The 72089-nt window shown below is 42.0% G+C and overlaps 1 pseudogene; it reads right to left on the bottom strand.

Annotated features, from left to right (window-relative positions):
• Nucleotides 1-56991: 56991 nt before the first annotated feature.
• On the bottom strand, nt 56992-58441 carry LOC144375830 (ubiquitin carboxyl-terminal hydrolase 21 pseudogene; annotated as a pseudogene).
• Nucleotides 58442-72089: the final 13648 nt, after the last annotated feature.

Here is a 72089-nt window from a genome sequence, read left to right as displayed (position 1 = left end):
TAAGAATAATGTCTTATTTTGGAGCACATTGAGATTGTTTTGTTACACAATTCTGTACAAGTATTATTCAGAGCTTTATCCAAGTTTGAATTTTATGAGTTGCTGAGACTAATATTTATATACCAATCCTTTTGGGCTGATCAAGTGGCCAAACTCTGATCCAGTCTCCGAGCTTCCTTCCCAGAAGACAATCAGAGGAATAGGAAACACTAGGAAGTTTAGAGTGGAAAGGAGGACGTTAGAAGCAGCCCTGCACAGGGGCTATGTCCAGTCTCCTGGACCACTGTATGAGAAAGGGACATGCCTAAAGACAGAAGTCATATTCAGTAATGGGCATGAACAAAAGTAAAGAGTGTATGGTAAGTTGGTGGTAGGGAGTAAGGAAAATAAGACCTAGAAACATACTGGAGCTACATCATGAAAGGTCCTAAATGCCTGCTGGAAAGTGTGTTCTATAGGCAAGGTGTCTCACTGAAGGTACATGAGCCAGGGAGGATTAGAGGAAGGTTGTTTCAGGAGGGAATCTTAAGGGAACTTGCGAGTGCACAGGACTAGTGATGGAAAGAACTACTTCAAGCCAAAAATTTCTGCATGTGGCTTTTCTGGTGATGAAGCCCCACAACAACCACTGCTGAGTTTCTAGTTCCTGGACTTGAAGAGGTATTCTGATGTCATTGAACTTGTGATGTGGAGAAGTGAAACTAAAACATATAGATATTTGTGGCTTCATGGGAAAAGTACCGGGACAAGGATTGGAGAGACCTGGCTGGGAGTGTCCTGAGTTGGAAGATTTCCCTCTCCTGGGTTTTTTTTTCCATCTGGTAAAACAAAGCAAGCGAGATGTATTAGGTTGAGCATTTTACTCCAAGCTAGGAGCACTAGGAAAGACTTAAAATACAGCTTCAAGGGGTCTGTAAATGCCTGAAGTTGCATTAAAAATTGGTCTATAGCTTTCCCAGTTTCTCTTGCTCCACTGAAATGCCCTCTGCTGGAGGTGAGTCTTCTTCCTCGATTTTCCATGAATTTTATGTGCTCTTCCCATAGCACAGATCACACCCAGTATTGATGTTTCTTAACTCCTCAGAGCCCATAATCCCTTCTCAGTAGGTGTATCTGTTTGCACCCACTTCTGACTCTAGAGCTCATATATACATGTGTGTGAATCTGTAAATTTAGGGACGGAATTGAGTTCTGTCTAGGTAGGTGCTATGAGCATCTCTTTCCCTTTCCATTTGTTCCCTTTTAGCTCTTTTTGTGGTTTGCTGTATACAAATGAATGTTGCTCTATAGTTCTAGAATAATGAAGTCATTGAACTTTGCAGGCCAAGCAGGAACTGTTTAGGGACGTCTTGCTAGTTAATTTTAAATTGCATTCTCATTTATCACTCTATTTGATTAAGTGGTAGTTCATTCTCGGGACCCTCATCCTAAGAATCTTCCTCAATATCATATTTCTTTCACTCTTGAATCTCCTAACATTTGGAGAAATAAAATGTTATTATTGTTTCCTAAAAAGTAAACTTAGGGCCTTTGTGTCTGCTGCTGCCCTTTGGAGCCACTTAGTGGTCATACATTTCCATGCAGTTTGCCTTCAGCTGCTGTAATTAAGCTGGAAAGGCCTTCAGTTTTTTATGCTTCATTACTAGCTTGGAGTCAAAAGATTAACATGTTTGAAAACACGCAATCTCACAGGTTGTCACTCAGCTCTTCTGAAGTCATTATTTCTTTCCTATTTTCAACTATCATGCCTTCCATGGGCAAGTCCTTCAGAGCTGAATAAGATATGGCCCCTTCCCTTGAGAAAGTTAGAGTCTAGCATGAAGAAAGATAAGTAATTAAACTATTATAGATAAAAGTTCTTGTAGGTATGCAGAAATAATTAAACTCCTTGTTATTATGCAGGTAAAATTATAAATCCCTCCATGGTGTGTCTGACAATTTGTGTGCCTTAGGTTTAGTAAGTTAGCCAGGAACTTTTCTTCACTGAAAAGGGAGTGGTGCGGCATTGATTTAGCAACTATGAAATGATGAATCCTCAAGTAGAAGGATGCCCTTGGGGAGCACAATGGAGTCACTGATTCATGCTGCATTGGCAAAGAGGCTTAGGTAGGAGCCTCCATTGAAAAGAGATCTACCTGAGAGGAACCTGTTTTCATGAGTAATTCAGAACCTTGGTCCTGCAAGTCTCTGCCTAGTGTGTAAAACCCTCTTACATCCAGAAGTCACAAAGAATTAGAGACAAACCTTTTAAAACTCTTGTATGAGTATCAAAACTACCATAGTCTTAACTGCATCACAGGCACTGTGCTAAATTGTTTACTTACACTCTCATTTAACCCATGTGATAACTCTAGATTTCTAGTATTTTTATCCCTCATTTCACAGATGAGGAAATTAAAACTCATAACAATCGGATAAATTGCCTTCTACATGTACAGCCCTTAAGTGTTATCACCAGAACTAAACTACAAGTCTATCCGCTATCCTCCTGATGAATGGGAGATTACAAATAAATCTATTACCAAGAGGTGTGTATAATCTCACTTTAATGATAGAAAAAAATGCCCAGGTTAAAGAGAGAGAGAGCACAAGCCTTTACCACACAATGAGTTATTTGCTGATCTTTTCAGAAATGTAGCTAGGTGTCTACCTCTTAGTCATTTCTTCTTCTACCTACAGACTTTCATGGTTTTAGCAGGAAGCTGGCTCATTTTTCCCCTGGTAATTGTTTCATTGTGTTCCCAGGAGGTAAGTTCACCACTTTTAGATGGACTAAATGCCACAGTGCCCCTGAGTGCAGCCCAGAGGGAGATCTAGTGCCTGTCTACACTGCAGCTACTACAAAATGTCCTGCAGATTCCTGGGAATGAGTCAGAAATGGCCAAGGTCTTTGCCTTGCTTGATTCTTGAACTCAATAGTTCTCAATTTATCTTGTTCAATGTGAGTGTGGAGAGTGAATATGAGAACTCTTGGTGAAATCCTTTTTTATATTTCATTTAGAGACAGGGTCTCACTGAGGTGCTTTACTGAATGAAGCATTACCCTATTTCACTCTGGAAATTTATAGTGTCTGGTGAATTCGGCACAATTCCCAGGCTAGTGTTTGATGTCTTTCATCATTCTCAGCTTTCTATTTTTATTTTCCTTCCATCAATCGTCAATTCCCTTCTGCTGGGGAACAGAAGATTTCACAGACATACTCCTTCTCATCCCTAATGGTACATCCACAGAAGTGATTTGCTATATCTGGAGTACCTAATTTGTTTCTTTCTCACAATGTTGTCCATCATCTAATAACATTCCTAAAATATTACTATTAAGTACCAAAAAGACATTCAAATATTTCTTCAACATTATATGTGATTTCTCTATCATTTATTCCACAAATATTATTCAGTACTAAATATGTGTAAGTAATTATATGCTTGGCTCTAAATGTCAATATATAGTTCATAATGGAATTATGATGGAAGCCAGGAATGGTGGCATATAACCTGTAATCCTAGCAGCTCAGTAGCCTGACACAGGAGGATCACAAACTCAAAGCCAGCCTCAGCAAAGTGAGGCACTAAACAATTCAGTGAGACAGTCTCTAAATAAGATAAAAATATGGCTTAGAGGATGTGGCTTAGAGGTTGAGTGCCCCTGAGTTCAATCTTGCCTCATTTCCAAATATCCCCAGGACAGAAACTTCAAATCACCCTCTTTAGTGAAGCACTATAACTTTCTTTATTCCTGTCAAGTGTCTTGTCAGAGTGATACTGTTGGTGCCAATGGATCCTGGCTTTGATTTTTTCTTCCTCTTCCACTTAATCAGATTTCCCTGTTCTCTCATAAATGACCTTGCCTTTCACCTTTACAAATAGCAGAACTCTTCCTGTCCCTGAAAATAGTCAGCAATGGCAAGCCCTTGGGACATGGCCCACTGTTTGTGGTTACTGGCTTTAATATTATGTTTATAGGAAAGGAACTGGGAAACTGTGTGGTGGAAATTTGATCAACCTTGGGAGGAAATATCAAATGAAGTTTTCAGAGCCAAACCTACGGAGATGACTTCCACTCACAAATAGAAAAAGCACTTTCCTTGGTGGTGCAATAATGTATTTACTGATTCCCATTCCCATAACCAAAACACTGCCTTTTGTTCTTAGAATGCTACACAAAATTCAAAGAGAGAAAGCAGGATGGCTATACATTTAGTTGGTAGTTTCACAACCCTGTGTGGCCACTGTGATGATGACAATGATGATGATGAAGATGATGTCAATGATGATGATTTGCATTCTGATTACAACAAAAAAGTGGTTCAAACAGGTTGAGACTTTTTTTTTTCACATCAGGGATTGAACCAAGGGGTGTCTAAATGCTGAGACACATCCGTTTAGGGCCACATTAAGTTGCTGAGGCTAGCTTTTAACTTACAATTCTCCTGTCTCAGACTCCCAAGTCACTGAAATTACATGCCCCTGACACTATGCCCAACAGGTTGACATTTCTGAGGTCAAAAAGACTGGGAAGTGGCAGAACTGAGATTTGAATCTAGGTCTTAATTTGTATTCACTTATTAAATATTTCACATAATAAATATCCATATTTGTTTAGAAATATTTATTTGGAGTTATCTTAAATTAGCAGCTCTGTGAAAAAAAGGTAAATAAGACTAATACAGTTCTGGTTCTCATAAGTTTATAGTCTAGGGGAACATGTACTAAGACTTGCTAGAGGGAAATTCAGTACCATGAGAGAAGTTGCAAATGCTTTCTGAGAATCAGCAAAGAGGAGGGTCTCGAATCAGAGGTGAGAGGCTCAGTGCTCACAGCCAAGAAATGCAGGAGCGGAAGCATGCCAGGTATGCTCATTGTGTCTAGTTAAGTAGGGTGGAGTGAGGGATTGGGAGGAGCTGTATATACCAATCGCACAAATAAGACAGAAAATCTAAGGTAGATCCAGGCAAAAACTGGATGTCATAAGGTGTGAACTGTAGGGATGCATGTTGATCAAAGTGTTCTGACTTTATGCTGGGTGCCCTGGGCTCATTGAAGGGCTGTGCACACAGCAATCTTTAGCAAGGCTTGGAAACTTGATATAATTATAACACAAAGGAGATGTAAGTACCCTGGGAGAATGGAGATAAATGGGTGGATTTAAAATTATTGAGGAAGAAAACCCCTCAATATTCCCCTTGGTTAATGACTTGGACTCTGGAATCAGACAGATCTGGGTTTGAATTACTAATCCTGCCATTTGACAGCACTGTGATATTAGGTTAGTTACTCTTTGAGACTCAGTTTACTGATCTACAAAATGGGCATGATAATAGTATGTACTCTAATGAGAAATAATCAAATGGGGATATAGTAAGTGTTTAATTTCTCTTTTCTGAATCCCTCCTTTACTCACATCCTTCAGTCAGATGTATTCATACAATTATTTGCAGTTTCTTTTTTATTGATTTTATTTTTTTAAATACATGACAGCGGAATGCATTACAATTCTTATTACACATAAACAGCACAATTTTTCATATCTTTATATATAAAGTGTGTTCATGCCAATTCATGTCTTTATACATGTGCTTTGTTTTTGTGGGTTTTTTGCATTATAATTATTATTAAACATATATACCACAATTTTTAATATCTCTGTATACAAAGTATGTTGACACCCAATTTGTGTCTTCATACATGTATTTGGATAATAAATTCCATCACATTCCACCATTGTTTGTATTCCTCTGACTCCTTCCTTTACCTCCCTCTCCTCTTCCCTATCTAGAAATATTGACAGTTTCTTCTTGATCTGAATCCTGTTAAATTGCAAGCTCCTTGAGCACCCATGTCTCCAGCACCTAGCAAGATTCTTTGCAATTGATAAGGATTCAGTGGAAATTATTTATTTATTTTTGGTAGTGGGGATTTATCCCAGTGGCACTGAACCAGAGAGCCACATCCCCAGCCCTTTTAAAAATTTTTTTGAATCATAGTCTCACTTAGTTACTTAGGGCTTCACTAATGTTTTGAGTCTGAATTTGAACTCATAATGCTCCTGAGCTGCTGGAATTGCAGACATGCACCACCATACCCAGCAGTTAAATTTTATTTAATTAGTTTAGTAAATCAGGCAGCCATCCTGTATAAAATATGTGTACAAATGGAAAAGGAAATGAAACTAATTTTCAACACTGTTCATAGTAAAACAGGTATCATATGAAACCAGGTATAAATATAAAATTAAGATGGTTATGGTGGTGCATGTCTGTAATCCCAGCATCTTGAAGAGCTGAGATAGGAGTATCACAAGTTCAAACCCAGCCTCAGCAACTTAGTGAGGCCCTAAGCAACTTAGAAAGATCCTGTCTTTAAATAAAATAATAATAATATAAACAGGTGGCTCAGTGGTTAAGTGTTCCTAAGTTCAGTCCCTGGTACAATAAACCAGAAATAAATAAATAGTTTCTAGGTCATGGCTATAACTTTCAAGTTTGTCCTTGGATATTAATGGAACACTAAATAAGAAGAACAATAAATACAGGTTTTTTTTAAAGTAGGATTATTTTTGGGTTTAGAAGAATGTTATTGTTGTATAATACCCTTAGTGTACTGAGCATGTATGTATCTACACAAAGGAACACATATTTTTTAAAAAAATAAGAGAGAGAGGAGAGAGAGGAGAGAGAGAGAGAGAGAGAGAGAGAGAGAGAGAGAGAGAGAGAGAGAGAGAGAGAATTTTTAATATTTTATTTCTTAGTTTTCGGCAGACACAACATCTTTGTATGTGGTGCTGAGGATCCAACCCGGGCCGCACGCATGCCAGACGGGCGCGCTACCGCTTGAGTCACCTCCCCAGCCCCGAACACATATGTTTTTCTATGTTCTTTTCCCAATATTGATCTCAAGATGTTTTAGTCAGCCTTTCCTCTGGTGTGACTGAGAGACCTGACAAAACAGCTCTAGAGGAGGAAAAGTGTATTTGGGCCTCACAGAGATCTCAGTTTATAGACAACTGAATCCATTCCTCAGAGTCTGAGATGAGGGAAAACATCACAGCAGGAGTCTGAGGTGCAGCTAAGTGGCTCAAGACACAACATTAGGAATCAGTGTGTGGAGAGAGAGAGAGAGAGAGAGAGAGAGAGAGAGAGAGAGAGAGAGAGAGCGCAGGAGTGCACACACTCAACACAATAAAGACAAAATTTTATGCCTCAAAGTCATGTCTCCTAGGAACACTCTTTCTCCAGCCATACCCTAACTGCTTTCAATTACCACTTAGAGATTAACTTACTACTTGGCCTAAGGCTTTTATAACCCAATTGTTTCACATCTAAATCTTCTTCTATTGTCTTACACATAAGATTTGGGAGGACATATAGGTAAATCATAGCACCAGATTTAAAGAAAAAGAGTTTGCTTGTATCAGTGTCAAGGATAATTCTATTATAAGGTTATAGTTTTGATATTATCAATCTAAAAACTGAATCATAAAATAATAAAAAGTAATAATAAAACTAATATTGATACAATTTTTCTCCACATTTCTAATTAATAATTATTTCTACTAGTTCAGGGCAGCCCTTACAGTTCTCTAAATCAAGGAATTTCACATCATATTAGATAAGGAAAGCTATCCATACCCATCATACTAGGGCTGATAAGCCTTAAGACAGGAAATATGCAAAGGTTAAAATGCAGAATTAGTATGTTTTGACAATAGCCAAAATCTGTGACAACAAAATAAATGAAGCTCCACTGGAAAGAGAGAAATGAGGCTTGGGCCCTGTGCAGGGTGGAAAGTACCCAGGTGTCATATACTCTCCCATCAGCTAAGTTTTCTTACCCACAAAGGGAGAAATGTTCTGTCAACCAACTGTCCTCACTACATGAAGAACCACTTGGGAGGCTATCTCTTATTCATATGTGTATCCCTAGTGCTGGTTAATATTGGGGATTCAATGAATGTTCACTGTATCTGCTTGAGAGTAGGTGCTCTATTGTATGAGCAGGGAAGTTTCCTTAGGACTCACTGTAACTTGGAGGACATTGCCTTCTATTTACCTATGGTCTAATTCTGAGATTAACAACTCAACTTCTGGCTACCAATTTGACATTTCACCTTCTATGTATTAAGAATGGAATGCATTGGATAAGTGATGAGTGTTCTGGTTGTGATGTATTGTTTTTATATATCAGCCACCTGTGAAATGAATAATTGAATATTTTAAAATGCTGATTAATTTTTACCTCTGAACATGGACAGAATTGAGTTCTTGAATTTGTAAATCAAAGTAAAAGCTCCTAAGCTTGGGTAATTGTATCAATATAAAACCCTGAAACACTATGCCTAATGAGGCTTTTATATTTTTCTCTAAAATATTAATAGAAATTTCTGTTGTGCACAAATTTGTAACTTCCTCAACAGCTTCCTGAGGACCTTCCATTTTACATTATATTCCAGAAATCTTCCTAGTTCCCAGGAATATTGCTGAAAAGATACCAGGACCAAGAACTTAAAATCAGTATATTATAGTGACATAGCCACATCAATGTTTGTAGCAGCTCAATTCAAAATATTCAAAAGCTATGGAAGAAAACAAATTGTATGTAGACTTCATCAGATTAATTGATAAAGAAAATGTGTTATTTATACACAATATATTACTCAGGTATAAAGGAGAATCTAGTTATGGCATTTGCTGGTAAATGAATGGAACTGGAGAATATTATGCTAAGTGTAATAAGCCAATTCCAAAAAACCAAACATCAAATGTTCTCTCTGATATGTGAACACTATCCCAAAACAAAGGGGGAATAGGAAGGGGAAGTATAGATGTTCATTGTATTAGACAAACAGGAATGAAGAGAAGGAAAGGTGGATGGGAATAGGAAAGAGAGTAGAATGAATTACACATAACTTTCCTATACTCAGATATAAATACACAACCAATAGCCATCTTTCTTTTCCTCATCCCTACTTCATGAATATTGCTTTTATTCACAAGAAATAGAATGTATCCCGAGACAAAACCTACCGCCTTCGAAATATGCTGGTCTCTCCTGTTCTCTCATTGAGAGATAGGAGACAACTTGCCAACCCCTGAAATGGGGACATACTGGTTTCCCTGTTCTCTCCTTGAGAAGATAAAACAGACATGCCATCCCTCTTCTCCCTCTGAGAGACAGAAAAACTGCTTTCCTGTCTTTTTCCCCCAAGAAACAAACTTGCTTTCTATAAGATCAATGGATGCTTACTATATCAGTCAAGATTAAAGCCACCCCTAGTGTGTGTGGCCATGATTCTAGCCTATAACATGTTACACTCAAGGAGGAGTTGGGGCTTCTCTCCACCCTTGCTGCTGCTGTCACTCTTTTTGCAGAACAGCCTTGTCAGCTCCTGATAATAAACCAGCTTCTTATCCTAGGTGTGTGTGAATAGTCCTGCACAACCATTGTATCTGGTTTTCAAGCTCTTAGAAAGTGGCTGCTATTACATAGAGATGTATATATGGGTTATATCCATACATTAACTTTCCTCTGCATTTCTATGCTGTTAAAATATTACTCTTCCTTCACATTCAAGTTCACACATTAGCTCCTCATTGAAGGTTTCCATGACCTTTCAAAAGTAGGAAAACCTGGGCCCCAGAGTCTGGCAGTGTGGTCTGTCTTGCTGACTTTGTTCAGGGCTCATTATTTTGGGCCTCCAGTTGCCCAAGTGCACCTAGATGAGGTTGGGCTGGGGAAGCTCCCAGGGCCACCCTGGCCTGGCAGTTGATACTTTCACTTTTGCTATGGATTGGGCTCCTAATGCTGAGCATGAGGCCAAGTCCTTTAGCACTCACTCCTGCATTTTCATTTTCTCTCCCTTCTTCAGGACCAGCCTTCGTTTTCCTTGCTGGCCTTCTATGAATCTGTACAGTATGGAGCCAGAGTTAGATAGCTCCCATGCCATCTCACTAGGAGTAAAATCTACACAGTGTGTGCCCATCAGGTAAGAGGATAACAAGGGGAAACTTGGGGTGAATTTTATAATAATAAACTTCCTGAACAGGGAATAGGATACAACTCATTCTTTGGGGGGTTGCAACTTCAGTCACCTGGCAGGATGTGGAGTAGCTGCCCATGGGTCAGATGCCATCCTTTGTGCTGGTGATGGAGCTTGCTTCATTCACCAATATATATTTATTAAGCACCCTACCATGTGCTAGACCCCGAGTCATCTTTTAAGTGTACAGTGGTGAACAACAAAGGTTTTACTCCTCCCTAGTTCACTTCATTTAATTGGGGGAAATGTCAGCACAGCTTAAGAAGATAGGTTTGAAGGAACCAAATAAGGGCCAGACATGGAAAGTAACAGACCTCTATCTACAAGACAGTCAGAGAAGGATGAGACCTTGAACAACAGGAAAAAACCCTAGTGTCAAGCAAGAGAAAGAATGTTTTCCAAGCAAAGGGGTCATTCGAGGACAGATCTCACAGAGCTTTAGTGGCCACAGTGACCATTGGGATTTTTATTCTCTGGGTGTAGGGGAAACCTTTGGCTTGTGTTCTTTGGAAAATGTTCTGATTTTGGTTTGGGGAAGATTATTCCATGTCTCTTTAAAAGTGTCAACAAGGTATACACCAGGATATCTCTGGGGCAACTTGTGTATGTAGTGAAAGAATAGATTCAAATTTCAAGTCCTGGCAAACCTGCAGGAAGCCATCTATGAGCATTGTGTGAACCAATCAATGCTGGAGACCTTAGACTGGGAAGCCCAGTGTTAAGAACTTCCAGGTGAAATTCATTAATTTGAGCAGCTCTGCTCTCTGATGGAGAATCAAGTTTGAAGAATTACACCGGCAAACTTTTATTTCATTATCAGATTAAAGAATATGCAATGGTGGCAGATACCTGTAATCCCAGTGGCTCGGGAGGCTGAAACTGTAGCATCATGAGTTCAAAGACAGCCTCAGCAAAAGAAAAAAAAGGCACTAAACAACTCAGTGAGACCCTGTCTCTAAATAAAATACAAAATAGGGCTGGAGATGTTGCTCAGTGGTTGAATTACCCCAAGTTCAATCCCTGATATTCCACAAAAATAAACATATAAACTATTCAAGTATATTCTTTGTGTTCATGAAAGTTATGGATTTAGCAACATTATGCAGCTTATTCCACAGTTGAGCTCTACAGCTGCAATATGCAATGTTAGGAGTTTTGTGTAGCTCTCAAGACAGTATATTTTGTAAAGTTACTATTAGGAAGGTAGGTTCAGGAAAGGTAGTGAAACATACATTTACCTAGCAAGAGAGTTCCCTATTCCCAGGAACTGTATGCCTAAGATTAAGGTTGAAGCTGATAAGACTGTGGCACAGGGCCTCCTGATACAGGGCATTACCACAGCACCTGGGCATCCTCCACTTTGTATGGAAACTTCCCCAGGCACTGAGCATGCCACAGCTATGAAGACATCAGAGTCATACTAATCTCAGTCACTGTTCTCCCATTCTCTGTCACTTCTCTCCACAAACCCTGACAAAAGAAAGCACCAATAAAAGACTCTTGCCACAGTGAAAACTTGTATTTACTGATCCTTTTGATCTGTATTGCTATAAATAAAACACGTAGGGGCTGATTCTGTATTAGAACCAGATCCTTCTGGTGAACTCAATCAGTCATTCCTCTACTTTAAAAAAATTTTTGGCTTTTGTCTTTATTTCTGATATATTACTTTTATTTGAGAACTTTCATTTCACAGCCATCCCATCCTTCTGATGGGTATCCATTCCCTTACACACAAAGGATGTGAGTGGCACAACCCTTCCCTTCTGAAAGTAAGTGCCATGATAGACTGTGTCTTGAAGGGCTTTGTATGGAGTGGCCAGCATCCCATCCGCCCAGAGCTGAGCCCAGCACCACTTGCAGCCCTCATCCAATACACCCTTACCTTGCCTTACTGCTCCCATACCAGAGGTGCTCACTCGGTACTGGTCTACCAGGTCCAGGAGGACAAACCACCTGCAATTCTTTTATGTCCTCTGGTCTTCAGGCCCCTCAGCCTCAGGATCAAAACAGAATGTTGGATTAGCTCAGGAATCTGCACTCACACAAGTATTACCCTGTCTTTAAGCAGCTCACCTTGGTGAATTTTTTGAGCCTTACTAAGTATGAATTCTTCATTATGAGGGCAAAAAATATCTTAAGATTCAACTGGAGCTGGAAAAATGGAAGTCAGACTCCTTGGGCCTGAACTAATTGGCCTTGAGCTTGGTCACCAGCAGTGCACTGGCCCTAGTGTACCCCACTAGACACGTTGGGCCTGTGCAGGGTGAGTGTGGTGGCCATGCTGCAGATCTGTGGTTGGTGGAGGTGGATGGAGGTAGAGCAGCTTGTAAACAGGATGTCCCAGGAGGGCAGATCTTCTTAGTACTCCAGCTCTTCCTCCAGTCCCATGGGTGTGCTCACAGAGGAAGAGAGCTCAGATAGCTCCAAGAAGAACATATTTGTACTTGTGCACTTGGAGGGTTCAGATAAGGAAAAGTCTGTGATACTCCTAAGTTACTTCACTGAGAGCTCTGCCTGACCCATGACCCATGTATTACCTGTGCAAAATGAGGCTGGCTACAGCCCTTGAGTACCAAGCCATCACCCTCTGCCCCTACAGCTCTTGCCCACAGCCTTACACCAGGCACCCAACTGAATGCTGAGTTGTGTGCACAAACCTGACAGAAGAGGTGCCAACAGGAAGTTCCTCCCATTCTTTGTGCACTAGTGTTTTCTTTGAAATAAAAGGGGCAAATTGTCTGGCCCCAGGAGTGGTATTAAAGTGTACAAGAGCTCTAGTAGTGCTGTGCTCAACACCTTGCCCTCATCCACACCCCATCCCCCCATGCAGGTCCTCTCCTGACTCTCCAAGAGCAGCTCCATGTCATCCACTATCTGCTGTGGGCCCTTGAAAAAAGTTGTGTCTGCAGCCCCTCTAGACATGGTGCTGAAGATGGCATAGCAGATAGCCCTGGTAGTTCAGACCACCATCACAGCTGCCACCATGATGCCCAGTGCTGCCCTTCACATGGCATTTAGCTTTCTGTTTGTTACAACAGAGGCAACAAGGGGTTATCAGCTAAACAGCATCCTCAACAAAGTTTTTTTGGACTTCTCTCCCCCACTCTCCTGACACTGATGATCCCTCTTCCTCTCCCTCCAGACTAGAAGCTTCTTGAAGTGAAGAAGGGTGGTTTAAACCATTTCCTCATGGCCTAGCTATAAGTCTTAAATGCTATCTTAAGATTTGATTTTGGATAAATGATCTTCTTTTGGAGACCATCCATACCAGGCCCTCTCTGAGCAACTTAGTGTAAGGCAGCAGCAGGAAAAGAAGAGACTTCCACCAAGCACATTATCCTAAAGTGGCAGTGTTTAAAGGGAAAGGCCCTGACCTTGCTACAGGTGTGATGACAGGTGCAAGCAGAAACCTGGAAGGAATAAATTGGAAGAGGGTGGCTATTCTCAAACTGGCTGCCTGTTATCATCACCTGTGGGAAGATTGGCCTTTTCCCTCCCTCAGGCCTCACCCTTCCATGGAAAGCAGAGTCTCAGGATGAGGTCCTGACTCTTCAGTGATCTGCTACAACCTGCTGGTCCTAGCTCTAATTCTCCCAAATCTGTGTTCAGATGGCATCCTGATAGGTTAAAATTTACTACCATGTGATATTTCTATCACATCAATTGGAAAATTCAACAATTTGCAAATTAGTTCCAGCCCCACTTTTCCTCCTGGTTATAGATGGCTCCTAGCTATATTACTGCTGGTATTTAAAAAGCTCCCCAGATGTTTCAAAGGGCAGCTATATTGAGGAGCTTCTATCCAAATTATTCCCCTTTTGGTCTTAATTGTCCCACTAGATAATATCTGTTGCCTCCTTCTTGCCTTTGAGTTAGTGTCATTGCATGCTACTCAGATGGCCTCTATGGAACCCTTATGCAGTACAGAAGAAAGAGTAGATTTGTGGTTTTGTTCTTAGTTGTTAAGTTTCTTTGTATACAATTTAATTTCTTTTAAAACTGGCCAAATCTCTTTCAGTGTCCTTTTAGGGTTGAATGTATGGAGACAAGCAAGCTTAATGAAGGAAATGGGGGAAACTTGAAGTAATGTGCAATTAAGAACCCTGATTGTCCCCTTTTGTGATTGTAATTTCCCATTTGGAGGCATAATTATTCGTGTAATCCCCTGGCAGGGATCTGATTTTAGATGAGTGGGCTCCACCCATCCAAGGGTAGTCTCACAGGTACCACATACTGGACTGATTTCTTGCATCAACAAGACCTGCAACAAGATTCACAGCTCTATTCCCTTCTCAGGCTGGATGAGTCATGTTTTACTCTGCATAGTAGACTGCAGTGGTAACTTAAGTGAAACTACCATCACCACCATATGATGCAGGAGTTCAGCTAAACAAACTTGGACTCAGAAAACCCTGAGGTAACTAGAAATCCTAAAGACAGAGAGAACCACTGAAATGCAGAAATTCCACTCTTGAAACTGGTGCTGGGCTCCTAGAGAACTTCTAAAGCAAAAGGGTAACTTCAGTCTGGCTAAGAGAATGCAGAAAGAGGTTGAAAGGGCTTTTTTTAAAATTGTATTGAGGATGACAGTCTAATCAGGATATGTTCCAGGATGACATCTGGAACAAGAGGCACATTTCAGTGCCTACTGCTTTGGACTGTCTGCAGGAGATAGATTGTCAAGGGCAACTTACTTCAAGGGCTCTAAAGTGATTTCTGTAAAATCTTTGTTGTTCAGACATTATCCTCTATAGTGTTAACAGCAAAGTCTTCTTAAAATATTTTTTTATCTGAAAACTAATTGTGATTAGGATAAGTGGAAAATTATCAACTCAAACATTGACATATATTGTGTAGGAAAAAAATCAATAGAAACCTCTTAAGGATATTTTTGTGTCAGTAAATGGACTTGAATTAGATGCTGACTAGATCACAGAGGGGAGTTTCTAATCCCAGCTGCTAGAGCCTTGTAAATGTGACCTGACTATCCCCTCTCATCAGCCCATAGGCAGCCAGCCACAGACCGAGTAGCAAGTATATATCTACTGCAAGTTTGGCCCTCAGGGAGAAGCATCCTTTCTGCTCCATCCACCTGCCACCAAGAGAGAAATTCAAGATTGTATTTTCTTATAGTGTTTGCTCCCATATCCTTTTTCCCCAGCCTTTCTGCTCTCCATATGAGAATAATACATCTCTTGGTGCAGTTTTGCATATCAATTTATAGTGTTATAGTCTCCATTGAATTTTTTCTAAAAGAATATCTGGTATCCATTAAATTTTGTGAATTAATTTTCTCTGCAGAAACTATTGTTTTCTCTTATGCTAATCTGATGGATACAGCACAGTGTTGAAATAGACTCTTGGAGAAGGAAATACTATAAAAAATGAATATGATCATTTTCTTTATTTTCTTGAATTTTACACTATAGCAGGCAGGAATGCGCCTGAGTCTTCTCATTGTGACTACTTGCTTCAGGTCTAGGGAGAACCTCAAAGCTATGCTTCTGAGGCAACTTTCTCCTTTCTACCTCCCCATCTTAAATAACCAGTTAAGACCAAAAGTGTCTGATCAGTTCCCATGCCCTTAGTCTGGCCTTCAACAGCATACATCAGCCCATCTCCCTGTTGCCATCTTACCAACCTCGTTAGTCTTTCAGTATTTCTTACTTCAGCAGGCTCACATTCTCTGTGTGTATTATACTTTTATTATTTTTACAGAGCTACATGATATAAACAATGCTAGTTGCTTTCACTCAACAGGGTTTTGCAGCTCAGTCATATCATTGCATGTCTGTTGAGCCCATCCTTTGAATTGCCAGATAGTATTCCACTATGTGATCATTCCACAATTTGTTTATTCATGCTCCCACCAGAGACATTTGAGTTTTCTCCAGAGTTATGCTATTATTAACATAACTACTATTAACATTCCAGAATAGTCTTCCATGGGCATATGTTTTCATTTCTCTTGGGTAAGTTCCCAACAGTGTTATTGTTGATTTATTGTATAGGTATATGTTTAACTTTATAAGAAATTATCAGTTTTCCAAAACTTATTTTGTTCTCTCATTAGTAATTACAAAAAAATTATAGTTGATACATATCCTTTCTAACATTTGGAATTGCTACTCTATTTATTTATTTATTTAATACCAGGCATTAAACTCAAGAACATTCAACCACTGAACCACATACCCAGCTCTATTTTGTATTTTATTTAAAGACAGGATTTTACTGAGTTGCTTAGTGTCTCACTGTTGCTGAAACTGGGATTGAACTTGCCATTCTCTTGTCTCAGCCTCCTCATCTGCTGGGATTACAGGCATGTGCTATTGCTCCCAGCATATTTAATTTTAATAAGTTATATAAAATGGTCTTCTTGTTGCTCTAATTCACATGTACTTCAGGCAAATATGATTATCTGAAGCTTAGTTCTTACCCAAGCAGAAGTTCAAAGGTCATAGCCATGAGGAACAAGATTTAGATTCAGCATACCCTAAAGGTTGCCAAGGAGAGGGGAAGGAAAAGGAACCTTGTTAGTACTCAAATCATGAAGTGAAAAGATTCTGGATGACATCATGAGACAAAATGCAGACCAAGTGTCAACAACACATTCTTTCCCTTTCTGTGACCAGCACTGTTACACACATGCATTCATATACCTTCAACATGTTCACACCGGATACATGTTATATGGCAGGCTTTAAATCTTTCCTCACATAAATCTGCAGTGACATAGTCTATAAAGAAGGATCTAAAATATGAAAACTACTAGTAGTAAAAAGTGATTAAATATAAAATTTAAAAGAAATATGCCCTACTAAATATTCTATGGCATACACATACTTGCAAAGGGAGACCTACAGGAGCTAAAATCTACTTCATTTATTAAGCTAACATTGTTAGAATTATATGCAGTTCCCCTTCAAAAATGTAAATCCAGAGTCAATTAATAAACAAATTAACTACAATTGAGCTCGTCAAACTGCATGTACAGAATATGTTGAGAATAGTGAGGTGATATACTATTTTCCTTAGAAGTTTGTTATGATGTCTATATCTCATTATGTGCCTTACTAAATAAATTTTAAAATTAAATTTGATTTTCAAATTGTAAAATATTTGTCTTATGAAATTTTGATTTGTCTTAAAGAGAAGCAAACATTCTACTCATCCATTTTTAAAAGCCAGGCTTGGTGGCACATGCCTATAATCTCAGCAGCTTGGGAGGCTAAAACAGGAGGATCATGAGTTTAAAGCCAGCCTCAGCAAAGGTGAGGTACTAAGATACTCAGTGAAACCCTGTCTCTAAATAAAATACAACATGGGGGTGGGGATGTGGCTCAGTGTTTGAGTGCCCCTGAGTTCAATCCCTAGTACAAAAAAAAAAATAGGAATGAGCAATATAATGGGTAATATGTCTCATTTTCATTATAGGAAAAAAACCAAGGTGAACAAGTAATCACAAAAGTGAATAAGAAATAAGAAATGGAAATAAGAATAGGTGGGTCAGAAATGGATAAGACACCTGGGGTTGTGGCTCAGAAGTAGAGCACTTGTCTAGAAAGTGTGACACAGTTGGTTCAATTCTCAGCACCATGTATAAATGTATAAAATAAAGATAAAGTTCCATCAACATCTGAAAAATATTTTTAAAATGGATAAGACAGGGCTGGAGGTGGTGTATGTATTCCACACAACATCTGAAGCTCTAAGCCCAGCACTGAAAAAAATAAATAAATAAATATGTTCTCCTGTCCAGAGTTAGCTGGAGAAAAACCAAAATGATGGATGTGATCATAGGTAAATCTGAGAACAGGAACAGAGGACACAGGGATTAGAAGCCAAAGAGCAGTTAAAATCATCTTGGGAATTCATGTTAATATAATAAAGGAATCAGGGCTATCAGAAGATTCACAGAATGCCATTTGCTTTTGACACACCACTTATTCGCCCCAGTTTTCATTGGTTCTAGTACCTATTACAGAAAATCGCTGTTTGCTGTCTTTCATTTTGTGAGTAAACATATGGGATATGCTCATATTTCATATTTCAGAGATTTATTTTATTTTGGAAATTCATATATGTAGGTTAAATTTTTATATGCATAAGTCCTCTGCCATCTAGAATTCTGACTACCTTACTTATGTGCTCCTAAAAGATTAAGATTCAAACATTTCATGAAGCACTTTCTCCTTCTGACTTTTAAATAAATTAACAGATCAATTAAATTGATCTAGTTAACTCCCAGCAGTGAGAAGACACAATGCAAATCCCTTAAATAATGCTAGAACAAATATTCAGAGATAAGTAAGTCACCCATATATAGAAGACAAATCCATTACAACATCAATCACAAGACAGCAAGGTTCATAAGACCACATATACATGGGGGGATGGTCTGTTGCAATGTACATATTGGTGACAACAAAAAGAGAAAAGATTTTCCAATACCTGAATTTTTGAAAAAACAAAATTGTTCAGTATCTTTTAAGAATCAAAGTTAGCAAAAAATCAAAGACCATAAATTATTAAATAACATATAAGGCCATACAACACAATACCAAAACAAAAATAGTACTTGTTTGAGAAACACTTCAATTATCAAAGAATAAAAGTTGAATTGTATCTCTATTTTTTACTGACATAATTGCATATGTTAAATGTTTTTCTTATTCCTCTTTGATTAAGTGAATCATTTTCTAAGAGATCACCAAAAAATTTAACAAAAAATTTATCCAAATTCAAGCTATACATAATTATAATCCATCTCTGATTTGAGTCATCATGCTACCAGAAAGTTCTTATGTGTGCAATCAGTAAAACACAAAAGAGTTAAAGTTTGATGTCAATATCTAGCATAACACAAAAGCCCAAGAAACCATTGAACACTGAATCCTTTCAAATTAATGTTTGGAAAATATAACAGATACATATTAAATTCACTGTGATGGGAGAAATGATCCTTTTTTGTTAAACTGAATCTTCAAAGTGAGAACACAAAAACATAAAGCTAAGATTACATTTGGTGGCTGGGTGTGGTGGCATAGACCTATAATCCCAATGGCTCAGGAGGCTAACGCAGGAAGAGCAAGATTCAAAGCCAGCTCAGCAATTTATTGAGGTCCTAAGAAGTTCAGGTAGCTCTGCTCTCCAAATTAAACATGCAAAAATGGGCTGCAGATGAGGCTCAGTGGTTAACTTCCCCATACCCCCCAAAAAACTCCCCCAAACAAACAACAACAAGATAGTTTGATTTTTAGAATGTTTTAGTTGTAAATGGACAGAAAACCTTTATTTTATTTATTTATATGTGGTTCTCAGGATGGAACCCAGTGCCTCATATGTGTGAGGCAAGAGCTTTACCACTGCTCCACAACCTCAGCACTGTTTTATTTTTTAAGCACTAATTTCCTATAAATGATTTAAAAATTTAGTCCAGGCAAACTAGAAGTCAATGAGACTTTTTTGCATGGTTTTCTAGGGGAGTTACTAAAAGCTCTTGGACCCTGAGAGCTTGTTTATTTATTTATATGTGGTTCTCAGGATGGAACCCAGTGCCTCATATGTGTGAGGCAAGAGCTTTACCACTGCTCCACAACCTCAGCACTGTTTTATTTTTTAAGCACTAATTTCCTATAAATGATTTAAAAATTTAGTCCAGGCAAACTAGAAGTCAATGAGACTTTTTTGCATGGTTTTCTAGGGGAGTTACTAAAAGCTCTTGGACCCTGAGGCCCAGAGAACATTATTGAGCTTATAAGGAAGTCACCATAACAGACTCAGGATAAGGTAATTACTACATTGTATTGCTCCTCTGCTTCCCCTGTAATCTGTTACTATCATTAAGAGAACATTTTCTTGGTATTTTTAAATGCTCATTTGTACCAATATCACAAAAAATAAGATGGGCAAAGTTATTCCTTATATGCTTAGAGAAAGCAAATTCAGAATCATTAATATTAATTAGCAGGTAATCTTTAACAGTAGTTTCTTAATTAAATAATTATAAATAAGCAATACTTTCAACTATTTCATAGAAAAAGAGTGCAAACTTATAGAACAAATCCACCTAACACAAAGGATAGAGTTTCATAAAAGTAAAGTGTTATAAAAACTAAGATATATTAGAATCAGTCCAGACTTGAAAGTGTACCACATTTATAAAAGACCCTTGCTACTAATAAAGATAGTGTGGAAATTCATGCTAGACTTTAACAACAAATATAACAAGAGATTATTTGCCTAAAGCAATTGGAGTTGGGGGTGGGGCAAAAGCACCAATGGATACATGTCACATGGATTCAATCACCAGGAAAATGTGAAAAGAAAGAAAAATAACTTCTCAATTTCACCAGGCTTACAAGATAGCTGGGAATTCAACAAAGAACAGACTAGGAATGGGCCTATCAGTAACAAAAAGCTATGAGGTTGTATGACAGAGATGGGAATATATCTTCAGGGCTCTCATATCAAACACACATGTTGTTTTTTAAGGGAGGGATCTCATTTCAAATATACGTATTTTCACCTAACATGGATTTTTTTTTTTTTTTTAGCCCAACATCTGTAAGGTCATCACCGGCCCTTTGATGAATGTCCCTCTTTGTTTCTATTTTGTGAGAATCAGACAGACCATCAACTTTGGGAATAAATCCCTCAAATTTCATGTCTGGCTTAACTTTGTAGGCTTTATTTTAAAATATATATATTTATTTATTTTCGTTGTACACAGTACCTTTTTTAAAAATTTATTTATTTTTATGTGGTGCTGAGGATCAAACCCAGGGTCTCACACATGCTAGGTGAGCATTCTACCTCTGAGCCACAACCCCAGTCCCAACTCTGTAGACTTTAGAAACAGTAAAGTGAAGTCTTGTTGAAGCCTCCCTTTAGTTATCCTGTCAGTCAGAAAAATTATTTTATAAGAAGAATCTTACAAAAGTCAAGGAATGAGTTAAGAAAGTGTCAAACTAACTCCCAAACCACAGAAAATATATTACACTATGTATTCAGAAATATCCAAACATTCAAATATACTAATAGTCCTTCCACTTCTTAAGATAAAAAATTAAAATCCAAAATTAATGCCTCAAATTTTAATAGTGATAATATAAAGAAAAGGGGAAATGAACAATTCTTCCAAATAGTTTTTTAAAGCAATCCCAGCTCTGCCATTTATTAGATGTGTGACTTTAAACAAGTTGCTTCAACTCTGCAATTTCTGTTTACTCATCTATAAAACAGGAATTACAATATTAACTTCACAATGTTGTGAAGATTAAATTAGATCATGCATGTGAAAGTTCCCAATATATGGTCTATTACTCAGAATGCATTCCTAAATAATATATCAGCTATGAAAAGTAAGATTCTTAGGAATAGGGACATGCATCATTCATTTGACTGCCTGGCACACAGTAGGCCCTCAATAAATGCTTGTTGGACTAAATTCAATTGGGACACTCAAGGAAAGTAATCACTCTAGTATATATTGACTCAGTTCTTTCTCATAGTCCATCTTATGTTATGGGCACTGGCAGGATCTTTTTGATAAGTTGTAATACTACTATAATAGCTAATAGTAATGTGTAGCAAAATTTACTGGAAAGCCAATGCTAGGTGCTCATTAACTAGGGCTCAAGATGTAAACTAAATCTCCTAACCAACTGATTCTTTCAAATTGCAATGACATGCCTGTTCCAAAAGCACCTCTGCAATTGCATCGAATACTGTTATGGAATCTGCTGGTACAGAAATGAGCTGCAAACAAATGCCAATGAGACGAACAATTTTCCATTGTTTCTACATATTTTTGCCACCAGGGAAGAGAAGTAAACATAATTATTTCTAACTACCTGTGCATCAATAACATATATCAATGCTCTTGTTCCCCTGAATATCATCTTGCTGTCAAAGGTTGGGTCAAAAAAATCCATCAGCCCAGGAAAATCCCAAATCTGGAAATTCACAAAGTAGCTATTGGAAATGTCATCTTTATAAATCTTGTTGGTACTCTCCAAATAGAATGGGTGGCATCTTATAAAACACTACCTTCTAGGAGAAAAAAAAAATGTCTCTTCAACTTCAGAATTTAAATTTAAAACTCCATCCTGGATTAACATTAGAAAACTTGATCTTTTGGCATAAACAAACAAACAAACTAAGGTAAAAACTGAATGTTTATAAATGCATTGGTACTATCTTTTTACTTATAGCTAAGGAAAACACTAAATCATTTTCCATTCAATCTATTTTAAAGCTGAAACGTTTTATGCTATTTCATTTGCAACATACTCAGTACTAGCATTAGCACTCTATTGTACCCACATTGTTGTTGTTATTTTGGGGGGTGGTTGTTTTTTGATTTTGTTTGTTTGCTTTTATTGGGGATTTAAACTTGCCCAACTCTAATTTAATATCATTAAACTTTTGTAGCAAAATTTCCTGAAGTTTTGGTCATTCAAAAATTACTCCAATGCCTACCCCAGGCTCTAAGGATTAATAAACATTAAATCTTCCCTCATTAAGTTTGCACTCTTGTGGAAAAAACAAAAAAGGAATGTAATTATACAGAAAATGTCCAAAACATGAGGGGGACTTGTGGGAGCTGACAGGTTAGATAGGCAACTCGCTTGAGAAAAGAAATGGTAAATGCAAATATTAAGAATCACAATATTCACAATCTATACAATCATAACACAAAATTAATTTGCCTCACCATTACACTGTATAAAAGAAAATGATTTACAAGGTTTTGTAACAAATGGGAGGAGCTAAAATCAGTTTGCTAAAACCCTATCATAAGTACACCCAAGTCTTTGTAGAGGTGAGAAGGAAAGTAAATAAAACACAGTAATAAAGCAAATTCAAGAGGGTACTTTTTAAAAACATCACAACTATGAAATACCACACAGACTTTTTTTGCATAGATTTTTTCAACAGAGTGAAAAGGGGGAAATACTAGGTGTGCACAATAATAGTTTAGAAGTTTGTTTTGTGTGTAATGAGGATGAAAGACGTCAACTTTGCCTTTATTTTCCCCTTTACCAAACAGTATATAGTCCTCCATTCGTTTCTGACAGACCCAAAGTGAAAACAAATGGACTAATGTGTATCTGCAAAACATTTTCAAAGTTTTCGAAGATGTTTCTAACTACACATCTACAAGGCGAATACCACCAGTAACTACACTCACGAGGTCACTAGGATTTAAGCAGGTGGAGTGACAGTACCCAATTCCCAAAAGTGTTGGAGCCAAGACTCCTCTGGAGTAAAGTATTTAAATGCCTGGTGCCTTACTCAAAACCCTTTGGACCCTACTCCCTGAGGCTTGGCTGGGAATCTGCAAACTCAGTTCACCTGAACCGAGCCAGGGCAGGAGATGGAATCCAACAAGTTCTCCTAGTGAGATCTGGAGAGGGGTTCTCCCCCCCCCCCCCCCCCCCCCCCGCCAATGCCCCAGGGCCTGTGTCCCCACGGGAGGTTTCGGTCTGTCGCTAGTCAGTTTTGCCAGAGTTTGGGATCCCCGTGCATTTGGCTCCATGCCCACTTGTGGGAGTGTGAGAGAAAGTGCGCTGCAACCCAGGTGTAGGCCAGCATGACCATCACCCTCCTCTGTGCCTCCAGGTAGCGGCCACCTGGGACACTGGAGGGGAGCCAAGGGAGGACAGAAAGACCCAACACCACCAACTCACCCTCTGAATGGAGGACTTGTGGCTGTGCAGCATCCTCAAGAGCAGAATCCTCAGCTTTGAGCTCATCCTTCTCCTCTCCACCAGAGAAGAAGTCCTTTGGGAACCAATCCACCCAGTCGGAACTACATAGCAGGGGCGTCTCCTCCGCCCCATACTGCAGGGACAAGGTGGCAGAAACCAGAACACCACCGCCCGCGCCTGACAGGCCAGGACAGACCAGGCGGTACCACCTCACCCCACCTACCCGGCTGCCTCTGCCTCCCACCCGATTGCCGCCACAGTGACCTCCGACCTTCTGCTGCTGACGCCAGGCCGCCTGACGCCCAAGCCCTGATGCCTGCCTCTGTGACACCTAGCTGCCTGCTGCGGACTACGCCCCGCCTCCTGCTGCGGACGACGCCCCGCCTCCTGCTGCGGACGCCAGGCCGCCTGACAACCACGCCCTGCTGCCTGCCGCTGTGGCACCTCGCTTCCTGCTGCAGACGACGCCCAGCCTGCCACCGCCTCCGTTTCTGCCACCACCGCTGCTGCTGGCCCGCCTGCTGCTACTTTTTCCTCGCCTTCCGACACTGGAACTACCGCCCCACCAGCGGCCAATGCTGCCTCCTCAGCCTCTTGTGCGGCCACCACCGCCCCGCATTCCGCCGCTGCAGGGTCTACCAAGGCCCCCCCCTCCCGCGGCCTCAGCCCCGCTTCCTGCCACCTCCGCGGCCCCGCCTGCTGCTACCTTTGCCTTGCCTCCAGCCACTGGAACTACCGCCCCACCTGCCACCAATGCTGCCCCCTCAGCCTCGCGTGCACCCGCCGCCACTCCACAGGCTCCCGCTGCTGCTGCCACCGCTTCTCCACCTGCAGCTGCTGCCTCCTCCCCGCCTTCAGCCGCCGCCGCCGCCGCCGCCGCCGCCGCCGCCGCCGCCCCACATCCCGCTGCTGCCTTGGCTGCCAAGGCCCCACCTCCCGCGGCCTCAGCCCTGCTTCCTGCCACCTCTGCTGCGCCGCCTGCTGCCGCCACCGCCTGTTGCCGCTGCCATTGCCTTTGCCGCCCCTCCGCCTGCTGCCTGAGCCGCTTCTGAGGACCTGTAAGGTAGGTGGTGCCTTGCACGTGCCCGGAATCGCCTGACTCGTGGCAGTGGGGCTGGGATGAGGATTCGTGAGGAGTGCGGCTCTGCCTTGATTTTTGCAGAGCTTGGTACCTCTGCCCTTGGCCAGGCCCTTGACCACACACACCATGGTCCTGCCCTATAGCGCAAGGCTCCTCACAGTGTCTCTACATTCTTCCGAGCTCTTGAGAGCACCCCACAACGGGAGATGCTTTCTGGGATTTGGGGGAAGAACTGATTGTTTTGCTCCTCTAATTATACTCGTGGAACCAATAATTACTGATGCCTTGATACTGAGTATCCAACAAAGGGCTTGAAACTGGAACGGATTTGGACCCTACCTGCCCTCAAAACTGCTTTAAGATTAAGAGAGTTTGACCTCTGAGAAAATTGCCTCCACAGATTAAAAAAGAATAAAAATAATTAGAAAGCAAAAATTCCAGAAACTCCTCAAAATCAAAAATTCTAGAAAATCCCCAAAAGCAAAACTTGAAATGACTACATCCTACATAACATCCTAAATGCACACAAGTGAAGTATTGTGTAGGCACTCTATTGGATGTTTTATAAGTGGTCTGGAGGTGATTTAAATTATATGGGAAGTTGTAGGTAAGTCTTATGTAAAGTCTATCCTATTTTATGTGAGTGTTGAGCTTCCACAGATTTTGTTATTGGGTTAGGAGGGTCATGGAACCAAACCTACACAGATACTGAGAGACAACATATGTTGGTTCAAAGAAAATCTGATATTTCAGAAATGCAGAAAGTCAAAAGCATAAGCCCTACTTCATTTTGGGGTCCTGTGAAGTACATCTTTTCCTAACTTTTCGTCTAAGTATTGAAATATGTATGCGTACATGTGTTGGCTTTTCTACAAATATATTTATCATTTATATCTCATCCTTCCATTTGGGTCTTCCATTATCATGACAGTGACTGTGTGTGAATGTGTATGTGAAATGAGTCTCATTTCTTTCTTTCTGTTTTTGGTACTGGGGATTGAACTAAGGGGTGCTTAACCACTGATCCACATCCCAGCCTGTTTTAATATTTTATTTAGAGACAGGGTCTCACTGAGTTGCTTAGGCTCCTCCCAAGACAGGCATCTAGCATTAGATGGGCAGCATCAGGTGAAAAAGGTGGATCCTGCCAAGGTCTCTGCTCTTTGGCTCAGTCCTGGTCTGTCAAATTCTGCAGAGGTTTTAACATCCTGTGTCTCAGAAAAGTCACTGCCTGGGATTATTAATGAGTCTCCCAGTCAGGGTAAGGTAGGACTGCTGTAAGAACAGCTGCAAGGGACAACCCAGGCCCCGAATCCAAGCCCCTGCTTTCACAGTTGGCCATTTGTGTCTGTGAGTACCTACACACTAGAAATATTCAGGGCAGAGAAGCTGCAAGAACATGCAGCCTTCTTTTCCTTATCATTATTCCCTAAAAATACAGTCCAACAGCTATGTATATAGTTACATTTTACTAGTCATGATGATTAATCTAGAGGTAACTCATATGGGATGATATATGTAGGTAATGTGCAAATAGTGTGATATGGTATACAAGGGACTTGAGCAAATCTGGATTTTGGTATCTGCGTGGGGCTCTGGCACCAGCCCCTCATGGATACCGAGGGATGAGAGTCCAGGGGCAGTACCTAGATATGCTCTGTATTTCAGTGTCACAGGGAGAGCACTCTACAGGGGGCATTGTTTCAGTTGGTGGAAAATATGAGCGCTTGCTAGGCTGAAGGCCAAGCCTGTGAGAGCTGCTCCTCTAACATGGTTGCAAATGCTGAAGGACTGTTTGCTGGGAAAATGTTACTAGAAAACAGGCCCATTGCCAGCTTCTTGGTTGCACAGTAACAACCCATCATTAATAGAAAGATTGCAGCAGCAGCTCTGCGCATTCTGTTCCTAAGGCTTATTGAGACATCCTAAGCAGTTTCTAAACTGGGGAGTCTGTTGCAATTGTGTGTCTGAGAGATTCAGGCCTCTTCCCAGAGGTTGATCCCAGCATCACACGCAGGCAGCCCAAGCTCTGTGTTAGGTACAGTAAAGAACCCTGGAAAATTGACAGAGAAAGCTCCTGGGACACCTGGTCCACCTAAGATGGGTAGGTGATGCTTTCATCAGGAAAAGCAGTGCCTTTTTGAAATCAAAATCTGGGTTGACCTACTCACTAAATGAAGAGGGGAGATGCTTCCATTTCCATCTAGTACTCTCTCTGAATTTGGTATTTAGTATATAAACAGGAAGGTCTGGCCTGGTGCCCTTTTAATTCTAGAAGAGTGTGTCTCTTAGATACTATTTATGGTACAGTAAACCTGAGCAAGAATTTTCCAGAATAATAAGCAGCATAGGGAGATTTTAGTATCTGTTCACCAAGGCTGGTTTGAGGTTAAATTTCTAGTTTTTCAGAAAACTCTTAACCCTGCATGGTACCTAATTCAACTGTTGAGGTTTGCTTTTGTTTTCTTTTTCTTTCTTTCTTTTTTTTTTTTTTTTTTTTGGCTGTGATCAAAGTAGTGTGACTACATTCTCTAAGTACGAGATTAGCTTGATCTTGGGCATGTGAGCATAAAAGACCCGTCTCCACTAACAATGTGGCATGTCCCCAGACTTTTCTGAGAAGGTATTTGATGGGGGAGCATGACCTCACTTGGGTGTGAGTGGGTGGATTGTTCTCTGAGCGGGGATGGAGATGAGCTAGAAGTGGTTCTGATCTGGCTTGCTCTCTCCTTCAGAACCCAGTGGCCCTCTTGTGTGCAGTGACTGCAATGCTGACATTGACAGTTACTCCAAGGAGCAGGCCCAAAACTCTCAGCCCACATCCACAGACAGCACACAGCACACAGCCAAGTGCACTGCATGACCAGGAGCCCAGCCAGCCTGATGGAGGAGAATCTCCACATCATCTTTGCAGTGGTGCCTAGGGACGGGTGGAATGAATGTTGCTAATCCACCACACACCATGGGTCAGAACAGTTAGGCTTTCTTCCTTCTCTGAACCTCATTTTTTGTTAAAGCAAATGTGGTCTTGTCCATGTTGCCAGATTATTAGCTGAGGCTTTTTATTAAGGAAAAGGCTACTGGTGTTGGTAGCTGTGCATTTTTCTTTCTTTTTTTTTTATTGGTTGTTCACAACATTACAAAGCTCTTGACATATCATACTTCGAACAATAGTTTCAAGTGAGTTATGAACTCCCATTTTTACCCCAAATACAGATTGCAGAATCACATAGGTTACACATTCACATTTTTACATAATGCCATACTAGTGACTGATGTATTCTGCTACCTTTCCTATCCTCTACTATCCCCCTCCCCCCATCTTCTCTTTCTATCCCATCTTCTGTAATTCATTTCTCTCCTTATTTTTCTTCCAATTCCCCTCACAACCTCTTTTATGTAGTTTTTTATAACAATGAGGGTCTCTTTCCATTTCCATGCAATTCCACTTTTCTCTCTCTTTCCCTCCCATCTCGTGCCTCTGTTTAATGTCAATCTTTTCTTCCTGCTCTTCCTCCCTACTCTATTCTTAGTTGCTCTCATTATATCAAAGAAGACATTTGGTATTTGTTTTTTAGGGATTGGCTAGCTTCACTGAGCATAATCTGCTCTAATGCCATCCATTTCCCTGCAAATTCCATGATTTTGTCATTTTTTAGTGCTGTGTAATACTCCATAGTGTATAAATGCCACATTTTTTTAATCCATTCATCCATTGAAGGGCATCTGGGTTGGTTCCACAGTCTAGCTGTTGTGAATTGTGCTGCTGTGAACATCAATGTGGCAGTATCCCTGTAGTACGCTCTTTTAAGGTCTTCAGGGAATAGACCAAGAAGGGCAATATCTGGGTCAAATGGTGGTTCCATTCCTAGCTTTCCCAGGAATCTCCATACTGCTTTCCAAATTGGCCGAACCAATTTGCAGTCCCACCAGCAATGTATAAGAGTACCCTTTTCCCCACATCCTCGCCAGCACTTGTTATTATTTGACTTCATAATGGCTGCCAATCTTACTGGAGTGAGATGGTATCTTAGGGTAGTTTTGATTTGCATTTCTCTGACTGCTAGAGATGGTGAGCATTTTTTCATGTATCTGTTGATTGATTGTATGTCCTCCTCTGAGAAGTGTCTGTTCAGGTCCTTGGCCCATTTGTTGATTGGGTTATTTGTTGTCTTATTGTCTAATTTTTTGAGTTCTTTGTAAACTCTGGATATTAAGGCTCTATCCGAAGTGTGGGGGTTAAAAATTTGTTCCCATGATGTAGGCTCCCGATTTACTTCTCTTATTGTTTCTCTTGCTGTGAAAAAACTTTTTAGTTTAAGTAAGTCCCATTTGTTGATTCTTGCTATTAACTCTTGTGCTATGGGTGTCCTGTTAAGGAATTTGGAGCCTGATCCCACAATATGTAGATCATAGCCAACTTTTTCTTCTATCATACGCAGAGTCTCTGATTTGATATCAAGGTCCTTGATCCATTTTGAGCTAATTTTTGTGCATGGTGAGAGGAGGGGATTCAGTTTCATTTTGTTGCATATGGATTTCCAGTTTTCCCAACACCATTTGTTGAAAATGCTATCCTTCCTCCATTGCATGCTTTTAGCCCCTTTATCGAATATAAGATAGTTGTAACTTTGTGGATTAGTCTCTGTATCCTCTATTCTGTACCATTGGTCTACCCGCCTGTTTTGGTACCAGTACCATGCTGTTTTTGTTACTATTGCTCTGTAGTATAGTTTGAAATCTGGTATTGCTATACCACCTGATTCACACTTCCTGCTTAGAATTGCTTTTGCTATTCTGGGTCTTTTATTTTTCCATATGAATTTCATGATTGCTTTACCTATTTCCACAAGCTATGCCATTGGAATTTTGATTGGCATTGCATTAACCTATAGAGGACTTTTGGTAATATTGCCATTTTGATGATGTTAGTTCTGCCTATCCATGAACAGGGTATATCTTTCCATCTTCTAAGATCTTCTTCTACTTCTCTTTTTAGGGATCTGTAGTTTTCATTGTATAAATCTTTCACCTCTTTTGTTAGGTTGATTCCCAAGTATTTTATTTTTTTTGAGGATATTGTGAATGGAGTGGTTTTCCTTATTTCCATTTCAGAGGTTTTGTTGCTGATATACAGAAATGCCTTTGATTTGTGCGTGTTGATTTTATATCCTGCCACTTTGCTGAATTCATTTATTAGTTCTAGTAGTTTTTTTGTAGACCATTTTGGGTCTTCTAGGTATAGAATCATGTCATCTGCAAATAGTGATAATTTAAGTTCTTCCTTTCCAATTTTTATGCCTTTAATTTCTTTCATTTGTCTAATTGCTCTGGCCAGTGTTTCGAGAACTATATTGAATAGAAGTGGTGATAGAGGGCATCCCTGTCTTGTTCCTGATTTTAAGGGGAATGCCTTCAATTTTTTGCCATTCAGAATGATGCTAGCCTGGGGCTTAGCGTAAATAGCTTTTACAATATCAAGGTAAGTTCCTGTTATCCCTAGTTTTTCTAATGTTTTGAACATAAAGGGATGCTGTACTTTGTCGAATGCTTTTTCTGCGTCTATCGAGATGATCATATGGTTCTTATCTTTAAGTCTATTGATATGGTGAATTACATTTATTGATTTCCATATATTGAACCATCCCTGCATCCTAGGGATAAATCCTACTTGATCATGGTGCACAATTTTTTTGATGTGTCTTTGTATCCAGTTCGCCAGAATTTTATTGAGGATTTTTGCATCTAGGTTCATCAGAGATATTGGTCTGTAGTTTTCTTTCTTTGCTGTGTCTTTGTCTGGTTTCGGAATCAATGTGATGTTGGCCTCATAGAATGAATTTGGAAGGACTCCCTCTTTTTCTATTTCCTGGAATAACTTGAAAAGTATTGGTATTAATTCTTCTTTAAAGGTTTTGTAAAACTCCGCTGTATACCCATCCGGTCCTGGGCTTTTCTTGGTTGGTAGTCTTTTGATTACTTCTTCAATTTCATCCATTGATATTGGTCTGTTCAAATCGTGTGTGTCCTCCTGACTCAGTCTGGGCAAATCATATGTCTTAAGAAATTTATTGATGTCTTCACTATCTTCTATTTTATTGGAATATAGGTTTTCAAAATAGTTTCTAATTGTCTTCTGTATTTCTGTGGCGTCTGTTGTGATATTGCCTTTTTCATCCCTTATGTTAGTAATTTGAGTTCTCTCTCTTCTTCTCTTCGTTAGCATGGCTAATGGTTTGTCAATCTTGTTTATTTTTTCAAAGAACCAACTTTTAGTTTTGTTAATTTTTTCGATAGTTTCTTTTGTTTCAATTTCATTGATTTCCGCTCTGATTTTAATTATTTCTTGCTTTCTGCTGCATTTGCTATTGTTTTGCTCTTCCTTTTCTAGGGCTTTGAGATGAAGTGTGAGCTCATTTATTTGTTGGTTTTTCCTTTTTTTGAGGAATGACCTCCAGGCGATGAATTTCCCTCTTAAAACTGCTTTCATTGTGTCCCATAGATTCCGATAGGTTGTGTCTGCATTTTCATTTATCTCTAAGAATTTTTTGATTTCCTCCTTTATGTCTTCTGTAACCCTTTGATCATTCAGTAACATATTGTTCATTTTCCATGTGATATTGGATTTTCCCTTCCTTCTTTTATCATTAATTTCCAGTTTCAATCCATTATGATCAGATAAAATGCATGGTATAATCTCTACCCCTTTATATTTATTGAGGGTTGCCCTATGGCATAATATATGGTCTATTTTTGAGAAGGATCCATGTGCTGCTGAGAAAAAAGTATATCCATTCGATGATGGTTGGTATATTCTATATATGTCAGTTAAGTCTAGGTTATTGATTGTGGTATTGAGGTCTATAGTTTCTTTATTCAACTTTTGCTTGGAGGATCTGTCCAATGGTGAGAGAGGTGTGTTGAAGTCACCCATAATTATTGTGTTGTGGTCTATTTGATTCTTGAACTTGAGGATAATTTGTTTTATAAACTTTGAAGCGCCATTATTTGGTGCATAAATATTGATAATTGTTATGTCTTGTTGTTTAATGGTTCCTTTTAACAGTATATTATGTCCTTCCTTATCCCTTTGGATTAACTTAGTCTTGAAGTCGATTTTATTCGATATGAGGATGGCCACCCCTGCTTGCTTGCGAGGAGCGTGTGCGTGGTATATTTTTTCCCAACCTTTCACCTTCAGCCTGTGTATGTCTTTTCCAGTCAGGTGAGTCTCCTGGAGACAGCATATTGTTGGATTTGTTTTTTTGATCCATGTTACCAGCCTATGTCGCTTTATTGGAGTGTTTAAACCATTAATGTTTAGAGTTACTATTGGTATATGGTTTGTACTTCCAGCCATATTTGATTATTTATCTCGTTTTTTTTTTAATTGCGTTTGTTTCACCATGATTAGTTTTCCCCCCTCCGTCTGTCTTTACTGAGGTACTTCCCACTGTTGGCTTTGGTTATTGTTTTCCGTTTCTTCCTCGTGAAGTGTGTTGCTCAAGATGCTTTGCAACGCTGGTTTTCTGGCTGCAGATTCTTTTAGTTTTTGTTTATCGTGAAAGATTTTTATTTCGTTGTCGTATCTGAAGCTTAATTTTGCTGGGTACAGAATTCTTGGTTGGCATCCATTGTCTTTCAGTGTTTGAAATACGTTATTCCAGGATCTTCTCGCTTTCAGCGTCTGAGTTGAGAAGTCCGTTGTTAACCTTATTGGTTTACCCCTGAATGTAATCTTTCTCTTTTCTCTTGTAGCTTTTAATATTTTCTCTTTGTTCTGTATATTGGATATCTTCATAACAATGTGTCTTGGCGTTGGTCTACTGTGATTTTGTATGTTCGGTGTCCTGTATGCATCTACAATTTGAATATCTGTTTTCTTTTTTAATTCTGGAAAGTTTTCTGTGATTATTTCATCTAGTAGATTACTCATTCCCCTTGTTTGAATCTCTATCCCTTCCTCTATCCCAATGACTCTTAAATTTGGTTTTTTTATATTATAACATATCTCTTGTATGCTTCTCTCATGATTTTTAACCAGCCTATCTGAGATGGCTAGCCTCTTTTCCAGATGATATATTTTGTCTTCATTATCTGATGTTCTAGCTTCTACTTGCTCCACTCTATTAATGATACTCTCATTTGAGTTTTTAATTTGGTTTATAGTTTCCTTCATTTCTAAGATTATGGTTTGATTCTTTTTTATAGTCTCTATCTCCTGATAAAGATGCTTAACTTCTTCCTTTATCTGTTTGTGTAATACATTCTCAATGTGTTCTTTCGCTGCTTGAATTTGCTGTCTTGTATCCTCTTTAAGGTTTCATTTCATCTGTCTCAGGTGTTCCATGAGTTCTTTATATGACCATTTTTCTGGTGGTTCTATATCCTCCTGAATATTTAGGCTGCCCTGCATTGTTTGCACTCCTTTTCTTCCTTGCTTTTTCATGCTGTTCATATTGTTTCTTGTTCTGTTTGACTGCTGAGTTTCTGTTTACTCCTATAAATATATTTGAAGCTTGGGAGGAAAGGTATTAGAAGGGATGGGTAGAAGTCACTAAAGAGAATAAGAGTAAGCAGGTAGAATTCAAGGAAGGGGGAATAAGAAAATTAAAAAGAGATGTAAAGACAGGAGAAAAGAAGGATAGAAAAAAATAGAAGATTAAAAGGGATTTAAAGAAAAATAATAATAGTAGAAATGGAAAATGAGATTTAAAAAATAGAATAAAATAATATAAGATGGATTAAAAAACATTTCAAAAGACAGTAAAAAAAAAATTTTATAAATGCAGTCCTAGAGTTCGATTAACTGCTCTTCCAGTGGGTGGAGCTATGCCCACCGGGCCAAGTTTCTCCTCTCAGTAGGCGGGAGTCAATCACTGTGCAGCGGTACTTCCTCCCGGATTCGGCGGGTCTCCATTCCTGCTGTTCGCTGTGTGGGCGGGGCCTTTTGCAGAGCTGGTCAGGGGTCGTTTGCAGCACTGGGTTGGCAGGTGGAGGGTGGTCGTCTGCAGCTCCAAACCGCCAGAGGAGGTTCACAGAGTCGGGCCCTCGGGGCCGGGCAGGCAACGCCTGCTCCCCCACTCACTGCAAGGGTGTAGGCAGCGGCCGCTTGGCGGTAGCCAGCGGCGGTTCACAGAGCTGGTCTGCGGGGGCCCAAGCAGCCAAGCAGGCAGCGCCGGCTCCCAAGTTCACTGCGCCGTGTGAGCAGCGGCTGGTTGAGGTTCACCAAGCCAGCCCGGGGGGGGGGGGACAGGCAGACAGCCAGCAACTGCTCCCAAGTTCGATGTTACGTGTTGGCGGTTCACAAAGCCGGGCTGCGGGGACCCAGGCAGGCCGCTCCTGCTCCTAAACTCGCTGCCGCGTGTGGGCGGCGGTCGGCTTGGGTTCACAGGGCCCGCCCGCGGGGATCCAGGCAGGCAGCAATGGTTCCCAAGAACAGTGCCGGCTGGGATTCACAGAGCCAGCTCGCGGGGACCCGGGCAGGTCGCTCCTGCTCCTAAACTCGCTGTCGCGTGTGGGCGGCAGTCGGCTTGGGTTCACAGGGCCCGCCCGCGGGGATCCAGGCAGGCAGCAATGGTTCCCAAGAACAATGCAGCGTGTGGCCTGCGCCGGCTGGGATTCACAGAGCCAGCTCGCGGGGACCCAGGCAGGCAACGACCGTTCCCACGAACGCTGCAGCGTGTGGGCAGCGGTCGGCTTGGGTTCACAGAGCCCGCCCAAGGGGGTCCAGGCGGTTAGTGTCCGCTCCTATGCTCACTGCAATGTGTAGGCAGTGGCCATTCGGCGGCCCCCGGCGGGACTGTGCCCCTGCTCTGGGTTGCCGAGATTCAGTATTTTGTGACAATCTGACACCTCCTATTAAACTTACTAGTTCCAGGAAGGTCTCCTTTCAGAGGAAATTTGCTTGAAGTTTCCCAGCAGGACGCATGTGGGTGTATTAATGAGTCTCTCTGATCCCCTTACCACGGAGGCATTGTATGTGCTGCCTCTTCGCTGGCAGCCATGTTCTCTCGGCCAGCTGTGCATTTTTCAATAGTGACATTTTAATTCTGCCAATATAATATTACATTGGGGGATAAAAAAGATCAAGTTCTCACCCTTCAGGGCTATTTCTACTGAGGAGCCAGAGCAGGCCTGTCCACACCCTTCCCTTACACAGACGGGAATGGGTGTGGACTAGGTAAGATTTTGCCCTAGACCTGGGTGAGTTTTCACTTTTGAGACCTGTAGCTAACCATCTTATGAGTGCCAATTCACTGAAAATTACATTGAAACAAATAAGGTCCTTAAAAAATCTCAAAGTACATTTATTTAGCCAAAAAGCTGAAGGGGAGATATTAGCCAAATGGCTACCTGTGTAAAATGTTTCTATCAGAGGTTATCATTGTTCCACAAGGTAAGCACATTTAGAGTTTTGTCCTCAACAGTTAACTTATTAATGTTACTTTCACAAAATATGTGAATCTGCTGCTTTTGAGAGGCAATGTGAAACAGGAAGTATTACTTTTATGTACAGACTTATGTATTTATAGACATTTTGTTACAATGTACATTGAAAATCATGTAAAATATCGAAGTGTCTAACAAATGGCATTGAAGCATCTTTAATAAAGGTTGATTTATAAGTGTTGAGCATATGGCTTGGCTTGTTCCTTCTTTTCCCTAGATTGCCTTATCAATTCAGTCATTCTGCTTTTAATATTTTCCCCAGTAGGGGGAAATTTGGGCAAGGCAGGATCATGTACTATGGCTCCAGGGTAGACACGACAGTTAGATTCCTAAGATTTCTCTCTGAATTTTTCTACACATGCACTTCATTAGTGAAGCCATAAACCCCCAAAGTATAGTGACTTTTCCATCTCATCTTCTCTCCTTCCAGGGATGACTCCACTAAGAAAGAGGAAGCATTGCTCTTTCCAGCTCTGGTCCAGGCCCCATCTGAGCCTGGAGGCAGAACAATGGAGTAGGGATCGATCAGACTTCCTGAAGGACTGCATGCCCCTATTTAGCCACTGGAGCTGCAGATGCCCACTTCCTCTCACACACCACATGGGTCACTGGACCATGTATTGGTAGATGCCACCTGAGGGTCATTGAATATAGCACCTTGTTAACAGGAAGAAATCCTGTCTGCACCTGCCAGAGGTGCTTTTTAAACAGAGCTCTAACCTTACACCACAGGAACTGACCCCAGGGAGAAATGCCCACATGCACAGCTTTTGCACCCCCACCCCACTTCCCCCTTCCCCTTGTCATTCTTTTCAAATTACAACAATCTCTCTACAGCATCCACCATGGGGTGGTAGGAAATGATAGATCATATACAGATCATATGCAAGCTTTGCCAGGCTGGCTGTGGCACTGCCAGGCACATTTATTATGGTGTTCTGAAGGGATGTTCAGAGTCCCACCATGACACACTTTCTTTGTGGCACCCTGATGACAACTCCAGCCAGTCTGACCATGGATACCATGGTCACAGTCATAGCAGCTTTAGGCTTCAGCACAAGTTCTGCTGCTTCCCAGAAGTCAGGGCTCTCACTGGGGCCCCCTTTCTTCATGGAAGTTCACGAGTGGCATCCACTCGGGAACCCTCTTTCCCCATATCTGACAGCAGGCATTGGGTCTGGTTGTAGGCACCCAGAAAGATGAACCCTCCCAGGCTAACAGATGCCATTCAATGGAAGATACCCACAAATAATCCAGAGGAAAGAAGAAGAGATTCACAATGAATCTGTGTCAAACTGGTTAAACTCCAATGCCCACAGTGTGCTAAGGGTTGCTAATTTGGAGCCAGTGAAAACCTGTGACCATGAGAAGACTGCTACTCTGAGCCTCAATTCTCTAGGTACTTGTGCTGGCATGAAGACTTACAAGGACCCACTGAGTGCAGTCTCCAGCAGAGGTATCAATAAATGAGAAAATGAAGTCTAGAGAGATGAAAAGATCTCAGGCATTCTGGTTCAATAAGAACCCCACAGCTGGCTGAAAAAATAGGCTCTTCCAAAATTTGACATGGGGCACATGGGTAGAGGATACCAGTCTCTGCAATGGTCAGGATGAAGCCTGAGCCTGGACCTTCTAGAAGCCTGAAGCTGGAAATGAATGTGACTACCAGATGCAAAGAGAGATTTCTGGGCTTTGGGGAGCTGGCATTCCCCATTGAACCAGGTGCTTCGGATTCTTTCCTGGCTTTGCCACTAGCTTCCCCCAAGACCCTGAACAAATCACTTCTGAGGGATCTTCCTCTGCATGGGTGGAAAACCAACAGTTGGCTAAGGGTCCTGGACACACTGAGCATGGGCCTAAGGACATGGGCTTACTTACCTTTATCATATTTCTACTTGCTTTTGCTTCTTGGGTCATTTGTATCTCCAACCTTGACCTTCACCATTCCCACCTCCCCTTCTGGCTTGATTTTGGCCCCTTGGGGGGTCATAAGATTCCTTCTCCTTCTTTTCCTTTTGGATGTCCCTTGCTTTGTCTCCCTTTGTTGTCCCTTTGGAAGGCATGGAGGGCTTTTCTGATAAAATAGCTCCCTCTAAGCCTTCCCTGATCTCTAGCTGCTGCTTCTTCTTAATCTTGGGGTTTGGCCGGTCTTCTGACAACTTCCTTTTCAAGCATTTCTTGCTGCTTTCCTGGGTGGCATCTGCTGAGAGAGGACTTGGGGTCACAGATCATTGGGAGCTGGGACAAATGTCCATATAGTGAGAGCTGAGAGGATGCAAGGGAAAATGTTCATTCTTTTACAATGCTGTAGAGAAGAGGGCAAGGTCCAGGGGTCACTCTACCCCAAATATGCTCCAAAGTTCATGCCTTCCTCATACATGGACCTTGCATTCAACTTAGAGCTCTTTGACTTCTTATTCAATCCTCCACTCAAATAAAGGTGGGGAAAAGACTACAAACCCAGAACCCAGAATGTTTAAGTGAGGCCCTCTCTACGTATGAGATGAAATGGAAACCAGGGGGGAGAAAGAATCTTTTATCAAGCTGACCCAGAGCTGGGTCAGAAGATCTGGTCTGTGATTCTGACTTTACCACCAATGTAGGTAATTGCTTCCAGGACCTAGCTCCTCTCAAAAACTGAGTTTCCCTGCTTGTAAAATGAGCAATGGATGAATTACAAAGTCCCTCAGTAACAAACTGCAGATTTAAAATAAAAATGAAGGGATTGTAGACACTTGATTCCCAATCCATCAAAATAGAAGCCCCTTGGCCTTTCCAGTCCTGGGCTCTAGGCTTCTTGGTGGGGGGCACTGAATACACAAGTGGTGACTGACTAAGCAGATTTACTGCCTGCCAGAGTAACTTCTGGTACTGCCTTTTTTTTTAACATGTTTCCACACCTCTGCTTAGCATTTTATAATTGTGTGGTGACTGCACAGGCATAGAAATCCTTCTACACCCACTTCTAAACTGTCTCTTTGTCACACCTACATCTAACACAAAGAACACTGTGGAGGAAAGTCAGCAAACAATCTACAGCTGTCCCAGCCAGTGAAGCTGTATCTTGAAGATCAAAACCTGGGCCTTGTCACTGCCTCAGACCACAGTCTCTGACCTAGTCAGAGATCTACACCATTCTGGGCTGAACATGCATTAATGTCTTATATGCTGGGCTCTTCAAAAAAGCTCAGTGGACTGGCTCTGGAGGTACTCACATTAGGAGTGATATAGGTAAGCACCCATGTCACACCTGGCAGAGGGCAGTGACCCTGACTATGCCCACAGACCCTTGAATCTTCTCACCAAAGGCCATGTGATTATTTTCTGTGTGCTGTACCTGTCCATGTCCTGGAGTCATCACGCTCTGCAGAGCCTTCTTGAGACATACTTAGAAGCCCAGGGTGGCCAGGGGATGGTCAATGCTTTACAGTGTGTCAGAGTTGCTTTGGGCTGATCCATTGCCAGCTCATTCTTGGTCTGAGACACCTTTAGTGCCTATAATCCACAGCATGATTGTGTGTGTTGGGAAGAAAAGTCAGAAGGGCTGGCTGGAGAGAGAAATGTGTACTTCACAAGTCAGGGTGCTGCTTCCTTTAGGCAGATGCTCTCCTATACTGAAACCAGCTTCCCCTCCTGGATACACATGGCTCATGGACTGCCAGACCATGCGAGCTGACACATTGGGGTAGGCCTAACCTGCACTTTGAGGAGTGTTGTTCTGTCTCACTGGAAACCCAAACTCCTCATTTGGAGAGCCAATGGTAGTAGACAGGACCATATTGGTGCTACTATTGCTACAGGAGAACAATAAGAGGCCCACTGCCTTTTCCTTTACCTGTTTTAAGGGGAACAATGGCTTCTTCATGCTGAGATTCCAGTCTACCATGTGGGTCATCTTTATTCTCCAGAATATGGGAAGCAAAGAGTCTGTGTGCCTTTATAGTGAACTTTGAAGCCTGGGAATTGGCTCAGAGAAGCTCCTGGTTCACATAACCTTGGAGGAGAAACTGAAATCACCTGGTGTAGAAGTGGCTGCAAGACCACCCATCCTGCTCAGAGGTATGGCCTGCTGTGAGGAAACAAGTCCAGAGTGCTCAGACTCAGGCCTTCTCTGTTTATGCAGACTGAGTGGGTACTGAGGCACCAAGGGTGACTCAGCCTTCAAAAGGCAACCCCAGATCTATTTATTCAATACACATTTTAGACCTAGGGGACTGTTCCTATAGAGCACTTCAATTCCCATAGGCATGGAATGCGGAGTGGTCCCACTCACCTTGGCCTTTTCTTTCATACTTGAAGGCAAGTCAGACTCAACTGCTCAGGCATTGGTAGATGTGAGTTTAGGGGCTACAAGACACAAACACCACGGGATGAGCCACAAGGATCTTCTCTAAGAACAGCAGGCAGGTTTCATTTCAACAAACTACTCTTGAATGGAGGATTAGAGGAGAAATCATTGCTGGCATGACCCTGAGTTAGTGAACAGACGCTCTCCCTCATAGGAGCCCCCCACCTACAAATTTAAGCTTCATGGAGCCTGTGACAGGATTTTAAACAGCAACAGGTAAAAAACACAGTCCAGAACTCGAGAAATTCTGAGTTCCTCCATGCGCAGAACCTTGCCAGCAGAACAGCAGCTCGCCACAAATGGAAGGCATTGAGCACTGCAGAGATCTGGCAGCATAGAGACGCAAAGTCTCAGATCCTATGGAGATAGAGCACGCCAGACTGTGACCTGCATCTCCACATGGCACCAGACCCAGGACTCATATTTGGACTTAGTGGAGAAACAGCCCAGTTCCCTCCTCCTCACCGGACATGAGGAAACAGGAGGTCACCATCTTGGAAAAATCTACCTCATCAACTTTTGGTGGACCTAAAGGGCAGTGAGATCGGCAACAGAACAGGTGTGTGACCCCCAGCCCCCTCTTCCACACAGCTGTGATAACTCAAAAACTTTTCTTGCCAGTTCTCAATGGCATGAAAATCAGAGCCGAGTGAAACTGAAAAGGTGCCTGATCTCCAACTCCACCTCCCCTCAGCTGTGATAACCAAAACCTTTCTCACCAGCTCTCTGTGGGTCATATCAGCCCAGTGAAACTGAGAAGGTGCCAGATCTCCAACTCCCCCTCCCCCATTGTGATAACCCCAAACTGTTCTCGCCAGCTTTCAGTGAGCATGGCTATCATAGGGGATAAGTCAGAACAGGTTGCTATTTTCCAACTCCCTTTCTCCATAGCTGTGATGACTTGGTGACTACCCAACACAGAGAGTGCTCAGTTGATTAGACCTAGGGGACTGTTCCTATAGGGCACCTCAATTCCCACAGGCATGGAATGCAGAGTTGTCCCACTCACCTTGGCCTTTTCTTTCACGAGCGTGGGGCGGCCTGGGTGCTGCATGCCTAGAGTGAACCCAGGGATGTGGAGAAGTGTCCCAGTAATTGAAGCCTGGTGAGCAGGAGAAGTGAGGGGGATAGAGACCAGGAGCAACCGAAAGAGACCGGGATTGGAGAGGCACCTGGCAGGGGAAGGAGAGCCGCCCCACGGGAATTGCTTCCTATGTCCTGAGGGCAGAGACTCAACCTGGAAAACACAATGCCACCTACTAGAAGAGAAGAAAACAGAATTCTAAGAGTACATTTTTTTTTCTTTCTTCTTTTCTTTCTACTTTTCTTCCTCCTTCTGTTCCCCTCCCAACCTCCCAAGCATTACTATTTCTACTATGAGTAATTTACTAAATACAAATATGTGAATGTTTCTATGCTTCTTATAGTCTTCCTAAGTACTTAGCTACCCCAAAATACTTCTATTAATAACCACTTCATTAGAGCTCTCCTCCAAATTAGCTAACATATATTAACCCCCATATCTTCAAATCTTTCCCCCTAAACATAAAAGTCCTACATCCAACCCTCAGTTCTCTATATGCCACAATAATCTGTATGCCTTTTTGAAGCTAATGAATTTATTTTAAATTGTAATTGAACCCAACATCCCTAGACATTATTGTCTCCCATCACAAAGGAGAGATCTTGGAGCTATACAAAAGCAACAAGATTTTATAGGAGAAAAGAATGACAAGCAATCACGCAAAGCTGGAAGGAAATGTGAATATCATGAAAAAAACGAGGAAAAAAAGGAACACAAACAATGCAGGACAAGTCAACAATAGAGGAGATCGTAGCTACAGCAGAAAAAAATTTTCAGATAAATATTTCAATATATACATGCTTCAGATGATCTGGAGTCTCAAGAAAGACCTTAGACAGAAAATGAAGACAATGAAAAATCACTTTGACAATGAATTACAGAAACAAATCCAAGAAGCAAAAAGATCACCTCTACAGGGAGATAGAGGTTATACAAAAAAATCGAGCAGAATTCCTGGAAATGAAGGAAATTATAAACCAAACTAAAAACTTAAATGAGTGTATCACCAGCAAGAGTAGATCAACTAGAAGTCAGAACATCAGACAACGAAGACAAAATATAGCATCTTAAAAAGAGTCTAGTCAACTCAGATAGGTTGATAAGAAACCATGAGCAGAACATCCAAGAAATTTGGGATAACATTAAAAAGACCAATTTTAAGAGTTATTGGGATAGAGGAAGGTATAGAGGTCCAACCAAAGGAATGAACAATCTGTTAAATGAAATAATTTTACAAAACTTTCCAGACATGAAGAATGAAATGGAATCCAAATCCTAGAAGCATACAGGACACTGAATGTAGAAAACTACAAGAGATCCACACCAAGACATATTATAATGAAAACGTCCAACATACAGAACAAGGAGAGAATTTTAAAAGCCACAAGAGAAAGGAGGCAGATTACATTTAGGAGTAAACAAATTAGGTTAACTGCTGATTTTTCAACACAGATGCTGAAAGCTAGAAGATCCTGGAACAACGTATTTCAAACACTGAAAGATAATGGGTTCAACCATTTTTGTATCCAGCAAAATTAAGCTTCAGTTATGACAATGAAATAAAAACCTTCCACAATAAGTAAAAGCTAAAAGAATTTGCAACTAGAAAACCGCCACCGCAAAGCATCCTGGGCAACATGAACAGGAACTGAAAAACAACAATGAAAATCAACAGTGGGGGGCTGGGGATGTGGCTCAAGCGGTAGCACGCTCGCCTGGCATGCGTGCGGCCCAGGTTCGATCCTCAGCACCACATACAGACAAAGATGTTGTGTTCACCGAGAACTGAAAAATAAATATTTTTTAAAAAAAAACAACAGTGGGAGGTAGTAAAGGGAAAAACTAATCAAAGAGGAAAAACAAATAAAGTTAAATAACAAAAATTAACAAATATTGCTGGAAGTACAAACCATATCTCAATAGTAACCCTAAATCATAATGGCTTAAACTCACCAATCAAAAGACACAGGGTAGTAGTCTGGATTTAAAAAAAAGATCCAACAATGTGCTGCCAACAGGAGACTCATCTGGTAGGAAAAGACAAACACAGGCTGGAGGTGAAAGGTCTGGAAAAATCATACCACTCACATGGACCTTGGAAGCAAGCAGGTGTGTCCATACTCATATCAAATGAAATAGATTTCAAGCCAAAGTTAATCAAAAGGGATAAAGAAGGACATTACATACTACTAAAGGGAACCATTCATCAACAAGAAATAAAAATCATTAATAAATATGCCCCCCAAAATGATGCAGCTATGTTAATCAAAAAAAACTTTTCTCAAGTTCAAGAAAAAAGTAGACCACAACACAATAATCATGGGTGACTTTAACACACCTCTCTCACCACTGGGCAGATCGTCCAAAAAAAAAGTTGAATAAAGAAACTATAGAACTCAATAACACAATTAATAACTTAGACTTAATTGACATATATAGAATATATCAAACAACCTCAAGTGGATACACTTTTTTCTCAGCAGCACATGGTTCCTTCTCAAAAATAGACCATATATTATGCCATAGGGCAACTCTTAGCAAATATAAAGGAATAGTGATATCACCATGTATTTTATCCATTCATAATGGAATGAAATTGGAAATCAATGATAAAGTAAGGAAGAAAAATTCATACATCACTTGGAGAATGAACGATATGCTACTGAATGAACCATGGGTTACAGAAGACATCAAGGAGGAAATTTAAAAATTCTTAGAGATAAATGAAAACATGGACACAATATATCAAAATCTATGGGACACTATGAAGGCAGTATTAAGAGGAAAATTAATTGCATGGAGTTCATTCCTCAAAAAAAGAAAAATTCAACAAATAAATGATCTCACACTACATCTCAAAGCCCTAGAAAAAGAAGAGCAAATCAGCAGCAAATGCAGTAGAAAACAAGAAACAATTAAATCAGAGCTGAAATCAATGAAATCAAAATTAAAAAAAAAACAATTGAAAAAATTGACCCAATACTCTACAATCTATTTCAGGAAATAGTAAAAGAGGGAGTACTTCCAAATTTATTCTACGAGACCAACATCACCCTGATTCCAAAACTAGACAAAGACACTTCAAAGAAAGAAATCTTCAGACCAATATCTCTAATTTATATAGATGCAAAAATCCTCAATAAAATTCTGGCAAATTGGTTATGAAAACCTATCAAAAAGATCATGCAACATGATCAAGTGGGATTCATCCCTGGGATGCAAAGCTGGTTTAACATACAGTAATCAATCAATGTAATTCACCACATCAATAGACTTAAAGATAAGAACAATATGATCATCTCGATAGATGCAGAAAAAGCATTCAACAAAATACAGCATCCCTTTATGTTTAAAACACTAGAAAAACTAGGGATAACAGGAACTTACCCTAACATTACAAAGCTATCTATGATAAACCTCAGGCCAGTATCATTCTAAACAGAGAAAAATTGAAGGCATTTCCTCTAAAATATGGAACAAGAAAGGGATGACCTCTCTCACCATTTCTATTCAACACAGTTCTGGAAGCAGTAGCCAGAACATTTGGACAAATGAAAGAAATTAAAGTTAAAACTATAGGAAAAGAAGAACTTAAACTGCACTATTTGCTGATGATATGATCCTATACCTAGCAGACCCAAAAGGTTCTACCAAGAAACTTCTAGAACTAGTATATGAATTCAGCAAAGTGCTAGGATATAAAATCAACAAGCATAAATCAAAGGCATACCTGTATATCAGTTACAAATCCTCTGAAATGGAAATGAGCAAAACTACCCCATTCACAATATTCTCAAAAAAATTAGATACTTGGGAATCAACTTAACAAAAGAGGTGAAAGATCTATACAATGAAAACAATAGAACCTTAAAGAGAGAAATAGACCTTAGAAGATGGAAATATATACCTTGCTCATGGATAGGCAGAATTAATGTTATTAAAATGCCCATATTACCAAAAGCACTTTATATATTTAATGTGATTTCGAACAAAATCCCAATGGCATTCCTCACAGAAATAGAAAAAGCAATTATGAAATTCATCTGGAAAAATAAGAGACCCAAAATAGCTAAAGAAATTCTAAGCAGGAAGAGTGAAATAGGTGGTATCACTATACCAGATCTTAAACTATACTACAGAGAAATAGTAACAAAAACAGCAGGGTACTGGCACCAAAACAGGCTTGTAGACCGACCAAAGGTACAGAATAGAGGACACAGAGACAAATCCACAAAATTACATCTAAAGTTGCTAAAAGCATGCACTGGAGAAAGGATAGCATCTTCAACAAATGGTGCTGGGAGAACTGGAAATCCATATGCTCAAAATGAAATTGAATTCCGTTCTCTCACCATTGCACAAAAGTTAACCCAAAATGGATCAAGGATCTAGGAATACAAGTAAAAGTTGGCCCTAATCTCCATATCATGGGATTATGCCCCAAGTTCCTTAATAAGACACCTATAGCACAAGAATTAAAACCAAGAATCAACAAATGGGATGAATTCAAACTGAGAAGTTTTTTTCTCAGCAAGAGAAATATTATATGAGGTGAATAGGGAGCCTACATCCTGGGAACAGATTTTTACCCCTCACATATCAGATAGAGCTCTAATCTCTAGGGTATACAAAGAATTCAAAATGGTAAACAAAAAACAAAACAAACAAAAAACAAAAAACAGCCCAATTAACAAATTGCCCAAGAACCTGAACAGACACTTCTCAGAAGAGCATATACAATCAATCAACAAATACTTGAAAAAATGCTCATCATCTCTAGCAATCAGAGAAATGCAAATTAAAACTACTCTAAGATACCATCTCACTCCAGTAAGAATGGCAGCCATTATGAAATCTAACAACAACAAGTGCTGCAGCAGTCTAGCTGGGCAAATGTCTGGGAGGTGAGTGACAAGCAACTTGTGAAGGTTGAAACAGCGGGAGCTGTTTATTGTAGGACAGAAGAGGTATTTATACCTAACTCATTTTACACAGCTTGTTTCAATTATCATCATCTAGATACAGCAATTGGTCATTAAGGAATCGTAATCATCTTAATAATTACACACAGCTTAACTTAATTAACATCAGCAGTCAGTCATTAAGCAATCTCCATCATCTTAATGGCTCGCTGGCATTACTTCTCAAACCACTCCTCCTGGCAAAGTGCCAGGCGCCATCTTGACTTTAAAGTGGCCCGGCCCTGACCAATGTGCTGGCGAGGAAGCGGGGTGGGGGGGGGAAGGTACACTCATACATTGCTGGTGGGACAGCAAATTGGTGTAGCCAATTTGGAAAACAGTATGGAGATTCCTTGGAAAGCTGGGAATGGAACCACCATTTGACCCAGCTATTCTTCTTCTCAATCTATACCCCAAAGACCTAAAAAGAGCATACTACAGAGACACAGCCACATCAATGTTTTTAGAAGCACAATTCACAATAGCTCGACTGTAGAACCAACCTAGATGCCCTTCAATGGATGAATGGATAAAAATTGTGGCATTTATACACAATGGAATATTATTCAGCACTAAAAAATAACAAGATCATGGCATTTGCAGGGAATTGGATGGCATTAGAGCAGATGACACTATGCGAAGTTAGCCAATCCCTAAAAAAAACAAATGCTGAATGTCTTCCTTGATATAAGGGGTTGATTCAAAGTGGGGTAGGGAGGATGAACATGAGAAGAAGATTACCTCTAGATAGGAAAGAGAGGTGGGTGAGAAAGGGAGCCAGAATGGAAATTGCATGGAAGATGGAAGAAGACCCTCATCGTTATACAGAAAACATGTATGACAATGTGAGGGAAAAAAAAGAAATGTGTCACATTATATTGGGTAGATAGAAGTGATGGGAGGGGAGGGGAGGGGTAGGGGATAAGGAAGGACAGAAGAATAAAATAGACATTATTATTGCTGTGTGTATATATATGACTGCATGACCAATGTGATTCTGCAACCTGTACACTCAGAAAAATGAGAAATTATATACCATCTGATTCAAATGTAAAAAAAAAAAATAAAAAATAATAAAATTTTAATGAGAAAAAAACAAACAACTCTTGCTACTGACAGCCTGGGGCTGCTGGAAGAAGCAGGGGCTGATTTCCAATATGGGAAAGAACTGCAATCTATTAACCATGTCTGTCAGGAACATGGAAGCTCTGTGTCCATATCCTGAGGGCCTCTGCTCCCCTGTGACATGAAGCATCATGGCCGCAGAAAGAAAGAACTGGCTCATTACCCTGCTACCAACTATCACTAACACTGCACAACACTGGTTGGTTCCCTTCACAAAGGACACCATACCATAGCCCTGAAAGATGCTTGCAAGTAGGGGCAGTGGAGGCTGGGTATAAAGTTCTGTTGAGGGCCACAAACATATCAAGATGGCGCCTGGCAGTTTGCCAGGAGGAGTGGTTTGTGAGCCAACGTCACTGAGCCATTAAGATGGTGGAGATTCCTTATTGGCTGACTACTATATCTAAATGATGCTAAGTGAGACAAGCTGTATGTAATCAGATGGGTATATATACCTCTGCTGCCTGGCAATAAAGCGGTTCCCACTACCTGAACTAAGTTGCTTGTCAGCCCCCAGGGTTATTTGCCCAGCCAGACTGCTGCAAAGTTCAGTCTTGAGACTTTCGCCTAGCATTCTTGAGGCCTGAGGCTTCCATCTGAGCTTCCCTCAACCGCCCCCCCAGCAGATACAAGAAAAAAAAAAGGCATGGTAGTCAGGCTGTCAGCCCAGGGTCTATAGGTAAAGATACCTGGAATTCCAATGGCTTTCAATGGAGAAGTCGCTGAACCATGATTCATGCAACAAAATAGTTGTTGATTTTATAGATTCGATCTCAGATAGAAAGAAAATGATTACTAATTTGCTAAAAAGAATGTTACTGAGAGGAATACATAATCTTTTTTTTTCCTAGCACTTGTCTCCATGTCTATTTCTTTTTATACTGATGGAATATTTTAAAGAAATTCCTAAGTAGAGGGGAGGAATACTGAACCTCCAAGCTCAGTCCATTATCACCTTGTAACCAATTTTATTTCATCTTTGTCTCAATTACGTTTCCCAATTATGCATTGTTTTGAAGAAAATCCTGAAATCCTGTCATGTTGCCCACACATACTTCAATATATTTTCCTCAATGTGGCCTCTTTCAAAAAGTCTATTTAAAATTCCATTATCAGGGCTTTGGAAAATTGCATAGCCAAGCCAAGCACATTGGCACATTCCTGTAAAATCAGCAGGTCGAGTGGCTGAGGCATGAAGATTGCAAGTTCATCACCAGCCTCAGCAACTTCCTGAAACCCTTTCTCAAAAGAAAATATAAAAACTGGCTGGGGATGTGACTCAGTGGCTCAGCACATCTGGGTTCAATCCCCAGCATGAGAAAGTAAAGTAAAACATTACTTAGGCAGTCATTAAGAAATTTGACCATTTCTGTTTAATGCATAAGTTTGTACTCATGCTTTCAATAGTGGACACTCATTTGAGCCTATACAGAAGAGAGGAAGTTTTACAAGGCACACACCAATAGACACATGCAATGAACAAAAGAATGCAGAAAAGGAGAAAAATAAATCTTCCAGGTTCCTTGTATATGCTTTTTCTAGTTCCAAATGTACTTGTTTTGCATTTATAAATTAAGAAGTTAACGTGATATATATATATATATATATATATATATATATATATATATATACACACACACACACACACACACACACACATATATATATATGTATATATGTATATATGTATATATGTATATACACATATATAAATATATATATATATATATATATATATATATATATATACACATATATATATTTTTTCAGTGTGATCTCAACCATATTTCAAAGGAGTCTGAGAAAAATAAGTAAAATAATAATTTACTTAATTATAGATGGAGAGAATATGAGTGATTTTTTTTCTTTTTCTTTTTCAAAGCAATTTCCCAACTTTCTAAATTCAATTAAACTCCTCCTCCCCTGTTGTGAAGGTTGCCACACAAGTGCTCTAAAACTGAGCTACAGCCTTTTTTAAAATTTTGAAGCATTGTCCCACTATGTTACCAAGCTAGCCTTGAACTTCTGACCCTGCTGTCTCATATACTTCTGAATCGTATAATGTATACTTTATAATGAATCCTGCCTTTCTTTTGAAATAAAAAAATTGTATTAAAGAATTCAAGAAGGTGACAAAAATTAGGAAACTGTATTTTATGTAAGAAAAAATGGCAACACCATGCCCAGAAGACATAGCCATTGCTCTGGAGAGTCATGGCTACTGCTGTGAAAGCTCAGGGGACTTTAAGTCAGGAGAAGGGAAAACAGGATAAGGGAAAACAAGTGTGCACATTCCATAATGAGGGTGGAGATCAGTACTCCTAAGAAAGCCCCCAGATCCACACAGAAGACAGGTCTGATAGAAGCCTTCTATAGTGTTTCCAAAAGCACTTCTGAAAATGTGGTCTTCTTTCCACCCAATCAAGATTTGTAAAAATGCAGCTTCTGGGTTCTTCTGAAGGGTAGACAATAAGCTACATGGACCCACCTGGTTTGGGGGGTTTACCCCTGCATCCCTAGTTATTTGTCACAGCTAAAAGTCTCATCAGATCTGTTACAGCTTTTAAGTCTCTCCCATTAAAACGTTTGGTCTTTCCTGGACTCCCACTAGCAGAGAACCTAGAAGGGTTTCCCGCCCCAAAAATCCACTATCCCATTGGCCTTCCCAATGGTGCAGAATATAATTTTGTATTCTGCATTTTCAATCCTTTATTAAAGTGCTTTTATAGTTCTCATTTGGCGTTGAAAATAACCATGAGTGAGAAGTAACATTAAGGAACAGCAGCAGTGAACTGTTTCTGACAGGCGCTGGTTCCTGCAGGCACTTTTTAGAACCAGCTGGATCCCCACTAGCACCAAGGCCGGGGACCAAACTGGGTGGCCTAAGTCCCCTAGCAACAACCCACATGCAGAGCTCTTACTGGCTTTGACAGTCTTCTCCTCCTCCTTCAAGCTCTCTGAACCAATGGTGATGTAAAATCCTTAGATTTTGTTAGCTTGCAGGGTTGCAGCCTTCTCTGACTTCAGCTTCTGGCAGAGCTCTGTCATTCTGTAGGACAAAAAGAAATGTCTATACCAACTGGATGGCATGACATTTCTAGAAGATGAGAGTTAGATCAGTGATTGCTAAGAGCCACAGCCAAGTAATATGATACATGGCATTTTTGGTTGAAAGGTGATGCCAGCTAGCCATTGAAATGATATGATTATGTTAAGATTTACATTCATATGGATATTGGACTCCTGCTGTTCACCTTGGCCTGCTGTGGGACTCCTGGAGAGTTCCTATTGGTTGGGGAAGTGCAGTAGGAGGGAATTCCGGGGGAGGAACTTGCTCAGGGGTTCCGGGAGAAGGGAGAGAACGCCACATGTGATCTTCTGGGGCACGTACCAGGCATTGGCTGCCGTTTCAAAAAATAAAGTTTGTTCCTGCTTCAGTGGCTCGTGATTTTGTACTCAGCCAGACGGTGGCAAGTGATGAGGACACAGTGTAGATGAAATTTTGTATTAAGCATTCTCACTGCTTTTGTAAAGTGTTTTACAGTTCTCAGTTGTTCTTTAACAAGCTTGTGAGACCTTTTTGTTCTTCAATTATTGAAGCCTTTAATCTGCCCCCCACTACCAGACACCCACACATGTGATGTGACATGGCTTCCTGGAGGAAACAAGAGTATCCAGGGAGCTGTTTCATACCACACTAGTAATCAAGTTTATTCCATGAAGATTGCTCTGAGGTATCCCTATTTAAACCCTTTAGCCCAACCAGACTTACTGTTCCCAGTGCTCATAGATGTCCAAAAGGTTGAAAGGCTGAGGAAGGATTTGTTTCTGCAAAGAAGAAACACAAAGAACCACAATTGTCACCTGACACTGTAAGGCCTCTTCTTGGGCTGAACTATCCTCTCCTTGACCTTAGAGCTTGCATAGATATGGTTCAGAGATGACTCCTTTGCTCTAGTACAAATGTCTGCTGTTTCTTGCCAATCTTCTAGAGATGGGAAGTGCATGCAATTCTACTGGCAAACCCTTTTAACACAATGTGTCAGTAAGAGGCGTCTTTGTGAGGCTGGAGCTAAAATATTCCCAGCTAGCATTTATCCAGCCTCCCTGGCACTAGCCAATCTTAGAGCCCACAAGGCATTTGTTCCACCCCTGATCTTTTAGAAGGCCTTCAAAGGACTAAAGAGTCAATTCTCAAAGCACAAAGTGGAGCCCAGATACTCACACATCCAGAGGGCATAAATGGAGCCCACTGGTCTATGGGGAAGAGGCTTAGCCCATGTGGTACTGGGTTCTGGTAGAAGGCAGGGAACCAGGTGGAAACAAAACCCTTGGAAGAGATGCCACAATGTTGTCTGCTCTCTTGCCCCAGGGAGGCAGTTCCCCTTCTGCCCTGGTGAGCCCCAAGAAGTGAGATCACCTGCCTCTGGAGTGTCTGGCTTCTAGGCAGAACAAAAGCACATGGGAATAGACAAGGGCCACTGGCAGTGGTGGAGGCAGCTGGGAATGGGGGCAGATGAGGTACCAAAGCCCTAATGAACCTAGGAATCAGACCAAGGCATGTGTGAGGTGCTCTGCAGCCTGCCAGAGAGCCCTCTATTTTACTAAGAACCTGCCCTGCCTCCAGGGTTTTCCTGTCCCAGGAATTGACCCCCTTACTACAGGGAGTCATAAGGTTGTTAATTAAGACTTTGGCTCCACCCCACAGCCCTGTAGGCTTTGAATTAGAATGAATTGTCATAATTTTGTTTTCAATTTGTTTACAACAGCAACAATGGCTCAGACCCCTGTGATATTATCATCTTGCTAAGGACTGTGGACAACATAAGATACTGGAAACTACCACTGATGTATAAAACAATAATAGCTGAAATGAACAGAATCTTTTAAAAATTAACATTAGGAGCTGAAGTATAGCTCATTGTTACTTTACCTAGCATGCATACAGCCCTGGGTCCAACCCCAAGCACAAAAAAATGTAAAATGATAAATCATGCAATGTGAATGTGACCAGCATGACATTTGGAATAAAACTTGGCAAAGTCAGTAATAGGGTCTTGAAAGCTAAAGACTAGTTTCAACATTATTTTCTGTAGCTTAACTATTTCAGAAATACTTTCCCTTCTTGCTTTATTTCAAATATTAATAGATTTCTTAAGCATGCAAATTCATTTCAAACATCAAAGATACAATTATATTTAAATTAATAAACTTTTAGATTAGATCCTAATTTCACTGGTAAATGACAAAACTTGCACAAGTTAAAGAAAATTTATTCAACAAGTCTTTTTAAAAAAAGAGCAGAAGAGTAAGAAATTGCACAGAATCAGTCAGCACTTCCAGACACAAAAGAGATGCAAAGTACAGGAAGAGCTCAACTTCTTACAAAGTCAGCTTTGCAGGTTGCAAATGGTTTTTGCCTCAGTTGGTCAGTACAAACCTCTCTGCTGTGATTGGTTGGGACTCTCTGATAATTATAAAATAATTCTCTTAGCAAGGCTTTCAGTATCTAAATGATAAATAAATTGCAAATGGAGGTTAATTTCACAATACCATGGGTGTACAAGAGCCAGAGAAGAATAATGTGTTCACAGAAGACATGGAGCCACACTAAACCTACTAGACTATTTCCACATGGAATTATAAACAGCAATCCAGGTCCTTTTTTGGCTGAATGTGATCTACCCCCAATTAAATGCCAGTCTTGTTGCAAAAATGTCCATGGGATATATCAAAGTGCATAAATGCATTCTATTGTCATGTATAGCTAATTAAAACAAAAAGAAATGTAAATGTCCATGGGTATGCAGAAGACCAACCTCTAGGAAAAGATGCAACAGACTTCATCAAGCCTCAGCTGCAGCCAAACCTACAGTTACACAGTGTTTATGTTCTATTAGGTACTCCATGGAAAGTGCGGCTCTCCAGCCAGGAGAAGTGGCTCAGCCTGGGTCCACCTCAAGCCCGCTGATAGCCTCCCCACCTCCCTGGGTCTGGCTCCAGAAGCCTCCTTGCTTTCCCTTCCACAAGGCCTCCTGCCACCCAGCCAGAGCCTGTCCTGGTCCTAAGGTCTCTCTCCACGTGTCTGTTGGTGGGTGGGTCCGCCAGATAGGCCTAAGGGAAGCACTGCTTCCTGCAGCCAAGCTTCTGCCCCGCCCAAAGACACAACCCCCTCCAAGGCCCCGCCCTTCAGCTCCTCCTCACCTTGCTCCTTCCGCCCCCTCCCCCCTCCCCCCTCCGAAGGAGGCCCCATCCCCTCACTTGGCCCTCCCTTCCAGGTCCAGACAGGCATGCTAGACCAGGGAGGGTAGAGGATTTGGAGAGTGGCCTCCCCCGACCCTGTTCCTTTCCCACCTGGATACCAGCAGTTGGCAGGTTCCTGGGAGACTCACCTGGCTAGGGGCACCTGAGTACTGCAGGACCTGAGTCCTGCTATCCAGAGGTCCCTTTGCAGACTCCTGCCAGCTGGAAAGATGCACAGGCCCTTGGAAAACCCAACAAAGGAATCCTCAGTGAGAAGAGGGTGGCACAAGACTGTGCCCCTCTCTGGGAAAGAAAAGCAATATTCAGTTTTAATTATTTAATACCAACATTTTCCCTTTATTCCACATATTTTCTAAATTAATGCAGTAATGAACTTTAATGAGACTTCTCTACTTTTAATGTATTTCTTCTTTGGTCAAGAAAATTTTTAGGTTTAGAATAGTAATTGATATTTACACAAAATCCTAACAATTTAAAAAACTAATAGTTCTCTTTAACATGCCTTTTTCAGAGTTAAAAAAACTTAGGGAGAGGAGGGGAATTCTAGGATGATTGACAACAAACAAATTTTCCTTATAGTTTAATTCATTATTCATTATAACCTATATTAAGGGATAATCCTTGCTCTTTAAAAATTAAAAATATTTCACAGCTTGTGACTAATCACTTAAAGCACTTACTGTTCTCAGAAGTTTCAAATAAAGTTCAGAATAAATTATAGAAATCATGTATTCCATAACTGGAGGACAGTGTGGAGACAAGAGCAGGTAGTTCAGTAAAGGATCACTGTGTTCCTTAAAATTGTCAATGTTTTATTCTGATTTACAAATCATCTGAGGATGGAAAAACCCAACATTCCTTTTTCGCTTTTCAACTTGAAAAAAAAATAAAAGATTCAATTATACTATATAATATAGGATATGACATAATAATCCAAAATCATATTTTCAAGGTCATATAGATCTCTGACTTAGTGTTCATGATAGTAAATGAAAACTTTTACAAGCTGTAATACCAAACAGGCATGATGGTGCATGTCTATAATGCCACCTCTGCAGGAGGCTGAGGGAAGAAGATAATAAATTAGATGCCAGTCTAGGCAACTTAGCAAGGCCATCTCAAAATACATAAAAAAAGACTGGGACTTAGCCCAGTAATATAGTACTCACCTAGCATATTCATGGCCCTAGTAACACACACACACACACACACACACACACACACACACACACACACACAAATATAATACTCAATTGTTATCAAAATAACCACAAAGATAACATCATCACAATCACTATCATTTTTTGGTAGCCTGGCAGGAATTCTCTCAATTTTTACTCCTAATCATATAATGAGGAAGTCAGTACTATCATTCCACTGTACAACTGGCTAATTTTGAAAGAAAAAAATTATACATCCATAATATACATAAAAATCTTGAGAGAAAATACATTAACACAATTTTGAAAGGATTGCATGTTTACAATATTGATCCAAGGAAAATATAATACTAAAATCATCAACATTTGTTTGATTTTACATTTTTTTAACTTTATATTAATGTTGAGCAATATTTATTTAGAAAATTCTATAAATATTTTAAAAATAAATAAGGTTTATTATAGAAAATCACTTAGTATTTAGATAACAAATGCTCTCCTGAATATTTTGGAAGCTTTGGAACTAGGAGAGTCCACGTATATGAAAACATCATTTTACATTTTGGGGGGATACAAGGGTTTGAACTCAAGGGCACTCAATCACTGAGCCACATCCCAAGTCCTATTTTATATTTTCTTTCCAGACAGGATCTCACTGAGTTGCTTAGCACCTCACTTTTGCTAAAATTTCAAACTGTTAATTTAAAAATACCTATGAAAAAAGACAGCTAATTTGAAATGTTTGAATATATTGTTATTTATTTTTTAAATCAAAGTGTTTAGAAGAATTTTATAATGCATGACATGTATGAAAAGAATCTTGAGGAATGGAAACAGTCTTTGGCATCGAATATGAGCAATGTGCTTTGGAAAATCATGTGTGGGATGCAAAAATGAAAAATACATAGTTTATATTACTCTGAAGTATTTAAGTTCCTGTATCACACATGAAGTTTTACCCGAGAGAGATGGAAGCATATCTATGTCAACTAATTTTTACATAATCTCAGTCATCAGTCATATGTGTTAAATATGATAATCTTTTATATTGTTCCCTTATAGAAGATGTCTATAAAATTGACAATCTTGAATCCATCTTCAATGGAGACAGTGAAAAACTAACCCTATCTTCAAATTATGTCCAATATAGAGTAACAAACTAGATTTACCTTGTCACTTAAAATGGGAGTATGGAGAGATAGAGGAAACAATAATTTTCAAGTCAATGGGTAGCAGGAAACAAAAGATCAATTCCTGAGACATGGTACAGCAAAGAAGTAAGCCTTATGATCTACTCAACTTACTTCATTCAGAGTTCCCAGGCCATCAATTTGGACAATGAACATTGAGGGACCAGGCTGACTCTCAGATTGAGGATCTGAGACTTAGATTGCAGGGGAAGAAAATGACTAGAATTTTTAGCACATAGGTTAAGAAGTGTGAGAACTTATGCATAGAGACATGCTGGAACCATGTTGGGGGTCTCCCTCAATTTTGTATTTGATCAGTAGATATGTATAAATAATTTGGGGAAAAAAATCAGAATGATGAGAGATCACAGTGTCCAGCACTCACACAGGTTTAGTAATTGTACCCTGATTCACCTATTACAGAGGAAAATGTTATGATTTATTGTACCTTAAATAGAGAGAGCAAAATTCTTCCACTCAGGGTAAGAAATAAATCTCATTAATGTTAGCATTACTCCATTCTCTTTGACCTGGATCTGTGTGACAGAATCCCCAGCCACCTTTCTCTAAGAACACTGAAAAGGATAAATACCTTTCTGAGTAATCATTTGCATCCTAGAATAGAGATCTCCACAGCTAATGATGGTGCTCTGTGCTCAGGAAGGACTTGCAGCCAGACTCTACCCCAAAGTGGATGGGGAGCCTGGGCTAAGGCCAGTGAGCAGAACCACCAGGACTGGGCCCTAGGGGGCTCACAGCAAGGATGAGCATTCCCTTGCTGTCTCTTGGGTGCAGACTGGTGATCCTCAGTGTGTGTGTGTGGGGGGGGGGCACAGGTCCTGAGAAGAAATGAAGACCTTAGTGCAGCTGTTGTGGAAGGACAACATCCATCCCAGACCAAGATCTGATCTGGGACACAACTGTCCCTTTCACAGACCAGGTTACCCAGCCTCAGGAGGTATTTCAGCCAACAGCAGCTGTGGTTCATGTCCAGCCTTCCTGACCCTCAGGTAAGCCACAGCCCCACCATGTCACTCCCACACTAACCCTCCAAACATGGATGCTCTCATGGCCCTGCGTGACTGGGAGAATGACTGTCTGGGGATGCTGTCACACAAATCCAGGTGAGCTGGATTTGCTAGAACATGAGCAGGAAATCAGTGACCAGTAATAGCAACAGCACACAAAGGCAGACACACAATATGTTCATGGAGGCCTTCATGGCCACTCCAGGCTCACATGGGGAAACTGAGGCATGGCCTCACATTGTTCTTTGGGTTCCCAAATATTTTTTTTTTCTTAACTTATTCACAAAAAGTTAAGTTTCAGAGTTTATAGGGGCTGTACATGGGCAGAAGTCTGGAAAGCTCTGTACACAGGGTTGAGTGAAAAGGGAGCCTCTAGATGGAAAGGTACTTTTTAGTAAAAATAAAGTAAAAATAAATAAAAATGGGAACTACATCCACTCCACCTTGCTCCCCAAATAAAAATACAGAGAAATAGATAGCTCAGGTCAATGGGGACCCTTGGAATTAAGGGTGTTTTAAGGGTTTCACAGATGGCAGGGCTTACAGGAGCTGTCTCAACACTGGGATGGCCCCTACTTTCGTTGGTAGAACAGCACATAGCCTTCACTGGATGCCACTTGATTTTCACTTAGAGGGGAGACACAAGAGTCATCACACACATGCCAATCAGTCTGGCTTTGGCACAGGGCTGTGTAGTGGCCGGAGTGGACACAGCCTGAGTGGTTGCAAAGGGCATAAAGCTCATAAACAGGGCTCACAGTTTTGTCACTGGTAAAGTCCCCTAGGCTCATTTGCTGCAATGGGAAGTCTACATCTATTGAAATTTTCATGATCATCCCTTGGGAAGTGGAGAATCGGTTCAGATGGAGAATGAGGATTGAGGGGAATCTTTGTATTTTCAACTTTTTGGTACTTTGTGTTTTCTGGCAACATCGGTCACACACTGGGGCATTGTCCAACTCTATCTCTTCTTCCTTGGTAAAAAGGTTGAAACAATCCCACAGAGAGACCTTCTCCCCAGAAAACCCTTCCTTGGGGTTGGGCAGGGACAGATCAAAAAAAAAAAAAAAACAACCTCAAAGGTCATGGAGTGATACCCACAGGCCTGGCACATGCGACAACTTTTCAACTGGCCCACAAACAGGTCCACAATCTTGCTTTATCCTCTCATTCTAGGTAATGCTTCCACATTAGGTTGGCTTGATCATCATCACTTAACTCAGGTTCTTTGAACAGAGTCTCTCCTCTGAGAGGTGAAGAGGGAGCTGTATCATTGCCCAAGATTGGTGGAGCCCGGCAACCTTGTCTGTTAAATTCAAGGTGTAGTCGTTCCATGAGGAGTCTCAGGAACTCATGGGCATCCTGCTGGTTGTTTCCAGAGAAGGAGGGGATGTATTTCTGGAAGACAGCTTGGAATTCAGTAGGATCCACACCTTCACAGGAGTTAGGGTGCCAGAGGGCACCAATCACATCTGCAAAGGATTCAGTAAGTTCTTGGTCCTGGCCCATTTCAGGCACCTCTTGATGGAAGTCTCTTCATAGACAGAAGTCTGGAAGAGGCCGAGTGCTGCTCAAGCACTGTAGCACAGCATTCAAGAACAATGTATTTCCTAGATTTTGGAGGGCAACATGACCAGATCCCAGAAGTAGTGTATGATGAGCAGATGTGGAATGGGCTAAGATGGTCCAGAATGGGATGGGCAGAAACAGAGTTGGAGGTGGTGAGCCAGGCAGGGGAACCCCATGATCTGCCTGAAGGGGATGAGGCCTCAAGGTCTGTCCTGATCCAAGTTCCAGTTGCTTGAGCCATTCACCAGTGGGACCTGGCAGGGGAGGAAAATGTCATAACATAGAGTTTGGCCCAGGGGCTGAGTTCCAGTGCTCCTTGCTGCAGGCCCAGGGTACAAATTGTAGCTTAGATCTCATGTGGGATTTGACATTGACAGGGGTTTTCAGGTCCTGCTCAAGCAGTGCTGAGAATCCAGGGGCATTGTGGAAACCACAGGCTGAACCTGTCCCACCATGAGGTGGTGTGAAGGCCAAACAGGGCCAGGCTCTAGCTCAGGGTCACCTCCCCACTTACTTCACACAAACCCCTGCCAGCCAGACAGCAGCTATGGCCAGAGATGTTGCCCAGATAACTCCTTCTGCAAGGAACACTGCCATCTTTTTTGGTCCAAACCACTTCACTGTCTCTCACCAAATATGTTTTTCTTACTTTCTATGGTACCTACATGTCCAGATCCAAAATGAGACACATGGTTTAACCACAGGTTTTTTCTTCCCAGGCTTATAATTTTATAAAACTAATCAAGAGGCTGCATCTGAAGTGGAGCTGGTCACTGATACCACTCCCCACCCTCCTGGGCAGGCTGGCTAACCAACTCTGGAGGAAGGTGGCTACAAAGGCCCTGCAGCTTGAGTTCCACACATTGGGACTAAGTGGCTGATGGCCACACTCATGGCTCTTTCTGCTGGTGCTCTTGCTCCTGTTCCTCCCCTGAACCCGTGTCAGTAGTCCTTGGCCTACAGAACCAGGAACTGCAGACCTGGGGCTTGGATCCCTTCCTCCTGGCTCATGCAGTGGCCATATCTGACTGCAGTGCCCCAGTTCCTGTACTGGGGTTCTCCTGCCACAAATCTAGGGGCAGACATGTCCCCTATTTTACATTTAAGAAACACGACTGAGGTTCAGTGATTTACCCAATGTCCAAACCCCAAGTCCAGGATCCATATGGTACCTAATAAAGCAACAGAGCCTGGGTATTTTCCAGATATGGGAGAGGGAAAGACTGGACTTACCTTGCCAGCCTAGCTTGAGGCTATATTCAACATAGGGTGGTGGGATCTTACTATATCTTACAAGACTTTGTGTGATGGAAGGGCTTCATGTAAGCAGCTATGAGAGCCCAAATGAGTGCTCTTTGGGTTCCTGGGATTATGGACATTACGGGAATTCCCACCTGTTCTCTGCATGGCCTGCAATATGAAGGGATCTGTGCTCCTGGGCAGGTAGTCATCTTCAGATGCAGCATGATTCAGATGGCCCACATCCAGTCCTGCTGGCTGAAGAGAAGACAGTGAAGTAACAGCCTTTACTGACCAGAAGAAAGAAGGAGGAGGATAAAATCTGTATTCAAGTCAAGATAGCCACCACTGGGTTGGCCATACTGTGTTGTGGAGCATGTGGAGACCAGGCAGGAAGACAGGTGGGAATGGGAATAGGGGAATTGTCTAAGTCTCTTTCAGCTTTCCTGGATCCAGAATTTGGGGGTAAGTCTCCTGTAAAATGCTCCTAGTGGCTGGGTCCACCCAGCCCTGAGGCCTACTGTGCAGGGACAGCTCTGGCTGCAGACTGCATGGGCTATATGTACCTCCAGCCTCACCACGCCCTGCCAGCCTCCCAGAGCTGATCAGGGGAATTATCATGTGGGCAGTCCTGTCCCTGAAAGGTGAACTTGGGGCCATGGTGCATGCCCAGAAGCTTTCAGCACAGGTCACAAGCTGCAGTGGAGGTGAACAGCTCAGCTGCCTTCTCAGCCCTGGCCATACAAACAGGCTTTTCACAGTACTCAGTGCACCAATCTGTTTGTTGTCACCTTGGTACACATCTGAGCCTTCCACCTGACTCATCTTCTGCTGCACCATTCCTATTCTAGTTGAGACTCTGTGAATGAAGCTGTTTCAGGGGGTAGCACCACACAGGCTTTCCTGCTCTGACCACCAGATGAGTCAAGGTGCCAGTGCCTCAGTCCTTCCAGACTAGGGAATGTGCACTGACCAGGGCCCTGACCTGAGGTATGAGCCCAGACAGGATCCTTTGAGGGAGCTCCCACCAGTGGGGATGTACTGACAGCTCTTAGGGTGTGGACTTACACCTGTCCAAACGCCTGCAGAGACATTCAAAACCTACTTACCTGGTGAATGCTAGCTCCAAGGCTCCTGGACTCAGCAGAGGGTCTTGGTCTCTCCATGCCCCGTAGGAAGTGCTTGCAGGCCTCAGGGAAGGTATCTGTGACAGAGGAAATCAGACCAACATGGCCCCAGCTGATTCTGCATAGACATTCCCCATGCCCTTCAGTAACTCTGGGTCTTACTAGTCCTCCAGAGTTCACAGGCCCTGATCCTCCAGCACATGATTCACCTCTGACACATCCTGCCGCAGCACTGAGAGTTTGGAAGTCCCTCCTAAATACAGGGATTGCCCCAGTTGAAATCTACAGAGACCTCTTGATTTCTGCCTTCTCTCATTCACTTCCCCTTTTATTGTACAATCCTGCTTAACCAGCTTGACCAGCACAGTGGGCAACATCAGTTTGAGGCCTGTGCAGCCCCCACAAGCCATACTGAAAACATGGGCACAGGTTTATATATGTGTGTTTTATCTTCCCTGCTGGAGGTGAATTCTGGGGAGGGGAGGAGCGGGGCAGGAGCTTGTTTTCAAAAACCTCTGCCTTAGTTCCAGGCCAGGGGCATGAGCACAGAGCTCCAAACCAGATGAGTCATCTCTGCCTCTGAGGATGCTGAATATGTGTCCTATTCTCAGGCCTCATATGAAGGGGAGATGAAGCTCTGTCCTGCCCAACTCTCCTAAGCTGCAGGTTGGAAGAAAGAAGCCTGTGCAGGTTCGCAGGTTCTCAGGTGGAGTGCCAATGAGAGGACCCAATACTGTTCCTGCATCAAGAAGATGAGGAACACACAGACCTGGAATGCACACAGGGAAAACCAGTGGCAGTGGAAGGAAGGGCCTCAAAGAGAAATTAGACTTAACCATAGAGAGGTAAGTGTCTCAGAAATTACCCTTAATTTCTCATGTTATTGTATGAGTACTTCTAGTTTGGCTGCAATCTGTGCTGAGGTAGATTTCCTTTTAAGTCTTTGGTTTGATTTATAAGTGAATGAAATGCTATGATTTGAGCAACAATGAAGCCTGTGACACACTGCACTGTGGGTAACCAGGAGGGCTTGTTTCCTTCAGTGTGCAGGAACTTCTCCTAGAAAGAGCTGGGGTGGCATGGAAGGCCTGCTTCCCAAATGTCAGTGACCACAGGTGGATTAAAGTCTGCCTGGGGCCTGGGTGCTGAAGGCCAGCAAACTGTGAGTACCCTGTCCTTCCTCCCACTCCCCTGACCTAGCTGGGGTTGACACTGACCTTGTGGAAGGAAGCTGCTGTCCACTGCAGGGAAGTCTCTGTGTCTGGGTATGGTGGCAGCAAAACACAATGATCTATCCTTCTACCTGACCACAGGGTCCTGCGAAGGACAGCTCTGCTGAGGTGTTTCTACCTGGCTTGTGTTGTGGGATTGGCATGGGGTAGCCATGACATTATTGCCTGGAGCAGCTTCTGCCATGGTGCTGTGGCGTCTATCCATCATGAATTTCTTAAGGATCTGGAAGGCTGAGAGTGGTGTGATTCTGAGTGCTGTGCAACAGGATGAATCCTCCCTGTGTCTCTCAGGACATGTGAGAATGCCTGTGGTGTGGCTGTTGGGGGTCAGATGCTGGGAGAAACTGCCACTGAGACCTCTGAAGTCCAGGCTATGCCTCTGAGGCTTAGACTGAATACAGAGGTCTTGGACATTAGCACAGATCCAGCTAACACAGTGTCCACTGACCTGGGAAAGCTTCTGGCTGGCCATGTCACTCCTCATTTGGAATGAAGTCCTTGCGTTTTGAGAGAAGCTGTCATTCCTGAAAGAGGAAGAAAGGAAGGTCAAAACTGACTCCAGAAAGGAATCAGGGGTTGTCAAAGCCCCATGCACCCCATTGGACTGGAGGAAGCTGGCTGAGGCCTGGCAGCTCTGAAGTCTACCTGAGACATGTATTGCTCATTTGTGACTTTCTCTCAACCTAGGATACAACTGCAAACCCATGATTCAAAACGTGTTTCTCCTGAACTGCACTCCAGTGCATCAACTAGGTGGACACTCAGCCAGTGTTTGCCTCACCATCCCATGAACCTTTGTTAAGCTGGGTCAGCCTACTGTGCATCCTAGTAGGTGTCTCTATGCTCCTCACACTGACTGTTTGCTGACAGAGGGTCAGTCTTCACCACCCCAAAAGGATGTCCACATTGTTCTCATATTGCCTACTTGCGCACTGTGGCTGTATTCCCTGCAAACCAGCAGGTCTAGACACACCTCTCATACTGCCAGATTGCTCACTGTGGCTGACTTCCCCGAATCCCAGCAGGTTTAGACACCCTCCTCACACTGCTTGCTTGGTAGCTGTGGCTCAGTGTTCCCTGCACTCCAGCAAATCTAGACACAAACCTCACAATGACTGCTTGGTCACTGTGTTTGTCTTCTCTGTACCCCATGTTTTCTAGACCCACTCCTAACACTGCCTGCTTGCTCACTAACAGTCTTCTTTGCACCCCAGCAGGTCTATAAAGACCCCTCACACTGCCTGCTTCATCACTGTGGCTGTCTTCCCTGCACCCCAGCAGGTTTAGACACAACCCTCACACTGCCTACTTGGTCAATGAGGATCAGTCTTCCCTGCACCTCAGCAGGTTTAGACACACCCCACAAAGTGCTTGCTTGTTCAATGTGACTGCCTTCCATGCACCCCAACAGGTCTCGACACCCCAGTCACACTGCCTGCTTGGTCATGGTGGCCCAACACCACAGCACGTTTAGACACACCCATCAAACTGCCTGCTTGCTCACTGTGTCTGTGTTCCCTGCAAGCAAGCAGGTCTAGACACACTCCTCACACTGCCTGCTTTCTCACTGTGGCTCAGTATTCCATGCACCCCAGCAGGTCTAGACACACCCTACACACTGCATACTTGCTGACTGTCACTGTCTTCCCTGCACCCCAGCAAGTCTAGACACATCCCTAACATTGCCTGTTTGCTCACTAAGGGTCAGTCTTCTTTGTGCCCCAGCAGGTCTAGACACACCCATCACACTGCATGCTTGCTCACTGTGGCTGTCTTCTCTGCACCCCAACAGGTTTAGAAACCCCTCACACTGCCACTAAGTGTCAGTCTTCCTGCACCCCGTCAGGTCTAGACATGCCTGGTTGCTCACAGTGTCTGTCTTCCCTGTACCCATCAGGTCTAGACACACCCCTCATACTGCCTGCTTGCTCACTGTGGCTGTCTTCCCAGCACTCCAGCAGGTCTAGACACACCCCTCACATTGCCTGCTTGCACATTGTGCTTGTATTCCCTGCACTCCAGCAGGTCTAGAAACACCCGTCACACTGCCTGCTTGCACACTGTGGCTCAGTATTCCCTGCACCCCACCAGGAGTAGACACCCCTCACACAGCCTGCTTGGTAAAAGTGGCTACCTTCCCTGAACCCCAGCAGATCTATACACATCCCTCAAATTGCCTGCTTGCTCACTTGGCTGTCTTCCCTGCACCCCATCAGGTCTATACACACCCTGCACACTGTCTGCTTGCACACTGTGCTTGTCTTCCCTGTACCCTAGCAGGTCTAGAAACACCCCTCACATTTCCTGCTTACTCACTGTGGCTCAGTATTCTCTGCACCCCACCAGGAGTAGACACCCCTCATACTGCCTGCTTGGTAAATGTGGCTGTCTTCCAAGAACCCAGGCAGATCTAGACACATTCCTCAAATTGCCTGCTTGCTAACTGTGGCTGAGTGTTCCTTGTACCCCAGCAGGTCTAGACACATCCCACACACCCTGCTTGCTCACTGTGGCTGTCTTCCCTGTACCCCATCAGGTTTGGACACCCGCCTCATACTGCCTGCTTGCTCACTGTGGCTCAATGTTCCCTGCACCCCAGCAGGAATAGACACACCCCTCACACTGCCTGCTTGCTCACTGTGGCTGTCTTCCCTGCACCCCAGCAGGTCTAGACACACCTTCACACTGCCTACTTGCTAACTGTGCATCAGCCTTCCCTGCATCCCAGAAGTTCTAGACACACCCCTCACACTTCCTGACACCCTTGCACCCCAGAAGGGTGTCCACACAACCTTCAAACTGCCTTCTTGCTACTGAGTGTCAGTCTTCCCTGCACCTCAGAAGGTTTAGACACAACTTTCACACTATCTGGTTGCTCACTGTGGCTGTCTTCCCTACACCCCAACAGGTCTAGACACACCCCTCACACTGACTGCTTTCTCACTGAGGGTCAGTCTTCCCTAAACCCCAGTAGGTCTAGACACACTGCCTTCTTGCTCACTGTGCATCGTCCTTCTCTGCACCCCAGCAGGTTTAGAAACACCCCTCACACTGTCATCTTTGCACTCCAGAAGGGTGTCCACACAACCCTCACACTGCCAGATTGCTCACTGTGGATCACTCTTTCCTGTACCATAGCAGGTTTCCCCTAGCCACTCACACTACCTGGTTGCTCTGTTAGACAACATGGAGGAGACACATTGGAAGGCAAATATTGAGAGGTTGACAGCAACCTGATATGGTGTCAGAGAGCATCCAGCAAGCACTGCCTCCTCTAAGTGTTCACAGGATCCAGTTCACAGGCTAGAATTCAGTACACTAGAAGATGTCTGAACCAAGCCACAGATCTGTTTTCTATCATGAGTTACAGTCTATGAAGAGGCATGCAGAGGGATAAATACCTCTCCATAAAATGTAAAAATCTATAGCAAAGTTTCCCATTTGGGAACCCTATTTAGGTTAGAAAAGGTGTGGATCACTATTTTTTAAACTCAAGTGGTAAAGAAGAACACAGACACAAGACTCTGTCAGGCTCCATATTCTCCAGTCCTTCTCCTGGGCAGCACCCTCTGGGAACCTTGTTCCTTCGCCTACATAATTTATTCTGCTTAACAAGAGTTTCATTTCAATATGGGTTTGGGGAACTGGACTGCAAGATTCTGATTTTCAGGTCTCTTTTTTCATCCTTTATGTTAGGATTTTTAATAGGATTTTGTTTGTGTGAAAAAAAGTCAATATTCACAATAGCATCTCTCAGCTTTTGGAGGCCTCAAGGGTCTTGATGCACCTGAGATCTTGGAAACATACCAAGGTGCAGCTGTTTCTAGAGGGCCAGGGCCTCTCAGGCCTACCCACAGAATATCTGCCTAGTGGAAACTCCTCAGTTCTCAGGTCACCAGCGTGTATGAAGACAGGCAGGTGTGCAGACCAGTGCTGTCTTCTGTCAACAGGAGCCCTTGATGGTTGGAAGCTCCACTTCTGTTCCCAGGCTTCACTGGCCTCCCTAGGCCTCTGCATTCCTTATGTCCCAGGCACAGATCAACATCTTTGGGTGATTACAATAGTCAACCTTATTTCGTGTTTTTCACAGTTTATTTTTTAATATTGTTTTTAGTTGTAGGTGGACACATTAACATTATTTTTATTTACTTATTTTTATGTAGTGCTGGGGATCAAATCCAGTCCTTCACTCATGCTAGGTGAGCATTCGGCCACTTAGCCACAACTGCAGCCCTTCAAAGATTATTTTTTATAAAGAAGTTAAAGTAATTCAGAAGGAGAAAGAATTAAAAACAAAAATAATGTTGGTTGCCCATCAGAATCAACTGGGGCCAGAAGGCTGTAGAATGGAACTCTTTTCATGCCAAAAGAAAGTTAGTTTTGAAATTTGAAGCCAATAGAGTCTCTCATAAAATGAAGATCCCAAAGCTGAAGCCTGGTCGTCTTACTTGTAAACCCAACATTCAGGTGGCTTAGGCATGATGATTGCAAGCTCAATGCAGCCTCAGCAATATAGTGAGACTGTCTCAAAATTTATACAGAAGGGGTGTCCTATATGCATACATGATTATATAACCAATGTAATTATACATCATAAAAAACCAGAAGCATGAGAAGTTCTTCTCCATATATATATTTCAAAATACATTCTACTATAATGTATAACTAAGAAGAACAAATAAAAAATGATAAAAGAGGGGCTTGGTGTAACTCAGTGGCCAAGCTCCTTTAGGTTCAATTGCCATAACTGAAAAAATGAACATGACATGAAGTTACATGAGATAAATGGGCAACGTGTCACAGGGGCCTCATGTGGCTGCAGAAGGTGAGGGAGCCAAGAAGAAAGGAAACCAGAGGAAGCCTCACTCAATAACTTTTAAATTTTGCTTTCCATACATGTTTTAATCCATTAAGTCCCCTAGATTTTCAGTCTTGTGAATATTTCAATGAAATGAACACAGGTGCATTACAATCACATGCTAGTGGTATATACCTTTTATATGTATTTTATATATATTTAATGCTCCCACCATTCTCCTATTACTTTTATCAATAGAAGAGAACTCTAAGAATACAGCGTTTATTTCAAAGTGACCATCAATGATGCATATGTTTCTCACTTTTATAGGTGTCCTGTATACAAAACAATGGGTTAAATGAATTGCAGTACCTAGAGGATGTGGGCTCTCTCCATCTTATGTCATGAACACTCCTGGGGCCACCTTTCCTTCTGGTCCCCTGCTTCTGCCTGAAGAGTACCCTGATCATGTGCTCAGGGCAGATCTCCTGGAATCTCTCTCACCTCTCTTTCTCCTGAGAATATCTTTGTTTCTACATACCTTAAGGATACCCTCACAGAACAGACTTTGGAGGGTTTCTCCATCTTTCCATTAATCTCAGGAGTGTTTTTCTTTCTCATGTGGAGTGCTGTTAAACAGGGCTTTAGAGTCCGCATCTGATAACTCCCATGTCTGGGCTGGAGTCTGGTTGGCCTCTGACCCTTACTTTAAGAACTATTTTCATATCACTGCATCTCTGTATGTTGAGAAAGTCTGGATTCTGTCCTGAATGCTGTGTCTGGCCTGCTGTTTAGACTCTGGGTTGTCATAATCCTTTGGAGAATGGACATCTTTCTTTCTGCAGGAGAGTGTCTGGTATCTGTCTCGCCTGGGTGTGTCAGTTAATCTTTGTCCCAGACTTTGCTGTATGGCTTGGTAATGGACCCTGGGGGCTATTTTGCTCTTAAAGAGCACAATCAGAGAAAAATCACAATCATGTCAAGAACAAGACTCTGCATGGTTATGCTAGAGCATAATGAAGGCAGCAACAGGAGACAGAGCCCAGGGTAGTACAAACAGAAACATCCATATGGCAGGCAGGGGCCAGCCTCCTTGTGCTTCTACACATGAAGCTTGTTTTAGGTCACACTGCACTCTTCATGGGTATCCCCTTGTGACACATGGTTCACCACGTGAAGTCTCACCACAGGTTGTGACATTTCACTCAAAGAGGAGGTGACTATATTTAGTGACTATTATGCATGTAGGTGTGTCCCTTGCCATCTGCAATCTGCCCCCTGCCATCATAGAAAGATTCCTCACTAGGTTCTGGAGAAGGATGAATCATAGCCCAGCTTTACAGATTGGGCATCCTGGTGTCTCTACTGAACACACAGTTTTGAAAACTGAGATAACTTCCCAACCAACCATCTACTGGTATGTTATCTTAACTCTATATCCTAGAAGACTCTCTTTTTAATGTATAGTTTGCTAGTGCATCTGATAACCCTGAAAGACTGAGTCCTTGGGCCCAGCAATGCTGCCCCAGCTGTATGTAGGTCCAGGTCCTCTGCCACACTCCTTCTATGGCATGGACCATATGTCTATCATTCATCTATTATCTGTCCTGAGTTCCTATCTTCCCAGAGCTGTAACAGTAACATAAAATCCATAATACCGGGTAGAAAGTTTCAATTTCTCTGAAAGATCATCAAAACTGGCTAGAGTAGGGGCCACACCAGTATTCCAAGCTACTGAAGGAGTTGGGGAAGGAAGATCTCAAGTTCAAGGCCAGCCTGAGCAACTATGTGACACCCTCTCTCCTAAATAAAATTTTAAAAAGGCTTGGGGTGTGGTTCAGGAGTAGAATGCTCGCATACCATGCACAAGACCTTGGGTTTGTTGACTATTGTCTCAAAAAATCTGGCTAGGGTAATCCAGAGAGGAGGTGAATTTCAGCTGGAAAGATTAACATAGGTTTACAGAGGAGCCAGACACAGAGAGGGCCCTGACTTCCCGCTCCAGCAGGGACACTGGCACATCTGCCCTATGACCCATGAGCAGGGTCTCAAGAGTGAGTAGTGGAGTTCCAACATTGTGTTGGCATTTCTGCACTAGGTGTGATCTGCAGCAAGCTTAACAGTGATGTCTGTCACTCCCAGGAAGGTGGGTCTCAGGACTCCAGCTGCCTGCATCAAAAGGAGCATCCCACAAATCCTCAGGGGCATGACATGAACATTAGTTTCAAGACATAAATGTTAAATACCTTGTATAGAAATGTGATTTTAAAACCTGGAACTCTCCACTCCTTGGCAATTAATGGGAGGGGATACAGCCTGAAAATAGCAGGAAAAAGTACTGATCTGTCATGGACTACTTGATGGTCCTGGGAAAGCCTTGAATTAGCTATTCCCATTCTGAAGATGAGGTCAAGGAGTTGACAAAGTGAACAAAATTGAAGACAATGACAGAACCTGAATCTGGACCTCACCATGACTGAGCAGAAGCCCCAGTGACCCTCTACACAGGACCAGGGAACTGCCTAGTATAGGGGCCCTGACTTGCTGGCCCTCTCGTCCTGGACTTAGCCCCTCTCTCCATAAGTGCTGGAGGTTGAGCTGTGGACCATCAGAAGAAAGGTGCAGGGTTTTTCCAGGGTATGAGGTACCATAAGATGGGGTCTAAGATGAATTCAGTGGTGTGTGCACGTAATCCAGTTACTCAAGGTTTTGAGACAGAGGACTTCAAATCCTAGGCCAGGCTTGGAAACAGTGAGTCCCTGTCTCAAAACAAATTAGTAAAATGAGGACAAATATGAGGTATAGCCCCTACTCTGGCAGCCAGCATCCCCAGCCTAAAGCCATGCTGTAATGGAACCTGCCCTGCCCTGGACACTGCTGTCCGTGAAATGTGATCAAGGCCCAGGGTTTGGTGGCTCAAGAAAGATAGTGCATGAAAACATTCCAACAGATGACATGAAGTGATCCACCTCAATCTGCCTTAATCTTTGTAACATAAATTAAATATTTCTAGGTCAACTAATAAGAAGCATGACTTGAGATCTGCTGGCTCTGGGAGCAAACCAGAACTATCTTTGGCAGAGCCAAGCAGCTCCATGGATTTTACTGTTCAAACAATGGGAATAAAAGGAAATATAAATGTGTGCAGGCTACAGGCACAGTGCCTGTGAGAGGCAGCTTGGGCTGGAAAACAGAGGACTATTCCTGGCGGGGAGTCCATGCAGGTGGAACAAGCCACCTGAGGCACCAAGTGCTATAAGTGTGGCTGTTATCATTGAGGCTCAAGATTTTATTTTATTTTATAGCATGTTATATCATTTTAGGTTATGTTATTTGTTGGTACCAGGGAGAGCATCCAGGGGTGCTTAAACATAGATTTACATTCCCCAGCCATTTGTTTATGTTTTAAGACATTATTTCACTAAACTGCTCAAGGCCTTGTTAAGTTGCTAAGTCTAGCTTCAAACTCACCATCCTCCTACCTCAGCCTCCTAAGCCTCTGGGAAGAAAGATATAAGCCATTCTACCTGGACAGACTCTGGACTTTAAATCTCATTTAATTTAAATATTTTCAATCTAAACAGCACTTGTGGATAGCAGTCACTACAAGAAATGGCAGAGCTTTAAGCAGAAGCAAGGTAGGACTGGTTCCTACCAGCATAGGGCAAGGCAGACAGGTTTTGTTTTCAGTTCTGAAACTCCAGACCCTGATGTGTTTGTAATTCTTGACAAAAGGACATTTTCAGGGACCCAGTCATCACTTGCTACTGCCAATGAACTGTGAGGGTTAATTTAGATCACATTCAGTTGTGTGCTTACCTGAAGAGAGATCTTCTGTCTGGGCTTCACAATTCCAAAGCAGGAGCACAGAAGCCCAGGGTTGATGTGGTCACTGGACAAGTTTATTCCAGCTTATGCAGGGGCACAGGGGCACCGGGCCTTTGTGGTCATAGGACCAAACATGCCATATATTATAGTTCTAAGGCAGGCACACAGGAGCCCCTGGCCCGTTGTGGTCACAGGACCCTGCCTGTCGCATCTTACAGCTCTAAAGAAGGAACACAGGAGCCCTTGGTCTGGTGTGGTCACAGGACCCTGCCTGTTGCATCTTACAGCTCTAAAGAAGAAACACAGGAGCCCTTGGTCCGGTGTGGTCACAGGACAATGCTTGTCCAATCTTATAGCTCTAAAGAAGGCATGCAGGAGCCCTTGGGCTGGTGTGGTCCTAGGACCATGCTTGTCCTATGTTACACCTCTACAGCAAGGGCACAGGATCCCCTAAGGTGGTATGGTCATAGGACCATGCTTGTCTCATCTTACTGCTATAAAGCAGGGACACAGGAGCCCCTGGGATCGTGTTTGTCCCATCTTGCAGCTATGAAGCAGGCACACAATAGCCCCTGGCCGATATGGTCATGGGACCATGCTTATCCCACCTTACAGCTATAAAGCAGGGACACAGGAGCCCCTGGGCTGGTGTAGTCATGAGATCATGCTTGTCCCATGTTACAGCTACAAAGCAGGGACCAAGGCTCCCCTAGGGTGGTGTGGTCAAAGCACCATGTTTGTCCCATGTTACAGCCCTAAGGCAGGGACATAGGAGCCCCTGACAATCATCCCTACCTTGCACTCCGTGGGCAATGGCTCATGCACTGGTCCAAGTGGAGGTACTGGTGGAGGAACTCCTGTGGGGCTCTGGAGGACCATCTGGGCTGTCCTTCCTCCTCCACAGAGGAGCTGCATGTGATCAGCGTAGGCTTCCTGCAGTGTGCCAGGATGGAGCGTCTATTTTCTTGGAGGTGCTGCTGACATGAGCGGTTCAGCTGAGGTTTGGATGGAATGGAGTGCTGACTGGCTGAGGAATCATTTGTCAGGGAGTCTGTGGATAAAAAGTAAGGACAGGTAGCGCCAAGTACAGTGGCACACGCCTGTAATCCAGTGACTTTGGAGTCTGAGACAGGAGGAGCAAGATTTCAAAGCCAGCCTCAGAAATTTATAGGTGCTAAGCAGTTCAGTGAGACCCTGTTTATAAATAAAATACAAAATAAGACTGGGGATATGAGTCAGTGGTAGAGTGCCCCTGGGTTCAATACCCAGTACCAAAAAAATAAGGACAGTTGAGAAGGTGGCCATGTCCTAAAGTGGGTCCTCAGAAGGACAGATATTAAGTATCATGGTGACACCAAGGCACACCTTTGCACCTTACATATTCCTGCCCTCCATGCAAGCATGATAATTCTTTGGTCATGTATCTCTTTCTGCTCTGAAGTAGCCCCAAGGTGTATGATCAGCCTTAGGCAGGGAGGACTCCCATATTGATACCAGCTATGCTTAATAAGCCTCCTCAACCAGGTCACTGAATGTACCCTGCTGTGTATGTGATCTAGGTCCCTCCTGTCTATCCCTGCAATATTCCAGGGACAGAAAAGCACTCTCCAAGACAATCCTAGAAACAAACCCCACATGTGATACAGAATCTTCATATTTGTTATGGTAACTGTTTCTCCTTTGTGAGCATCATCCCCAGACTCTTTACAAAGGGAAGAGCTGTCAGGAAATTGTTTCCTGCTACCTGAAGTCCAACTGTTTACCTCCTAATCTCATCTTGATCCTGAAGGCTTTATCTTGGGTGTTTTTGTGGGTTATGTGAGCAACTGGAAAGTGGCAAAGGAAA

The sequence above is a fragment of the Ictidomys tridecemlineatus genome, chromosome 3 (assembly GCF_052094955.1).
Source record: "Ictidomys tridecemlineatus isolate mIctTri1 chromosome 3, mIctTri1.hap1, whole genome shotgun sequence".
In the NCBI taxonomy this organism is placed as follows: Eukaryota; Metazoa; Chordata; class Mammalia; order Rodentia; family Sciuridae; genus Ictidomys; species Ictidomys tridecemlineatus.
Note: the sequence above shows the minus strand (reverse complement) of the source record. Positions and strands in the feature narration are given on the sequence as shown.